The 72,089-nt window shown below is 43.3% G+C and overlaps 1 protein-coding gene across 2 annotated transcripts; it reads left to right on the forward strand.

The window, feature by feature from the left end:
- Nucleotides 1–16,725: 16,725 nt before the first annotated feature.
- Nucleotides 16,726–42,978, forward strand: LOC140197303 (very-long-chain 3-oxoacyl-CoA reductase-B-like). 2 transcript variants are annotated; one of them, XM_072257243.1, is made up of 11 exons: nucleotides 16,726–16,947; nucleotides 22,030–22,076; nucleotides 25,007–25,082; nucleotides 27,294–27,404; nucleotides 27,736–27,803; nucleotides 28,533–28,577; nucleotides 29,633–29,667; nucleotides 30,462–30,543; nucleotides 34,674–34,739; nucleotides 38,587–38,736; nucleotides 42,689–42,978. In XM_072257243.1, exons 1-11 carry the CDS (start codon nucleotides 16,779–16,781, stop codon nucleotides 42,818–42,820), a joined length of 981 nt encoding a protein of 326 aa, XP_072113344.1. In that variant the 5' UTR covers nucleotides 16,726–16,778; the 3' UTR covers nucleotides 42,821–42,978. The 2 variants fall into 2 exon arrangements, with proteins under 2 accessions (XP_072113344.1, XP_072113345.1); XM_072257244.1 differs by having other exon boundaries at nucleotides 22,039–22,076.
- The last annotated feature ends 29,111 nt before the right edge of the window (nucleotides 42,979–72,089 follow it).

Below are 72,089 nucleotides of genomic sequence, written 5' to 3' on the forward strand. Positions count from 1 at the left end.
TTAACATCTTAGTCCACGTGTAGTTTCAATTCTTAAGAGCAGGAATGTGATGTTGAAGCTTATAAGGCACTCATGAGACGACACTTGGAGTATTGTGTGCAGTTTTGGGCTCCATATTTTAGAAAGGATATACTGACGTTGGAGAGGGTTCAGAGAAGCTTCATGAGAATGATTCCAGGAATGAAAGGGTTACTGTATGAGGAACATCTGGCAGCTCTTGGGCTGTATTCCCTGGAGTTCAGGAGAATGAAGGGGTATCTCATAGAAACATTCCAAATGTTAAAAGGCCTGAACAGATTATATATGGCAAACTTACTTCTCATGGTACGGGAGTATAGAACAAGAGGGCATGACTTCAGGATCGAAGGATGTCCATTTACACAGAGATGCGGAGAAATTACTTTAGTCAGAGGGTGGTAAATTTGTGGAATTTGTTGCTACAAGCAGCTGTGGAGACCAAATCATTGGGTGCATTTAAGGCAGAGATGGATAGGTTATTGATTAACCAGGGCATCAAAGGGTATGGGGAGAAGGCAGGGGAATTGGGATGACTGGAAGAATTGGATCAGCCATGATTGAATGATGGAGCAGACTTGATGGGCCAAATGGCCTATTTCCGCTCCTATATCTTAAGGTCTTATGGTCTTATATAAGGAGAGTTTGATAGCTCTGGGCCTGTACTCACTGGAACTCAGAAGAATGAAGTCCATCGAATGTTGAAAGGCCTCAGTAGAGTGGATGTTTCCTATGGTAGGGGAGTCTAAGACCAGAGGGCACAGCCTCAGAATAGAGGGTCGTCGATTTAGAATGGAGATGTGGAGAAATTTCTCCATCAAGATAGTGGTGAATCTGTGGAATTTGTAGCTGCAAGTGGCTGTGGAGGCTAAGTCATTGGGTATATTTACAGGGATTGATAGATTGTTAATTAGTCAAGACATGAAGGGTTACGGGAAGAAGCCAGGAGATTGGGGCTGAGAGGGAAATGGATCAGCCGTGACGAAATCGCAAAACAGACTCGATGGGCCAAATGGCCTAATTCTGCTCCTACATCTTATGGTCTAAATCAAAAACCAAACTCTTGCTTGACTGGATTCTGTTACATTTGCAATGGGAGTGGGGCAGATCCATCAAAGTAAACTTGGAAAGTTACCTCCCTGGAACTTGGGTGAGAACATGTCACAGCAGCCAGAGGTTGGGAAAGTGTATATTCAGTTTGGCCAGGATGTTGTTGTTGTTGCAAACTGCAATGCCCCACGTGGTATCTATATTGTAATCAGATACTTCAAGGGAAGTGGTTTATGAACCATATCTGATATAAGGGTCAGGAGATTAATTGTAGCTGGAAAGAGCTGATTATCAAGCAAAGGAGGAAGAAGCTGGAGGTCCATGAGCCAGGCCTCATTAGATGAATGGATTTGGAGGAGATCAGTACTTTTAAACTTTTTGTGTGAACATGTCAGAGTATTTGCATGTTGGTGTCATAAAGAAGGCATAACAGTGCCTGTACTTAGAAGTTTGATAATAAATTTACTTTGAACTTTGAAATAACATCTTGGTATGGCAACTGGCCATGACCAGAGGAAACTGTAGGGAAATGTGGCACAACTCAGCACATCACAGAAACCAGCCTGTACTCCACGAACGTAATCAGAGATCTCAGACCCCTTACAACAAACACCTGATAGCATGTACCACCAGGATCAAGGACAGCTTCGCTTGCTGGTATAAGACTTTCGAACAGTCCTCTAGTATAATAAGCTGCACTCTTGACCTCACAGTTTACCTTGTATGGCCTTGCACATTACCTACCTGAACTGCACTGACTCTAACTGTAACTCTTTATTCTACATTCTGTTAATGATTTTACTTTGTACTACTCAATGCAATGTTGTATTGAATTGATCTGCATGGACAGTATGGAAGACAAGTTCTTCACTGTACCTTGGTACATGATACAATAATAGTAATAACCCCAGTACAGGGCCCCTGTGGCTGGTAAGCAAGACAAGTTTTTTACTGCACATTGGAAGGATTTCAAGGTGCAGTAGTCCTATTGCTGGTGAGGTTCACTTCATAGGAGGGAGAGCAAGACTGAGAAGGTCTTTAAGGACCAAGTCTCGATGATTAGCTAATTGGCTAATTTGGCAGCAGCTACCAATGAGAAGAAGGTAAGCTCAAGTGGAACGGCCAGTGTAGGAATGGCTCAGTTAAGAGTGGGTTCTTGAGGCTTTGGAGAGAAGGCGGCAGAGGAAATGAGAGGAAGGTGAAGCTCTGGTAATTATAGCTCTAATTGCACAGTTAGTACAGTGGATTTGCAGTTATTCCTCCAGCAGGATGTGGGAAGTTAGAGAGTCCACCAATGGCCCTGACGACTAGACCTATGAGAAGTACACCTGACTGTAGTTGCTCAGAGACCGCATTAGGGAACTGGAGCGGGAACTGAATGACCTAGGAGACTGAGGGGTCGATAGATAGGTGAGAACACCTAAGTTGCAGGATGGAAGTAGACCATAAGACATGGGAACAGAATATAGTCCATTCAGTCCATTGAGACGGCTCCATCATTGCATCATGGTTGATTTATTACACTACAGTCCATTACCCTGCCTTCTTCTCTGCTTATGAACTTCTGATGGAAGTTGTATGTGTGAAGATCTGAAGAGAGATGCTAGATAGTGAATTGATCTGTGGATGCTCGCACATTCGTCCTGAGAGAAATCTGAAGAACTGTGACTCCTTACACTGCTTAAACTATTTTTCAATGTTATGAACTAATTGATTTGTACGGATATAGGGTAAAGAGTCTTGATACGCGATTTAGTTGAATGTATTGACTTATATATTTTTTCCTGTACTCTGTATTCTTATATATTATGCTTTATGACATTATGCTTTACTTTGTATGATAAGCTATGTCGTATGTTAGAATTCATCTGCTGCTCTACATATTTATTTGTCAAGGTTATAGTGCATAATTCTGATCTTAATATGGTGATGACAATTCAGTTTTGCATATGTTCATACCTCTGTCCTGCTCCTCCTATGTTGCACACTGTTCAGCTACTGAATAAAAGTACCACTAACATGCCATTCACTGTTTTTTCAGAAAAGCCCCATGCCTTAAAGAATCATGATTTGATTTAGCTGTGTTCTTGCTGTGGATGTTGGGTCACGTATGTCAACAGGGTTGACTGATAAAAGCTTGAAGTATTCCTGGCTAAGTTTCAACAATTGTGGCAAAGGTGTTTGATTATTGGTGATAATGTTAAAAGTCAGGCGAAAGGGTACTTCAAATGAAACATTTTTTGTTGTTCATCCAGATAGTGTTTATAATGTGCATTTAATATATGGAGCATATTATTCACTTTTAATATTTGTGAATGTGCTTGAAAATATCCTTGGTTAAAGTGTCACATTCTAGTTAAAAGAGTCTGTTAAAAAGCTTATTTTCCTTCTACAATAGTTTTTAAAAAGTGGTACAGAATAATTGGCTATTATGTTTTATACTTGAAATAACCTTGAGGCTTAATCACTTACAGTTAGTAAAAAAAAGTAAATTGTCAACAGCCTGGTGTGTTTTCTTTTGTCTTGCTCCTGTTAGGGTATGTGGCTCTGAATATTGTCAAATTTTCAGATTTCCTTTCATTCAAGAATATCTCCATTGCAGTTAATAATGTGCAGGGTGGGATACAGAATTCTTTCAATGACGAAATGAAGAGAGTTTATTGTTTCAGAGTACTGTTTTCTGTATTCTCAAAAATATTGGACAATGTGTTGTTGTAATCTGTCAAGTACTAACATTGAGTTTAAAAAATATGTATCCCTATGCAAATAAAGCTGGCATGGTCTTGAGAGGAAATGCTTAAGGAATGTTAACAATCCTTTGTTTTGAATTCAAACAGATGAAAGATTATCTTTCTGTGGTTGTGTCTTCACAGCCTAAATGCGCTCTAGCCTCTGTAGAGAGAATGGCAATATTCTCAGATACATTGCTCCATTATAATCATGCAGAGTACTTGTGAATGTGAATATATGCCAATGTTGCTGTAATGCCATATTGATAGAAAATGAGTTGTTAAAACTTCAGTATTATGTTCCCTATGGTGGGAGAGTCTAAGATCAGAGGACACAGCCTCAGAATAGAGGGGCGTCCTTTTAGTATGGAGATGAGGAGGAATTTCTTTAGCCAGTGAGCAGTGCATCTGTGGAATTCTTTGCCACGGGTGGCTGTGGAGGCCAAGTCTTCATGCATGTTTAAGGCAGAGGTTGATATATTCTTGATTGGTCAGGGCATGAAGGGATATGGGGAGAAGGCAGGAGACTGGGGCTGTGAGGAAAATTGGATCAGCCATGATGAAATGGCAGAGCAGACTCGATGGGCCATATGGCCTAATTCTGCTCCTATATTTTATGGTCTTATATAAATTAATAAAAATATTGGGAACAAAATTCAATAAGGCTCTATTTAGGCACATGGATGAGAGGAAAAATGGAGATCTATGTGGGAGGGAAGGGTTAGATTGATCTTGGTGTAGGTTAAAAGGTCTGAACAACATCATGGACTGAAGGGCCTGTACTGTGCTGTAATGCTCGAAGTTCTATTTTCTAAATTAATTTTTTAGCATTTCAGACAGTTACTGATATCATGCTCTGCAATGCTCTTTCTGTGCCAATGGTGAGTATTCACATACTGAAGAACATTGCATTTGATTAGAGAGGTTGTTAACATGTTCTTAAATCACAAGACACAGGAGAAGATTTAGGCCATTCAGCCAATCAAGTCTGCTGTGTCTTTCCAACATAGCTGATATACTTTTCCCTCTCAACCCATGTATTGTAGGTAAGGCAGATGAACTTAGAGCATTGATCAGCAGGTGGGTTATGATGTTGTAGTCACCAATGAGATTTGGTTGCAGGAGGGACAGGGTTCCAGGTTTCCGCAGTTTTAGATGTGATAGTGTGGGGAGTTTTAAAGAGGGAGGGTAGTACTTCTAGTCAAAGAAAGTGTTATGACAGTGCTCAGGATACAATGGAGGGCTCAACTACTGAGGCAATAAAGGTGGAACTGAGGAATAAAAAAGTGATGACCATAATAATCAGACTATTTTATAGAGCTCCTAATAGTCAGTGGGATTTGGAGGAAGACATTTTTAGAATAAGCATACTGTTGCAAGAAATATAAGGTTGTGATAGCAGGTGATTTTAATTTTCCACGTAATGACAGTGTTCCATAATTTAAAGGGATTGGAAAATGTGTTCAGGAAGGTTTTCTTAATCACTACGTAGAGGTCCCAACTAGAGAAAGTATGATACTGGATTTCCTCTTAAAGAATGAAACATGGCAAGTGACAAAGTTTATGTGTAGGAGAACGCTTCGGATCTGTTGATCATCATTGCAGTAGTTTCAAGATAATTACAGAGAAAGCTGGAAATGGTCCTTGGATCAAGATTCAAATTTGGAGTAAGGCCAGTTTTGATGGAATCAGAAGGGATGGGGGACTTCTGCCTGCGGCTCGATGGAGTAATGCTTAAATTTTGCGGCTGCCTTTAATTCCTTCTTTTCCCCCAGTTTAAACCTTGAATTTTTAACTTTTATTTTTCGGATCTTAGAAGGAAATAGTTGTCACTATGTCATATCCTTTAAGAAGTGGAAAGCACCCTTCTGAATCCAGCAATGGAAAGGGAAAAACTTTGAAAGAAAAATCGGAAGATATGCCTGGCTGGGCTGAGCGTTTGGAACGTGCGTTGATGGTTCTCGACAGCAAAATAGATAATAACACTTCTGAGTTGAAGTTGTTCTGACAGAGTTTTCAGACTATTGAGGAAAATATTATTTCCTTGAATACTGAGATTAAAGAATCGAAACGTCAGATGGTGGATATTTCAACTCGCTTGGAACAGGCTCAACGTAAAATTGTCGACTTTGACGTGAAGTTTCGTCGGAATAATATCCGAGTCATCGCTCTGAAGGAAGGCACTGAGAGTGGAAATTTATTGGACTATTTTGCCAACTTGTTCCAATCTTTGTTTCTGGATATTCTACCTCAGCCTCCCGATATTGAAAGAGCTCACAGAATCTCCATTTTGAATTCTCAGATTTCAGGTAAATCTCGACCAATTTTGGTCAATCTTCTTCGCTTTAAAGTTAAAGACCAAATTATAAAATGTGCAAAAAACAGAGAGTTTCTAAATTTAACGGCTCCAAGATCCGTTTTTACGAAGACTATCCACAGGAAATTATGGAACAGCGAATCAAATTTGTCCCAGTGATGAAAATCGCGCATACAAAGACACTTTTTCCATTGGTCCGCTACCCCGCTAAGTTAAAAATTATTTCCTAAAGATTCTACACCTCGTGTGTTTTCGGATCCCCAAGCGGCATTGGACTTTGTTAGTTCTATTGTGGAGTCGGCTGACGCATGAAGGATATTTGGGTTGCTGAATAACTTTCATAGACAATAGACAATAGGTGCAGGAGTAGGCCATTCAGCCCTTTGAGCCAGCACCGCCATTCACTGTGATCATGGTTGATCATCCACAGTCAGTACCCTTTTCCTGCCTTCTCCCCATATCCCTTCACTCCGCTATCTTTAAGAGCTCTAACTCTTTTTTGAAAGAATCCAGAGAATTAGCCTCCACTGCCTTCTGAGGCAGAGCATTCCACAGAACTACAACCCTCTGTGTGATAAAGAGTTTCCTCAACTCCGTTCTAAACTGTCTACCCCTTATTCTTAAACTGTGGTCTCTTGTTCTCGACTCCCCCAACATCGCGAACATGTTTCCTGCCTCTAGCGTGTCCAATCCCTTAATAATCTTACATGTTTCAATCAGATCCCCTCTCATCCTTCTAAATTCCAGTGTATACAACCCCAGTCACTCCAATCTTTCAATATATGACAGTCCCGCCATCTGGGGAATCAACCTCGTGAACCTACGCTGCACTCCCTCAATAGCTAGAATAGCTTTCCTCAAATTTGGAGACCAAAACTGCCATTCTGAAAAGGAACCATTAATCCCTACTCTTTGTTTCCTGTCTGCCAACCAATTTTCCATCCATGTCAGTACCCTACCCCCAATACCATTGGCTCTAATTTTGCACACTAACCTCCTATGTGGTATCTTATCAAAGGCTTTCTGAAAGTTCAGGTACACTACATCCACTGGCTTTCCCATGTCCATATTCATAGTCACATTCTCAGAAAATTCCAGAAGATCAGTCAAGCATGATTTCCCCTTCGTAAATCCATGCTGACTCGGACCTATCCTGCCACTGCTATCCAAATATGCCGCTATTACATCTTTTATAATTGATTCCAGCATCTTCCCCACCACTGATGTCAGACTAACTGGTCTATAATTGCCTGTTTTCTCTCTCCCTCCTTTCTTAAAAAGTGGGATAACATTAGCTACCCTCCAATCTGCAGGAACTGATCCTGAATCTATAGAACATTGGAAAATGATTACCAATGCGTCCACGATTTCTAGAGCCACCTCCTTAAGTACCCTGGGATGCAGACCATCAGGTCTTGGGAATTTAGCAACTTTCAGTCCCATCAGTTTACCCAACACCAATTTGTGCCCGATGCGAATTTCCTTCAGTTCCTCTGTTACCTTAGGTCCTCTGGCCACTATTACATCTGGGAGATTGTTTGTGTGAAGACAGATCCAAAGTACCTGTTCAGCTCGTCTGCCATTTCCTTGTTCCCCATAATAATTTCACCTGTTTCTGTCTTCAAGGGCCCAACTTTGGTCTTAACTAATTTTTTCCTCTTCACATACCTAAAGAATCTTTTACTCTCCCCCTTTATATTCTTGGCTAGCTTACCTTCATACCTCATCTTTTGCCCCCGTATTGCCTTTTTAGTTATCTTCTGTTGCTCCTTAAAAGTCTCCCAATCCTTTGGCTTCCCACTCATCCTTGCTATGTTATACTTCCTCTCTTTTATTCTTATACTGTCCTTGACTTCCCTTGTCATCCACGGTCGCCCCTTACTTCCCTTAGAACCTTTTTCCTCTTTGGAATGATCTGATCCTGCACCTTCTGTATTATTCCCAGAAATACCTGCCATTGTTGTTCCACTCACTGTCATCCCTGCTAGGGTATCTTTCCAGTCAACTTTTGCCAGCTCCTCCCTCATGTGTCCATAGTACCCTTTGTTCAACTGTAATACTGACACTTCCGATCTACCCTTAAAGAAAACAAGATTTGAAGATTTTGGATATGCTGAAGATTTCCTTTGATCGATAAACTATTTAAAGAAGAGGTGAACTTCTTGATTTGACTAATGAATGACTTTTTTGAGTTCTGTTTGGTATAAGGAGTAAAGCAACACAGTGGACAGATTACTAACTGGTTTGATTATTTGCTTTTTTTACTTGTATTAATTAAGTGATAGATTTTACAGTTCATATAGACTCATTCTTATACAGTGAAGAGTCCTTTGAACAGATAATTAGCTCTAGTTTCTTCTATTAAAGATGGGTTGTAAGCTAAAGGTATAATGGTGTCTTTTCCCTTGTTACAGATTGCACTGTTTAGGTTTAATAGCGTTGTTTTGACGCTTCTGGAGACTGTTTTTGCATTCTCTAGTTTATTTTTAGTGATAGAAACATAGAAAATAGGTGCAGGAATAGGCCATTCAGCCCTTCGAGCCTGCACCGCCATTCAGTATGATCATGGCTGATCATCCAACTCAGAACCCTGTACCTGCCTTTCCTCCATACCCCCTGATCCCTTTAGCCCCAAGGGCCATATCTAACTCGCTCTTAAATATAGCCAATGAACTGGCCTCAACTGTTTCCTGTGGCAGAGAATTCCACAGATTCACCACTCTCTGTGTGACGAAGTTTTTCCTAATCTCAGTCCTAAAAGGCTTCCCCTTTATCCTCAAACTGTGACCCCTCGTTCTGGACTTCCCCAACATCAGGAGCAATCTTCCTGCATCTAGCCTGTCCAATCCCTTTAGGATTTTATACGTTTCAATAAGATCTCCCCTCAATCTTCTAAATTCCAATGAGCATAATCCTAGTCGATCCAGTCTTTCATCATATGAAGGTCCTGCCATCCCAGGAAAGAAAAGAGGGAGGGGGGAAAACCCAGAGGATTGGCAAGGGGTATAGTGAGAGGGACAGAGGGAGAAAAAGGAGAGAGAGTGAAAGAATGTGTGTATATAAATAAATAACGGATGGGGTACGGGGGGGGCGAGGTGGGGCATTAGCGGAAGTGTGAGAAGTCAATGTTTATGCCATGTTCATAGGGATCATTTCGTTATCATAAATCTTTTGTTAATTTACAGTATACGTTATATCCCTAAATGCAAATATAGCAATAAGAAACCATTTATATTTTTTTACATTAGACTTCAAACTATACAATAACACTCTGAAAACTTCCCATAACCGGAAAGCTGTAAAGACTGTATAAATTTGTCAACGTTTCAGGTTATTTCTATAAGTGTTTTTGTTTTGTGACTCCTTTTAGGTATAGTTCCTTCAGTGGAGCAGTATATGGAGTGGATTTTCTTTTTTGTTTGTATATTTAAAGTTAATAGTTATAGGAAATGGGGAACTTCTTTACTCAGAGAGAGGTAGCTGTGTGGAACGAGCTTCCAGCAGAAGTGGTTGAGGCAGGTTCGATGTTGTTTAAAGTTAAGTTGGATAGATATATGGACAGGAAAGGAATGGAGGGTTATGGGCTCAGTGCAGGTCGGTGGGACTAGGTGAGAGTAAGAGTTCGGCATGGACATGACCTCTTTCCGTGCTGTAATTGTTATATGGTTTATATTAGGGGTCGCCAACCGGTCGATCTTTCAGACTTTTCCCAGTAGATCCTGAAGAAAAATCAAAAATAAATACACAAATACTGTTGTAATGTGAGCATTATAAAAGTAAGTAATACTAATTAGGATAACGGTAATATAGCAATATTTTCGCTGAAAAGCTGTTTGTAAAGAGAGATTGTTTCCGGGTTGCGGGGGTTTAGTTCCGTTCTATCTGCCCAGTGCGCATGTGTATAGCTCCCCCGCCATGCACCTCATTTTCAGCGTAGCCTGTGCTGCATCAAAATGACCAATCAGATTAGGGATAAGCGTACTGACTGGCGCAAACATCAATATACGGCAGTGGTCCCCAACCTCCGGGCCGCGAAGCAGGCAGTGGTGCAGCGGTAGTCGGGATGCACACAGCATATTTTTAAGAAAAAAAGCCGAAGTAAACAAGCTAATTAATTAGGTGCTGCCCGGCACGTAAATGTCGGCTGAGATCAGAGGCGACGCAATCGGTAATCGCTCGTGATATCCTGATAGCGTAGTGGAGGCTCCACGAAAGAAGGCGAAAACATACAAATTCCATCCAGAATGGGAAGAGGAATTTCTATTTACCTTGGTGAAAGACAAGTGGGTATGTATGTTGTGCCACCAAACACAAGCACTGACTAAAAGAGGGAATCTGGAGCGGTACCGCAACACCAACCACCAGGAACTTAAAGACACTTACACCTCAAAGAGCGCAATTCGTGCCTGGAAAGTTGAGCTTAAATCGGAGTTGTAGGCCCAGCAATCGTTTTTCACAAAACATGTTGCTCAAAATAAGGCTGCTATTGAAGCATCATTTCGTGTAAGTCACCTTTTGGCTGAACACAAGAAGCCTTTTACAGATGGCGATTTATTCAAGGAAGCAATGGTCATTACCGCAGAGACTGTTTGTAATGACCTTGAAAACAAAAACGGTATCACAACCGCAATACGTAATATACTGCTTGGCCCTGCAACAGTGACAAGGAGGGTAGAGTCTCCATCAGAGGACGTGAATATTTTTCACTATAGTTCGATGAATCCCTGGATGTAATGCAAACAGCTCAGCTTGTTGTATTTGTCAGAATGGCTTTCCAGGATTTTACAACAAAGGAGGACTTCCTCACTCTTTTGCAATTGAAGGAAAGAACAAGAGGTGAGGATATCTACAATGAGTTTAAAAAATTATCCGTGAAAATGACATCCCCATTTATAAACTGGTGGCAATTATTACTGATGGGGCCGAGCATTTTCACAGATGAAAATGATTAAATCTAAGTACGGGAGCTGACTTGCTGACAGACACCTCACGAGGGTTGCCAACTTTCTCACTCCCAAATAACGGACAAAAGTAGCAGTCAAATCCCGGGACATTTGTGTTTACCCCGAAAAGACGACAATGAAGCCTTGCGCGGGCACCTGTGTGCGCATGCGCGTATGTGCCGATTTCTTTTCTTTATCCCACCAGTCAGTTTTGGCTTAACTTTCATTATTTCTACTTTATATAGGCTGTGTATTTATCATATCATTCCTGCTTTTTATATATATTAGTGTTATTTTAAGTTTTATGTGTTATTTGGTATGACTTCGTAGGTTTTTTTTGGGTCTGGGAACGCTCAATTTTTTTTTCCATATAAATTAATGGTAATTGCTTCTTCGGCGTAAAGCATTTCGGCACAAAAGGTTTCATAGGAACGTTCTACCTTAGCGGGGGGAATACAGGACGGTTGGCAACCCTACACCCTCACAGACTGTCTCAGACTGGCTGTCTGTAGTTATGAGCCAAGTTTCAGGGAACTAGCAGAAAGTATTCAGCCCCAGTCATCACACTGGGTGCAACAGTCTTGTTACATACACCTGTTAGAGTGCATTCTCCAGTTACCTTATAAGGTAACCGTAGCCTTCAGCCAGGAGCAGATGTCATCAGGTGGTTCCCAACCTTCACCGAGTGTTTCGACCCTTAACCATGACACTCTGCAGTTGGTGGGCCGGCAGTGGTGGCCAGATCGCTGCCCGTCTGCTCCTGGCTTCCAGCTCCCCTCCTCTCGCCTATTCCAAATCCAACAAGAAGCCCATTCTGCCTCTTCCCCCCTCCTACGAGCTGCTTGTTTTTAGCTCCTTTCGTCCAGGCCCAGATCTGACAACAACCACCATGCTGATTTGGCTGGGAAACCTCTGCAGCCGATCTCCACAGGGAACAACCATGCCTGCCATCCCTTGTCTTGACACTCCTACAGTAAGGGCTGGTACTTCAAGGCCTTTCTGTCGTGGGCCTCTTCCCATCCCTCCTCCCACGGCACAGTCAACTCAACCAGAATTATTTTCTTGTCTTCCATTGACCACAGTACAATGTCCAGGCGTAGGGATGTGTGCACCACATCCGGGAACTGCAACCTCCTTCCCACATCGACCCTCATCTCCCAGGACCTGGCCGTTAGCAGCAGATTGGGCTTTGGTTGTTTGGTTATGAAAGGCCTAGCTCCCTCTTTGATGAAAGTGATGGCCTTCCTCAAATCTGTGCCAGCCGTCCTCTTCTTGCATCTCTCCCGCTCTAGTGTGTCAGCAAGAGCCAGAAGCACCTTATCATGGCGCCAGCTATACCATCCTTGAGTTAGAGCTGTTTTACACCCGGACAGTATATGAGCCGATATCCCCTTTTGAGCACAGAGCTTACAGTTTGGGTCCTCTCTCATCCCCCATGTGTACAGATGTAATGGTGAAGGAAGGGTGTCATCCACGGATCGCAAGAGGAAGGAAACACGGAAGGGCTCCAGTCTCCATAACTCTGCCCATGAGATCTTGCGCTTAGGCAAATCCCATTTTGTCCAGGCACCCTGGGACCCTTGTTCCACTGCCTTTGAAATCCGCTTCTCTTCCTCACGGATTCGTACTTCTGCCTGTATCATGTCTCGCCCGTTCCTTATGCTTGCATTTCCCCACTTCTGGAAGTGAACTGAGCCGAGGACTTGCTGCCCGACGCAGGGTTTGCCGATGATATCTTGCAGCTTCAGAGAACACACTGCCTCCTCCACAGCTGCATTGGCTGCCCACTTGTGCCCAGATCTGGTTGTAACGCCTGTTTGCTTTACCAAGACGTCATTGGAATCTCTCAAGCTTAATAAAGCTCTGCATTTTGCCACCTTGAATTCTTCCACAGCAGATGACAGGGGAAGCTGCAGTTGCCCAGAACGAATGTAGGGGCCCACTGAAGAGAAGCTTGGGGGAAATCCCAACCATCTCCGCAGGTGCTTGTTGGTTTTCCTCTCGATGTCCTTCTACGACAGTCATGGGGAACTCATAAAGTGTGAAGAGCCAGAGAAGCCTGGGCAGAATGCCGTACTGGTACAGCCAGGTCTTGAATTTACCCGGAAGTTCGGATTTGTCGATCTTCTTCAGCCATTCCTCTGTCTGCTTCACAGCATTGGTGACATTGGCCCCATCTGTCAGTGACACATTAAACCACTTCCCCAAGCATTTTATCAGGTTATCTTCGATGGAAGGGATGACCTCACCCTGAACCTGGAGGCTAAACTTGCTAGAAACTTTGCCCTTTCTGATCACCATGCACCTGGACTTCTTAGCCTTGAAGGACATCCTCGCCCAAGTGGCTACATTACCCAGGGTTTCCTATACCCATCTTGCTTGGACATGTGACACAGTTGTTATAGTGATGTCGTCCATGAATCCTCGTAGAGCCGGCTGAGCAATGCCTGACTACAGCGTCGGGCCGCGGGTTACATGTTCTGCTGCTGATAATAGGAAGTTCATTCCCATAATAAATAGGATGGGGGAGATGATGCACTCTGGTGGAATCCCCTTCTGGAGGTCCTGCCAGCTAGTTGTGAAATGGGCAATTGTAAATCTGAGTTTGAATCCTCCTAGGTAGCTGGTGATCATGTCTCGAGTAGCCAATAGGATGTAGTAGTGGTCGCGTCCTTCTCGGATGAGGCCATGTGGAATAGACCCGTAGGCGTTCGCGAGGTCTAACCAGACAACTGTTAGGTTGATGGATCAAATGGCTAATCATTGAGGTACGCTCCAGACACCCCGAAAAGCCTGGAATACTGCCTTTCTGGATGGATGTGTTGATATGGCGGTTCTGCGTCATGTAAGAAGTCAGCCTTCATGCGAGCACAGAAAAGAAAATCTTACATTCCACATCCAGGAGAGAAATTGTCCTAAACTGGGCCATTGTGGAAGAAACCTCTTTCTTTGGAATTAAGCATCCCTCTGCCAATTTCCAACTTGTTGGGATAGTACCTCTGGTCCAGATCTTTCTCATGACCTTCCACAGCCTCCGAAGAAGCTTTGGGCATTTCTTATACACCTTATAAGGTATGCCGCTTGGGCCTGGGGCAGCTGATGCTTTAGGTTTCCGGATGATGTCCTGGATTTCCTGCTGTGCAGGCTCCTTCACATTCAGCTCAATTGATGGATTTTCCGGTCAACGCACAGCCCGATTGGTCCCTAGTCCCTGACCCCTCCGTGGGTGGCTGTGTGCCTCCCGCAGGAACTCCTCTACCTTTGGCTTCGAGCTGGATAGTATACCAGATCTTTGTTGGCCGAGAAGAGTCCTGGTGAAGCTGAATGGATCTCTCTCAAACTGCGCTCGCCTTTTCTCTTTCTTCCTTCTTTGCTGTCGCAGATGTTCCGCCCTCCGGAGTTTGCACAGCTTTTCCCACAGCTTACTGGTTAAGTCCTTGATACCTTCTTTTTCGGCCGGTGCGCTGGTTTTAAACCTCTTGTTGAGTGCCTTTAACTCGCCTCTCAAGTGACAAATCTCCGTTTCCCTCCTATTTGGCTGCCCCGCGGTAACTCCAGCTGGCTTTTCCGCTCCATTTCCTTAGCTAGATTGTACGCTATGGCCGTGAGTGAGTCGATCTTTCTGTGTACTGGACCTGCTAAGGCAACTTCCAGGATGCCGTCTAGATCATCATTGAACTGCATCCAGGCGACGTTGTCTGACTATCCAGGCCATTTGAACCTGTCTTTCCTTGACGAATGGATTGGGGTAGACGAAGAGGAACTCACTAGGTCTGTTGTTCGGTGCTGAGCCGACTCAAGTGCGGAGAGATCTTCAGCTCTGTGGAGTGCTTCCTGGCTGGAATTCTCCTTCATCTCACCGGAGACTAAGTCTGTGCGCTGCACTTGGGTTACCATTGATCCACATCTAGACTTGCTCTGGTGTAGTTTGAGCCCTCTGATGTTTTTGCAGACTTTCCCGCAATGACATCTTACCGCGAATTCCTCTCCGGTCAGTGTTGTTTGCTTTAGCTTCCTCGTAGTCGAGTTTCCTGTCCTGGCTGTTGCCAGTATGACCATCCTGTTGAGTCTCTCATCCTCCCCGCCACTCCGGAGACTCTGGGGCTATTGCTGTTCATGTTCAGTTGTAGCTTGAGTGGTGCCCTCTTGTGAGTACTGCCCAGAAGGTTGCTAGCCTTGTGAGCCCATGTCAGTCTTTCCTGGAGGTCAGCTGTCTCTCCAGCATCACTGACCTTCCTCGGTTGCCATCCAGTCTTTCCTGGAAGCTACTGGTGCAAGCCAGAAATTACTTGTTACATACACCTGTTAGGGTACATTCTCTAGTTACCTTATAAGGTAAATGTAGCCTTCAGCCAGGAGCAGATGTCATCAGGTGGTTCCCAACCTTCACCGAGTGTTTCGACCCTTAACCACGACACTCTCCAGTTGGTGGGCCGGCAGTGGTGGCCAAATCACTGCCTTCTGCTCCTGGCTTGCAGCTCCCCTCCTCTCACCTACTGCAAATCCAGCAAGAAGCTCGTTCTGCCTCTTCCCCCATCCTACGAGCTGCTGATTTTTTGCTCCTTTCGTCCAGGCCCAGATCTGAAAACAACCGCCATGCTGATTTCGTTGGGAAACCTCTGCAGCCGATCTCCACAGGGAACAACTATGCCTGCCATGCCTTGTCTTTACACTCCTGCAGTAAGGGCTGGTACTTCAAGGCCTTTCTCTCGTGGGCCTCTTCCCATCCCTCCTCCCACGGCACAGTCAACTCAACCAGAATTATTTTCTTGTCTTCATTTGACCACAGTACAATGTCCAGGCGTGGGGTTGTGTGCACCATATCTGGGAACTGCAACCTCCTTCCCACATTGACCCTCATCTCCCAGGACCTGGCCGTTAGCAGTAGATTGGCCTTTGGTTGTTTGGTTACGAAAGGCCCAGCTCCCTCTTTGATGAAAGTGATGGCCTTCCTGAAATCTTTGCCCGTCGTCATCTTCTTGCATCTCTCCCACTCTAGTGTGAAATAAATTTAAATAATGAAACTTAGAATTAAAGGTATGGAGCATTGTAATATTCTTAAAGAAAGACAGCTATGGCCTATTTGATATACTAGTTACAGAGTTTTCTTGTTTGAATTAATTTGAAAGTTTGACAAATGTATTTTGTGTAATTCAAATACAATTCACCCAAATAAACGGCCTCAAATTGGAAGTACAATCTGAGTTGCTTTTTCTCTAAACGATTTAGTAGGTAGATCTTGCCCTTCACTGAGGTCGAGATAGGGGACTTTGGGCTTAAAAAGGTTAGTGACCATTAGTTTATATGGTTTATGTAACACTCACAACACGCTGGCAAGCTCGCAGGAGAAGCCATCTGTAATCTTGTTTGACTCAGTATCTCAGTCATCTGGTTCGACCGGTTTGAACCAGTCGGAGTTGAAAGCACAAGGCTGACGGCAAAGGCCACAGGACAATGCCAGTTGTAGCCCTGGACCAGAGCCAATAAGAAGGCGGCCCAGGTTGGTCAGGTAATCTCAATGAGACGGAAAGTTCACAAAATAATCTATGTTAAAGCAAACAAATGATTACATGACCGAACTGCCAATCATATAGAAATGTCTAATCAGAACTGGTCAAAGCTTAAGTTGACTGTGCATCTGTACTCTGTTCACTTTGTAAATAAACTACAGAGAGACACCAGAGAAGGCATAGACGTTAAACATCCCAGAGATTATTTTGGAAAATGTTTCTTTTTACAAACATTTTCGGGAATTCAGTCTTGGCGCTGATCGGGGCAATGACATGCCTCTATTATTTGGTGAAGTACACTTGGAAACTGCTGTTTGGCATCAGGATTTATATTCTCGCCAAATTTTGGAAGATAGACCTGACATATTTTGGAGAATGGGCTGGTAAGATTGTGCTTTGCTTTTGCTGAAGTTCTGTTGCCGTCTCTTGAGAACGCTATTTCTTTCCCGTGCCACAAAGTTGTAGATATAATCATTTGTAATTGTTTTGCGATGTTTGCCTACATATCTAATTTACAGTTATTTGCCCAACGCAAATGTAACCCAGGTTAATTAAATCCCCCAAAAATGTAATGTTAGAAAGGTCCACTTGTGGAGCGATGAAAACGAAGTTTACCGATTTTTTTTAGAAAAAGTGAAGTCGGGGGAAAAGCTGAGCGTGAACGAAGTGTGGCTGGCGCAGGCGCGGCGAAGCGAGATAACCGCAGCAAACTATTAGAAAATAAAGACATGAACTGTTAGAAGTGGAATTAATAGTGAGTATCTCTACCCTTCTTACTTGAAAACATCAGGATGAAATCCCTGGAGGAGAGACGATAGCGATAAAAGATCTGTTGAAGCTGCGGCTATAACAAGCAGCAACTATAAGGAGACAATATCGGCAGAGACGAGTGTCCAAGATCTCTACCGTGTCACCGGGAATTAGTTCTGTTAAATCATACCAAGGGATCCAGTCAGTTTTTGTTGTGTAAATGTTGTGAATCGACTTTCCGTGGATGAACCACTATTTCATCCAACGAACTAAGACATAAGATGGCGAGCCACCCAACATCGAAGAACTAGCCGGGATCGATATGTGTCAGGACATAGAGTGATTTAATACGGTTGGATGTAAAAGTTCATCTTCATTCGAAGGATCTGAATTTGATTTTCTGAAATAACTGATTATTTTGGCAAAGACCTTGACAAGTTACTAAATGGATTTAATTTGTCTAAAAGTTGTAATGTTGGAGAATTGTGAAAGTTAAGCTGTATATATATATAATTTTTGAATTTGTTATTATACTGACTGAAACTGAAAACTGAAGCTGACTATAATACTTAAGAATAGGAATTCATCTGGTTTTCTAACTAACTAACTAAGGAAAGGTTGGTCTGTATATATAATTTTTGAATTTGTGATTATACTGACTGGAACTGAAAACTGAAGCTAACTATAATACTTAAGAATAGGAATTCATTTGGTTTTCTAACTGACTAAGGAAAGTTTAGTCTGTAAACATTTAAAGAGGGAATAACACTAGATCTAATTAGTTAGAGATATTGGAGTAATAAAGGTTATTCTAATGAATCTTACTGATTGTAGTTAAAGACGAATGTGGTAGATTTGAAACCTAAACTGAAGGTTAGAATTTTGAATTGTACTTACTCAAGTCAATAATTTGTATAGCTTTTCTTTTTGCAAACAAAATTTACCTCCAGGAGTGTGTGTTTTCTATTTACTGCCTCCTTATTGTACCCAGAGTTTCTGACGGCCGACTAGCACCTCGTGTAATTTGATTTTCTCATAAAGTGTATGGCGACCAGTTACACGAGATAAGACCAGCGCTACACAGCTGTTACTCACAGTTATCTAAAGCTTTTAATTGCATCACACTGATATGCTTGTACACCATCCTGTCTGATTTCCAGATAGTGGTCAGATGAGGGTTCATGCAAAGTGCAGGTTAGAAGAGATAGATACGGCCCTCCATTGATTGGGGTCGAGCATGGTTGTAGCGAGGTCCCCCTCTCCATGAATCTGATGAACTCAAAGGAATGGCAGAGGCCGATACAGTTTGGCACCAGCAATATGGCAGGAGTTGCCAGTCAGTGTTGAACTCAATGTAGGACTGCTTAGTGACTCCAACTCTGGATCTTTCCTCAGGGTTTACTCCCAAAGCCTTCTCCATGAGTGGGTATAGGCATAAGGCAGCTGAGATTTGAGACAAGAATTTTCCTTCTCCAAGACGAGCTGCCAACCATGGCTGACGAACCCCATCTGGCCGAAGCAACCGGGTTGAAGGTGCCAGTAACTTAGCTTTTCCCCTTCTCCTGTTAGTGGAAACAATCCTACTGGGCTTAGTAGCTAAGCTACCTGTGAAGGCCAGGAGCCGGACTTGGTTGTTAGAGGCTATTTGAGATGTATGCCATTGGGGGCACTTAATAAGTAGTGGGAGCTTGTCCCCATTAACACCTTCAGCTATAACAATCTTAAGGAACCAGAACTAAATGACCGACACATATTTCCTATATTAAATACACCATGTGTGATATTTGCTTGTGTAATATTTCTTCTTCAAAAATTGGTTGTGCAAAGAACATTCTGCTTCCAAAACATTGTGGGCGTACTATGTTGGCACCGGAATATGTGGTGACACTTGCGGGTGTGGTGGTTTGTTAATGCAAATGAGACATTTCACTGTATGTTTCAATAAATAAACCTGATGTTTGAATCTTAAAGTCAACTTTATTGGTAGAATGGCCAGATGGTCAAGACACTAGATAAAGGTTCCAGTCTGCACCGAGGTGTGCATTTAAATACTCCAGTGTGCGTCCCACCAGGGTAATGCTATTACAGTGCCAGCAACCCAGGTTCAATTCCGCCACCATCTGTAAGCATTTGTATTTACTTCCCATGACTGTGTGGGTACTCCAGTTTTCTCTCTCGCTCCAAAATAGGTTAACTGGTCACACGAATGTGATTGGGTGGCACGGGCCTGTTGGGTTGGAAGGGCCCGTCACCATGTTGTATCTCTCAAAATAAAACCAGACCTCCTTACACCAGTGCACTTTGCTTGTGGTTACATTTGTGTTTGATCCGGGGTATATGATATATAATAACAGTGACGAATCTGACTTGTTACACCAAAGCTTTGTTTACTCATTACTAAGTGGTAGCAGTACACTGCAGTAAGTAATAATAAAAAGCTGAATTACAGTAAGTATATGTATTTATTGAGATACAGCATGGAACAGGCCTTTCCAGCCCTTCGAGCCCCAATACCCAACAACCCCTCATTTGTCTCTGGGCTAATCACAGGACAATTAACTTACAGACTGGTAAGTCTGTGGACTGCAGGAGGAAACCAGAGCACCTGGAGGAAGCCCACATGTTCACAGAGAGAACGTACCGCAGAGGAACTGAACCTGAGTCACTGGCACTGTACAGCATTGTGCTACCTGTGGTGATATCACGTGTCATGTATAAGAACGTGATTGGACAGAGTAGGGAGCATGCGCAGAAATGACAATGATCTAGAAACTGTATGTTAAAGACATGCTTGCTGTTTGCTGTTGTAAATGAACGTTCTAGTTTTAATTCTTCCAGAATATGGTTTGTTCTTAGTACCCCACGGTGTGTGTAAAGAACACAACATGGTGGCAGAAGTCGGTCTGGAAGAATAATTCATTTTGTTAACGCGGGAGAAGGGAAGATAATGGAGAAAAAGAGCACTAGTGGTGGTTATCATTGAGGTGGAGATGTTACTTCCCATCCGCATAGACTATGGACTTCTGGTGAGGAAGCCAAGGATCCATTTGCAGAGGGAGGTACAAAGGCTCTGGTCATGGAGGTTTTTGATTAGAACTGCAGGAATGATTGTGTTAAACGCTGAGCTGAAGTCAGTAAACAGCACCCTGACGTGAGCATTAGTAATTATCCAGGTGATCCAAGGGCGTGTGAAGAGCCAATGAGATCACAAGCTCTATTGACCTATCGTGGCGACACGTGAATTTCAGTGGATCCAGGCAGGAACTGATTCCAGTCATAATCATCCTCTCAAACTTCATCACCGTAGATGTGAGTGTTACTGGATGATAGTCGTTCAGGCAGTTCACTCTGTTTTTCTTGGGCTCTGGTATGATTGTTGCCCTTTTGAAGCAGGTGGGAACTTCCAACTTTAGCAATAAGAGATTGAAAAAAATCTTTGAACATGTCCACCGTTTGGTCAGCACAGGTTTTCAGAGCCTTAGCAGGTACTCAATTGGAGCCTGTCGCCTTGTGAGGGTTCACCCTCTTGAAATTGGCCTGACATTGGCCTCAGAGACAGAGATCACAGGGTCACTGGGTGCTGCAGAAATCCTCAGAGCTGCAGCTTTATTCTCGCTTTCAAGACGGACATAGAAGGAATTGAGTTTATGTGGTAGTGAAGCATCGCTGCTCTTCATGATGTTGGGTTTTGCTTTGTAGGAAGGAATGGCCAGCAAACCCTGCCAGGATTGACATGCATCTGATTCCATCTCCAACCTCAATCAGAATTGTTCTTTTGCTCTTGAGATACCCCTCCATAAGTTGTACCTGGCCTTCTTGAAAAGTCCGGCATCATCAGACTGAATGCCACTGATCTAGGTTTCAGCAGACCATGGATCTCTTGGTTCATTTATGGATTTTGATTTGGGTATGTGCAGTATATTCTTGTGGGCATAGTCATCCACACAGGTTCTAATGAAGTCAGTGACAACTGTGGCATATTCATTCATGGCAAGATGAATCTCTGAATACTGCCTCAAAGCAGTCCTGTAACGGTTCCTCCACCTCCTTTGTCCATACCTTCTTGGTCCTCTCTACCAGTGCTGCAGTCTTCAGTCTCTGCCTACACTCAGGAAGTAGAAGTAAAGTAAGTATCCTTGATGGTAGTATGACTGTAGTCCAGTGTGTTGGCTCCTCTGGCCCTACAGGTGATATGTTGGTGATAGTTATTTATGGATTTTTTCAAGCTGGCTTGGTTGAAATCTTTCAAAATGATGGGGAAGGCATCCACCGATTACTCACCCGTCCCTCTCAGCTCTTCATACTGCCTACATTCTCTCCAGAAACTCAGTTCTGATGCACGGTGTCGAGAATGTTGACTATCCTTTTGTTTCTACAGAAGCTGCTTGACCTGCTAAGTTCATCCAGCGGCTGGTTTTGATTTTCATTAGTTCTTTATTGCTTTTCTAATCATTCATCTTTGTTGCTCGTCTTTGCTGGTTTTGTAATAAAGTCTGTGACTTAGAACTCAGTTATTTAGAAGTGCATCAAGCAGTATAAATTCCCTCACTCAGTCTCTCCACGGTTCTGATTTGCTTTTCAAGTAACCGCTACAAGCCTAATGATTATCTCCAATGTTCTATTTTTATGTCTTGTTTTTATCAGAGTGCTTTGAGAAAGCATTTTTAAAAATGTGCTGTTTTCAGTAAAATACATCCTAAATCCATTTTTTCTAGTTGTTACAGGTGCCACCAACGGGATTGGGAAAGCCTATGCTCACGAGGTAATGTCAGTCTCCGATTCTGTCTGTCTTCATAAACTGATTCTGTAAAGGAGGTAGCTTCAACTTTCTTGGGACCATGTTAGATCTCCAGCAGAAGAAGGAAACGAATCCCAATAGCACTGCTCTTATAATTGAACCACTACAGAAATGCATTTTTATCTATATTTACATGTGTGCTTTTGTTCACTGCAGACTCGTGCTTTCCAATACGCTCCCTCTTCCTTCTGATTAAACTTTATCAAACTCCAAAGGCCATGGTTACCTCATCAGGTAACTGTAGAGAACAGCCCAGTGTGTGATGGAAGCATCCTATCCATTTCAACTACTGCTCCTGTACTTTCAGACTTGTACCAGCTCACTCAGGCAACACCACTATTTTAAGATTCTCATCCTTATTTTCAGTCCTTCCAAGACCTCATCTATTCTATTTCTGTAAACTACACTGTTGTTTGTCTCCCTGAACTCCACCACCGCTCCAGTTTTCCCAAGCCTTCAGTCTGGAACCCAATTGTAAACATATCTATCTTTGTTCCTTTCAGCTTGTCCTTAAAACTTATTTGTTTTACCTAGGTTTTGGTGACCCATCTTAAATTATTTTTCCTATATTTTCATTACCAGTTTTCATTCCTCCTTCGTTGTCATACCATGGTCACAATATACATCATCTACAAAGTCCACTGTGACAATTCATCAGTTCATTCATTATGTGCCGTGTCTGTGGCCATGACTGTTCTTGGCAAATTTTTCTACTGAAGTGGTTTCTCATTGCCTTTTTCTAATGATCGCAGCCATTATCAATATTCCAGAGACTGTCTGCCTGGCGTCAGTGGTTGCATAACCAGGACTTGTGATATGCACCAGCTGCTCATATGGCCTTCCACCGCCTGCTCCCTTGGCTTCACATGACCCTGACGGGAGGGGGTTAAGGAGGTACTACACTTTGACCTGTAGGCTAGTGGAGGAAGGAGCACCTTACACCTCTTTTGGTAGAGACGTATCTCCACACCATATTCACCAGTAACACCCTCTAAATCTGAGTCTTATCAGTTAGGACACGGGATTAATACCTGCTGTTTCCCCTTCAAATCACATATCACTTTGACTTAGAAATCTGTTGTACCTTTAAATACTAGTCTCGTGGCTGGAAGAGGAAAGCCAAGCTCAGTTCCCTTTCTTTCCCACAAGTAGACAGTGATGGTGGCCCAAGTAATGTCCTGAGATCAGTTAAGCAACAGAAGAGGGAGATGGTTACTGCTGGTCCACCTCAGGGGAATATGATCAGAAACTGAAGTATCTTTCTTGCTAATCAAGATTTGTTAACAACACAGCTGCAAGCATCTTGAAAGAAAAATCGAGGGCTATGTGGGAGGGAAGGGCTAGGATGAGAGGTGACTTAACAGAGGTGTACAAGATGATAAGTGGTATATATTGAGTAGACAGCAAGAGACTTTTCCCCAGGGCAGAAATGGCTAATACAAGGGGGCAGAGTTTTAAGTGATTTTTGAGGAAAGCATATGGGAGATGTCAGCTTAAGTTCTCTACACAGATAGTGATGGAACACCCTGCCAGGTTGGTGGCAGAGACAGATACATAGAGGCATTTAAGAAACTCGTAGGTAGGTACATGGATGGCAGAAAATCAGAGGGTTATATAGATGGAAGGGTTAGATTGATCTTTGAGTAGTTTAAGGGGTCAGCACAACATTGTGAGCTGAAGGGCCTGTACTATGCTGTACTGTGAGTTGTGATGTTCTATGTTCTATAACCATTTTCACTTTGCTGTTTTTTCCCAGAGACATTGTCCCATCTTTAATGGGGAAAGTTGCTGTAGTCTCTGCTTCCTCTGCTCTGCTCTTTGCTTTTTGATTAAATGTCTGCTGTACCATGTACTGTTTACCATGGCCTCTCTTTGATTCATCGGCAGATGCAGTGATGTTCATACATCAATGTATTGAGTTGTCTTTTTACTTTACTCCAGTATCTTTGAGCTCTTTTCTCTGCTTAGAGTTTGAAGGGACGTGGATGGCATTAGCAATCATTTACGGTCTATCCCTAGGATTAGTGGGTCTGGAATCATGTATGTATCCCAGGGTTTAGTCCCCTTTATGGGCATTAGATGGATTTTCATGATGTTGAGGTCAGTTAGCTTCATGGTTTTCCGTTAAGGATGCTGAGGCTTTGGAGTATCATGAGCAGTTTTGGGCCCTTTGTCTAAGAAAGGATGTGCTAGCATTGGAGAGGGTCCAGAGGAGATTCACAAGAATGATCCTGGGAATGTAAGAGTTAAAACATGAGCATTTGCTGGAGTTTAGAAGAATGAAGAGGATTCTTTTTTTAAAGTGGACTGAATATTGAAAGGCCCGGTGGACGTAGAGCAGATGTTTCCAATAGCAGAAGAGTCTAGGACCAGAGGACACAAACTCAAAATAGAAAGATGTCCCATTAGAACAGTGATAAGGAGGAATTTATTTAGCCAGATGGTGGTGAATTTGTGGAATTCAATGCCACTGATGACTCATTGGGTATATTTAAAGCAGAGGTTGATTGGTTCTTGATTAGTAAGGATGTCAAAGGTTACGTGGAGAAGGAAGGAGAATGAGGTTGAGTGGGATAATAAATCAGCCATGATGTTGGAGCAGACTCAAAGGGCCATATGGCTTAATTCTGCTCTTATGTCTTGTGGTGTTATAGTGTTGGTGAAATCTTGTGTTTATATAGTTAGACAGTTCAATTCCTGCTTGCCACCATTGTTGTAATTCCAATTCATGTCTCTTGGTCAATCAGCTAGATTCCTGGATTCTAATCCAACAATTTAAACACATTGCTCCTCGTACCTTTTGGCATGTTTTCAGAGCAGTGATTAATGGCTTGGGCATTTGGTCTTTACCACAACATTGGATTAGTACAGTTCTTTCTTTTCCTGATTCCCAGCTGGCAAGAAGAGGCCTTAATATTGTGCTGATCAGCCGGTCACTGGAGAAGCTGAAAACCACAGCAGGAGAGATAGGTAAGAAACAAAATGATTTCCAAAGAGGTAGGTCATTCAGCCCTTCATGCCTGCGATAGATATTTGCTATTAAAATTTGGCATGACATCTAAAACAGAAGGCTGGGTCCAGTGGTTCGAACAAGTGTCACAAGCTGGGGTCTACCGTGGCTGCAGTGGATGACCATGAAGTTTTCTGTGCCTTGTCATGCCCTATGCTCTCCATGGTATGTTGAAGAACTGCCTTCCTGGCTGCTGGATCTCAATGTGGATCTCATCTGCTCAGTCTGCTGGTCTGCTCAGTCTGCTGGAGATGAGTTCACATGCTATGACAGGCCTGTGGGCTGCCCTCACCTGGTTTAGCTTTCCTGTTGAAGTGGTGTATCAGGGTGTGACCGCTGTCGTACGCAGCCAGTTTCTTGGAGCCACAGGTTAGAGCTGAGAGTCCAGTGGGGACCAGATGCGAGTGAGCTGTCCCAGAATGGGCACGACAGGCTCCTTATACCCCTCCCTGGATGCCCCATATACCCCAAATAGGCCTCATAAATTGGGCTGAATGACATAGACGCATAAACCTTTGTTGGGGGATTGTGACTAATTATGAGCGCAGTGCTTTAGGACATTTACTGAGGATGAGAGGATTTCTACAAACATATGAATGGGGGTGGGAGTGAGGAGGCAACTAGGTCACTTAAGCCTACTGCAACATTAATATCATGATTGAACTGATTATATCCTCAACTCAAAGTCAAAGCAAAATCTATTATCAATGTACGTATATGCTAACATACACTACCTTGAGATTCATTTCCTTGCAGGCCTTCAGAGAAAAAAAATCAAGAAATACAATTGTATTTACAGAAAATATACATGAACAAAGACTGAGAAACCACTACTCTACAGAAGAAATCAAATTCCTCGAATAAAAATATACTGAGAATATGAGTTTGTTCAAACAACGTATTCCCCTCTCCAGTAATAATATTTTAATCTCTTTTTATCTAGCATGTATCTAGCTCTACCTTAAAAATATTAAAGCATCCTGTTTCCACCACCCTTGATTGAATTCCAAAGGCTCATGATCCTCTTTGAGAGAGAAAAAATTCCTCTCTCATCTTGTGACCACCCCCACCTTTTTTTGGAAATGACACTGGTTCCAGGTTCTCCTACAGGAGGAATCCTCTGCTCTTCGACTCTGCCAAGATCCCCCAGAATATTATAAAGTCCCTCCTCACCCTTCTAATCTCCAGTGGATAATCCTGCTTTAGAAGACAATGTATCCACTCCAGGTATTTAGTTTAGTAAATAATAACTTCCAGGAATGTTCTTTGAATGTCCTGGATAGAGTAGATGTGGAGAGAGAATGTTTCCAGTTGTGGAAAAGTCTCAGGTCTGAAGGCACAACTTCAGAATAAAAGGATGTCTCTTTAGAACAGAGATGAAGAGGAATTTCTTTAGCCCAGGGGTTCCCAACCTGCCATGGACCCCTACCTTAACTAATGGACCCCAGGTTAGGAACCCTTGCTTTAGCCAGAGGGTGGTACATCTATGGAATTCAACGTCACAGATGGCTGTGGAAGCTAAGCCATTTGGTACAGTATATCTAAACTGGGGGTCAATAGGCTCTTGATTAGTAAGACTATGGTAGAAGACAGAAGAATGGGGTTGAGAGGGATAATAAATCAGGTATGATTGAATGATCAAATTCAGTTCCTATGTCTTATGATTCTAAAGTGGACTTTACTACAAGGTGAGATAGGCCAGGGAAGTTCACCATGGAATAGGGGAAAATCAGGGAAGATTTAATGAATTGTAAAGGGTTCTGAACAGACAATGTCAGTCAATATTAGTATAACGAGTGGCTATTACAAAGGAACTAGGTAAGTAGAGGAGCAGAATATATTTTACTTAGTGAGTTATAATCTATCCCAGGGTTTTTTATGCCACTGAGCAATGCCATTAAGCAAGGTGCCTGTGGACCCAAGTTTAGGAACTCATGGGGTAGATTCTACCCCAAGAGAGGCAATAAACTAGAAATGAGTTGGATAAGTGATTGAAGAGATATCTTTCCAGGGGAAGCTGAGAAGAGTGAGACTAAATGGGTGGAACTACACTTTCAAAGATGCTGTGCAGACACAATGGCCTTCTACGTTGAATGATTGTACAAGAAGATGGAAGTGCATGGGGTGGAACTCTGTGGATTGATGCTTGCTTTTTTTGTGGTTAATTACAGAACAAAAACACAGCAAAAAGACCAAGATTATTCAGGCTGACTTCACCGCTGGAACTGACATCTACGGGCCTATTCAGGATGTACTGAATGACATGAACATTGGAATCCTTGGTAATTCTCTGGACTTTAAGCCCACTTTTTCATTTCTACAGATGGCAGATAAAATGCATCCTCACAGCTATAAAACGAGGAACAGCTCTTTTCCTGAGTTGTCAGTATTGTGTGATAAAGCAAGATAAAGAAATGTGAAAACAAATCATAGGAAATATTTTAAAAAATTAAAATATTGGATTATCTGTTTATTGTTTGTGTACTATTTATGTATTATTGAAACTCATCATGATATTTGTTTAATATTTTGCACTGTACTACTTCTAGAAAGCAATAAGCATTACATTTGTCAGTGAAAAAGAAGTTCTAATTCTAATCTTCCTTGTTTCAGTGAACAATGTTGGGAAAACATATGATATACATCCATGTTGTTTTCTGGATGTGCCAGATGTCAAAAAGGTATAGCACATTCAAGATTGTTTAATGTCATTCCCAGCACACAATTATAAGGGAGAACAAAGTAATTGTTACTGCAGATCTAATAGAGGGCAATAAAAAACCACAATAAGATAAAGAACACAATAAATATAGATACATAAGATAGCTTATACTGTACGCATAGGGAATGGATGGCTAGGTAGCATAGCGGTAGCACAATGCTTTACATTACCAGTGACCCAGGTTGAATTCCCACTGCTGCCTGCAAGCAGTTTGTACGTTTTCTCGTGGTCGTGCGGGTTTGCTCCCACGGTCCAAAGATGTAGTGGTTGGGAGGTTAATTGGCATTTGAATGTGAGGAAAATGGAGGGACATGGACATTGTGTAGTTAGGAGGGATTAGTGTTTTTATAATTTGGTTTTTAGCTGGTCTGGCACAACATTGTGGGCCAAATGGCGGTTCGTGTGCTGTACTGTTCTATGAACTATGTGTTCCATTGCAAACTGTGCCATGATTAGGCGAGGGTTAAATCGAGGGTTGTTGAGTGGCTCAGTTTGAAGGTCTGGAAGGGCCTATTTTGCACTGTTATCTCAATAAAGAAATAAATTCCACATGCTTGAAAGAAAAATGGAGATCCATGTGGGTGGGAAGGGTTAGATTGATCTTGGTGTCGGCACAACATCATGGACTGAAGGGCCTGTACTGTGCTGTAATGTTCTATTTTCTAAATTAAATTTTTTAATATTTCAGGCAGTTACTGATATCATCTTCTGCAATGCCTTTTCTGTGCCAATGGTGAGTAACCCCATACTGAAGAACACAGTATCGATTAAAGAGGCTATTACCAAGTCCTTAGACCATAAGTCATAGGAGCAGGTATAAAGTCCACCTGGTCAATCGGGTCTGCTGTGTCATTCCATCATGGCTGATTTATTATTCCTCTCAACGTTGATGTGTGTTGCTTGAATTTCCAGCATCTGCAGAATTCCTGTTGTTTGCTGTGTTGCCAGATGAGATTGGAAAGCCTTTCAACTGTTTCAGAGTGGAAAGTTTATCAAATGAATCTGTGAAGCAGGTGATATGAGTTATGTTTCTGTGTGGCATGAATGACAATGAAGTAGATGATTAAACATTATACTGTGTCATGTTAGCATTTTTATACACTGGGCAATCTACAGTGTGGGAGCTATCAAACAGGCAATGAGACATTTCAACACTCTGCGCAGCCTGAGTAATCGTACACTCTGGGCAGCCTGACTAATCGTACACTCTGGGCAGCCTGTGTAATTGTACACAGTGGCCAGCCTGAGTAATCGTGCACTCTGGGCAGCCTGAGTAATCGTACACTCTGGGCAGCCTGAGTAATCGTACACTCTGGGCAGCCTGAGTAATTGTACACAGTGGGCAGCCTGAGTAATCGTACACTCTGGGCAACCTGAGTAATCGTACACTCTGGGCAGCCTGAGTAATCGTACACTCTGGGCAGCCTGAGTAATCGTACACTCTGGGCAGCCTGAGTTATTGTGCACACTGGGCAGCCTGAGTAATTGTACACTCTGGGCAGCCTGAGTAATTGCACACACTGGGCAGCCTGAGTAATTGTACACTCTGGGAAACCTGCAGTTTGGGAGCTATGAACCAGACCTGTTGAGAAGTAAAAACGTTTGCACTCAAAAGCCTGTGTCAAAAGAGAGAACTCTCCAAACTTAGGAGGCCCAATGGATTAACCGCATGTTCACACAGCCACATGCGCTCCCATCACATTTTTCAATCGACCCCATACGGTTCAGAAATATTTTCCCTTCAGTAAATGTATTGTGCCTAACACGTCCCTCTTTCCTCTTTGATAGATGACTGCTGTTGTCCTGCCGCAAATGGTTGAAAGGTACAGTAGCAGCTTGTAATTTGGGAGGTTAGTGTTAATTATAATCAAGTGTAACTTTGGAGAGAGTTGGAGAGGCAGAGGTTGAGCGGACAGCTGAAATGGTAAAAGAGATTTTATTTGACATCTGATTATTAAAAGCTAGCATAGTGCTTAGCGACACACATCAAAGTTGCTGGTGAACGCAGCAGGCCAGGCAGCATCTCTAGGAAGAGGTACAGTCGACGTTTCGGGCCGAGACCCGAGAGATGCTGCCTGGCCTGCTGCATTCACCAGCAACTTTGATGTGTGTTGCTTGAATTTCCAGCATCTGCAGAATTCCTGGTGTTTACATCGTGCTTAGCAAAATTGCTTTACAGCGCCGGATGTATGATCAGGGTTCGGGTCCTGCCACTGTCTGGAAGGAGTTTGTATACTCTCCACACGATTATGTGGGTTTCCTCCAAGTGCTCTGGTTTCCTACCACATTCCAAACATGTAGGGATTAGGATGAGTAAGTCGTGGGCATGTTACATTGGCGCTGGAAGTGTGGCGATGCTTGCGGTTGGCTACAGCACATCCTCGATTTGATGAAAGATGAATCATTTTACTTATGGTTTGTGCAGTTACAGCAGAACAGCACAGAGCAAAAATATCACCATTACATGTTAAACTCACACCTCTGTCCTATCTCATATTTTACCTTGAGTTGTTTTTCCCAAATCTTTCCGTTCTTGATGATCTCTGCCTTGGAAGTAAAATGATTTCAGTCGTTCTCCCTGTTCTAATGTTTGGTGTTTTGTTTTGAAACTTGCCAGGAAGAAAGGGGTCATTATCAACATTTCTTCAGAAGCTGGAGCTTTTCCACATCCACTGCTTACCATGTATTCAGCGACTAAGGTAAGCATTTATCAGGCTAGCTGACTGGATAAGTAGTGCTCTCACCTCTGAAGCTTTGACACAACATTACAGTACAGGAAACACACATCAAAGTTGCTGGTGAACGCAGCAGGCCAGGCAGCATCTCTGGGAAGAGATACAGTCGATGTTTCGGGCCGAGACCCTTCTCAAGGACTAACTGAAGGAAGAGCTAGTAAGATATTTGAAAGTGGGAGGGGGAGGGGGAGATCCAAAATGATAGGAGAAGACAGGAGGGGGAGGGATGGAGCCAAGAGCTGGACAGGTGATTGGTAAAAGGGATATGAGAGGAGCATGGGACAGGAGGCCCAGGGAGAAGGAAAAGGGGGAGGGGAAGAAAACCCAGAGGATGGGGAAGGGATATAGTCGGAGGAACAGAGGGAGAAAAAGGAGAGTGAGAGAAGGAATGTGTGTATATAAATAACGGATGGGGTACGAGGGAGAGGTGGGGCATTAGCGGAAGTTAGAGAAGTCAATGTTCAAGCCATCAGGTTGAAGGCTACCCAGACAGAATATAAGGTGTTGTTCCTCCAACCTGATTGTGGCTTCATCTTTACAGTAGAGGAGGCCGTGGATAGACATGTCAGAATGGGAATGGGATGTGGAATTAAAATGTGTGGCCTCTGCGAGATCCTGCTTTCTTTGGCGGACAGAGCGTAATTGTTCAGCAAAATGATCTCCCAGTCTGCGTCGGGTCTCGCCAATATATAGAAGGCCACATCGGGAGCACCGGTCGCAGTATATCACCCCAGCCGACTCACAGGTGAAGTGTCGCCTCACCTGGAAGGACTGTCTGGGGCCCTGAATGGTGGTAAGGGAGGAAGTGTAATGGCATGTGTAGCACTTGTTCCGCTTACAAGGGTAAGTGCCAGGAGGGAGATCAGTGGGGAGGGATGCGGGGGACGAATGGACAAGGGAGTTGCGTAGGGAGCGATCCCTGCGGAAAGCGGCGGGGGTGGGGGGAGGGAAAGATGTGCTTAGTGGTGGGATCCCGTTGGAGGTGGCAGAAGTTACGGAGAATAATATGTTGGACCCGGAGGCTGGTGGGGTGGTAGGTGAGGACCAGGGGAACCCTGTTCCTAGTGTGGTGGCGGGAGGATGGACTGAGAGCAGATGTGCGTGAAATGGGGGAGATGCATTTGAGAGCAGTGTTGATGGTGAAGGAAGGGAAGCCCCTTTCTTTAAAAAAGGAGGGCATCTCCCTTGTCCTGGAATGAAAAGCCTCATCCTGAGAGCAGATGCGGCGGAGATGGAGGAATTGCGAGAAGGGGATGGCATGTTTGCAAGTGGTAATCCAATTTGCCAAGACCTTATTATGCCCTCTTCTATCTCTCCAGAATTTACACGTCAACTCCTTCCTGGTTCCCCCGTTACTATGAAGAGCCCTGTCTGATCCTTGTTTCCTAAGCCCTATTTCACTGATCCTTAATATACCTTTTGAGGATTGATTCCTGCTCCTTGAACTCACCTTTTCCAGTCCTGGGATAGCTTTCAAATAGACCCTCCTGCATGTTCCAACAGTCTTGTAGTTTTCTCTCCTGCATCCAGTTCCCTTCTGAAAACCATGATTGTATGTTCCCCACTCTTTCAGGCGGAGCACTCCAGATCATAACTATTGGTTCTTCTTTGGCCGATGGCTTCATGAGCTGGTAAATTGATTTACCATTTCCACATACACTGAGGTGCAGCGAAAGGCTTTGTTTTGCATGCCATCCATATAGATTGGGTGGCATGGTAGCATAGAAGTCAGCACAATCCTTTACAGTACAGGTGACCTGGGTTCAGTTTCTGCCGCTGCCTGTAAGGAGTTTGTACATTTTCCCATGAGTGCGTGGGTTTCCTCTGGGTGCTCTGGTTTCCTCCTACAGTCCAAAGACATACTGGTTGGTAGGTTAATTGGTCATTGTAAATTGTCCCGTGATTAGGCTGGTGTTAAATTTGGTGTTTGCTGGGCGGTGCGGCTCAAAGGGCCAGAAGGGCCTATTGTATGCTGTATCGCAATATATAAATAGATCATTTCATGGCAACAGTGCATTGAGGCAGTACAGGGGAAAACTATAATAGAATAATGTGTTACAGTTACAGAGGAAGTGCAGTGCAGACAGACAATAAGCCCTAACAAGGGAGACTGTGAGATTAAGAGTCCATCTTATTGTACGAGGAGACCATTCAGTCATTTAATAACAGGCAGGTAGATACTGTTCTTGAGCCTGGTGGTATGAGCTGTGGACTTTCATTTCTTCTGTGGAATGGGAAGAACAGTTATGACCACCCCACCATTCCAGCTGAAAAATACCTTCATTAAGATAACCCACTAATTATACAAACACATGAACAAGGAACAGGACATTCAGCTACACAAGTCTGAGATTTAGGAAGATTAGCTTTATCTGTTACGTTCATCAAAATATACAATGAAATGAGTAGTTGGCATCAACAACCAACACAGTCTGAGGTTGTGCTGGGGGAAGTGCAGAGGTATTACCATGCTTCCTTCCAGTGCCAACATAGCACGCCCACAACTTACTGACACTAACCTGTATGCCTTTACGATAAAGGAGGAAACTGGAGCACCCGGGGAAAACTGACACAGTCACAGGGTGAACGTATAAATTCCTCACAGACAAAGGCAGGGATTGAACCCGTCCCTGGCAGTGTAAAGCATTATGCCATCAATCATCTGTTGCATCATTCAACAAGATAGTGGCCAAGCTACCTGTAACTGCAACTCCACTTTCCATCCTAGGTATGGTAAACTGTCGCTATCCTCTCACACACACTTTCCCATTGTATTTGTTTACACCATACTTTGAGGAATAGATTTCCAAATCTTGATCTCTGGAGAGCACTTTCTTTTGCTTCATTGCTTTCTCAAAGGGGCAACATCTTATTTTGGACAGTTTTTCAATACTCCTATATTAAATCTCATGCTGTTCTCTGTACAAAACACAGAAACCCCGACTCCTTCAGGTTCCTGCAGTCCATCGTCACTGATATCATTCTGATGGATTTCTCTGTTGCCTGCTCAATACTGAGATTTACAAAGTAGTCCTAAGGTCTGCAGATGAAGCTGTACCATATTACACAATTGTGGCCCAGTCTATCACAGGCAAAACCCTCTCCACCATTGAGCACATCTACATAAAACACTGTCACAGGAAATCAGCATCCACGATCAAGGTTCCCCATCACCCAAGTCATGCTTACTTCTCTTTCTGCCGTCAGAAAGGACCTAAAGGAGCCTCAGGACTCACACCACCAGGTTCAGGAACAGTTATTTCTCCTCAACTATCAGGCTCTTGAACCAAAGGGAATAACTTCACTCAACTTCACTTGCCCCATCACTGAAATGTTCCCACAACCAATGGACTCTTCTTCTCACGTTCTTGATATTTATTGCTTATTTATTTATTAATATTATTTCTTTCTCTTTGTATTTGCACATTTGTTGTCTTTTGCACACTGGTGCGGGATTCCTTGATTCTGTTATGGTTATTATCCAATTATCAATTTATTGAGTATCATCATAATCATAATGTGTCATGCCGCATGACATGGGCAATCATGGGTCCACAAGAAAATGAATCTCAGGGTTGTGTCGGGTGACATATATGTACTTTAGTAATAAATTTACTTTGAACATCCCAAGCCCACTGCTCTCATCCTTAGCTGGTTGTACAGCTACAAATTTTTTTAAACTTATCTGTTCATATTATTGTGTCAATATTATTTTATGTGCTGCATTTGATACATGTACTGCTTATTGCACCTATGTCCCAGTGGAATATTGCTTCATTTATCTGTGTACATGTGGATAGTTGAATAATGATAAACTCCAACTCTTTACACATGTACTGCAACAAACCCTGCCCAGGCTCAAAAACCCAACATTCTCTTCTGCACCCCACTTCACATATTCTGACCTCTCAGCACACTCATCTTTCATCCCTGCCCTCACCAGCTGTAACCTGTCTGACTATCATGTACCTGCAATGACTCATTCCTTTTATTTGATGACCCCAAACTGGGGATTGGGTATCAACCAGTGAATGAGTTTGAAATTTTTGAATCTTGTTCGGTGGTCTTCAATTAAGGATCTTCACCTTTCACAGGTCTTCATTGACTTCTTCTCTCGAGCACTGAATGTGGAATACAAATCACAGGGAGTTATCACACAGGTATGGAAAAACAAATGAGTAGCATTGTTCCTTCTTACTGAAGTACATATATTATTTTTATTTAAACTTGGCAACCACTTTGTTAGGTACACCTGTTTGTTAATGCAGATATCTAATCAGCCAATCATGTGGCAGCAACTCGGTGCATAAAAGCATGCTGACATGGTCAAGAGGTTCACTTGTTGTTCGGAACAAACACCAGAATGGGGAAGACATGTGATCTAAGTAACAATCTTTAATGATTGCTGGTGCCAGATAGGGTAGTTTGAGTATCTCAGAAATTCCTGATCTCCAGGGATTTTCGTTCATGTGTCCCTAGAGTTTAGATGAAATCATCTAATGGATGGGAGATCTGTGGGCAGGAACAGTTTGTTAATGAAAGAGGTCAGAGGTAAATGGCCAGACTGGTTCATGTGACAGGAAGAGTAATTCTGGTGTGCAGAAGAACATCTCTGAATGCACAACATGTTGAACTTGAAGTGAATGGGCTACAGCAGCAGAAGACCACAAACATGAGCCTCTTTATTAGGTATAGGATTTACATTCCAGAACTTTGGAAGAAACTCAGCAATACATTCATGATGAGGTGTTAGGGAAGGATGAGCATATAAACATTACCCCCCGCTTCATCAGCCAGTGGAGCTGCGAAACTGGGGCAGGAATGTTTACTGTCAGGATTCCCAGAGGTTAAGAAGGAATGTTGCTAAACTTCTTATCAGTGGCCGAGACAAAGGAGGATCATTCCTGGGACTGGAATTGTTCACACTATACCTTCCAACTATTATTAATGTTTTCATAAATCACTCTTACCAAGTCATTCTGCTGTTTCCTACTTCTGAACTCAACCCAAATTAACTCTAATTCGATCTCACAATATGTCAAGCAAAATTAATTTTTCCCACGTCCCATGATATTTGCCCTATTTATAGTCCTTGTTTTGGATATCTCTACCAAATCTGCCCTCTTACTCCTACTGTCCTATTCAACCCCACCCTATAACTCAGGTCCATAAATCCCGTCAACATCTTTGTGATGTTGAAGTGTTGGGTTAGTTTGTGGCTTTCAAGCCCCATGCTGGACTCTCACTGGTGTCATCTTACCTGTGAAACTTTAGAGCAGGGGTTCCAACCTGGGGTCCATGAAGATCTCTGTTAATGATAGGGGTTCAAGGCATAAAAAAGGTTCAGAACCCCTGCTTGAGAGCAATTTTCTTTTTTTTTTAAATTTTATTTTTATTTGGATAAGGAATTCACAAATATCATGTACTTTTTTCACACATATAACCTTTTCCATTTTTTTATATGTATAAAACTACAATTATTTATACATTCTTAAGTACACATTGAGATGATATAAAAGGAAAATAAACATTTAAATAGATAATTATGTACTGTGGTAAATCTAACCTATTAGGCTAAGTAATGGAATTAGTTGTTAAGAAAAATGGTAATAATAGTTTCCATATAACCCTTCTGGACCATTTCCACTGGTCCAAAATGTTGTATATAAGCCTATGTATCAACCATTGTAGGTGTTTATATCCTAATTTGTTCATGCTTGCTCCTGCCCGCAGACATAATTATCCAATCCCTATGTACTTATTTACTTAATTTATTCATTTTTTTTATCCCTTTCCCAAATCTTTCCCTTTACTGTTTCTGGGCAGGGTCTGGTAGACCAGCTCAGTATTTCCAGTTCTTCTGTTTTTGTTTCAGATTTCTTATACCTGTTCCTCTTTGATTTTTGGAAAGACCATGAGATCATAAGACATAAGAGCTGAATTGGGCCATTTATCCCATTGATTCTGTTCCGCTATTTCATCATGCTGATTTGTTATCCCTCCCAAACCCATTTTCCTGCCTTCTCCCTATTACTTTTGACTTCCTTACAATATCAAGAACCTATCAACCTCTACTTTAAATATACCCAATGACTTGGCCCTCACAGCCGTATGTGGCCATGGATCCACGAATTTATCACCCTCTGGCTAAAGAAAACCCTCATCACCTCTGCTCTAAAGGGATGTTCTTCAATTCTGAGCCATGCCCGCTGGTTATGGATTCCCCCGCTGTTAGAAATATACCCTCCATGTCCACTCATTTCATTGGCTCTTCACTCAACCTGGAACACCTGGATGATAAAGATGCATACATCAGGATGCTCGTCATTGATTAGAGCTCAGCATTCAATACTATCATCCCCTCAGAACTAATCAAAAGGCTTCAAGAGCTTGGTCTCAATAACTCTCTGTGCAACTGAATACTTGATTTCCGCACTTGCAAACCCCAGTTAGTTTGGATTGGCAAAAGCATCTACTCCATCATTTCCATGAGCACAGATGCACCACATGTCTGTGTGCTTAGGCCCTGCTCTGTTTGCTTTCTATTTATGACTGAGTGGCTAAGCACAGCTCCAATGCCATATTTAACTTTGCTGATGACACCACTGTCACTGGCTGAATCAAAGGTGATGATGAATCACCTGGCTGAAAATCTGACTGGGTAGTATCACGATAATAACCCATCACTCAATGTCAGCCAGACCAAGGAGTTGATTATTGACTTCAGAAAGAGGAAACTGGAGGGCCATGAACCATTCCTCACTGGGGGATTAGAGGTGGAGAGGGTCAGCAACTTCAAATTCCTCAGTGTTATCACTTCAGAGGTTCTCTCCTGGCTCCAGATTTTAAGTGGCAGTACGAGTAAGCATGGCAGTGCCTCCACTTTATTGGAAGTTTGTGAAGGTTCGGCATGTCATCTAAAACTTTGTAAACCTCTGCAGATGTGCAGTGGACAGTATATTGTCCGGCTGCGTCATGGCCTGGTGTGGGAACACCAATGGCCTTGCACAGAAAATAATGGATAGGACCCAGTACATCACGGTTAAAACCCTCCCCACTATTGAGTACATCTACATGGAGCACTGTCACAAGAAAACATCATCCATCATCAGGGGACCCCACCACCCAGGCCATGTTCTCGTCTCACTGCTACCATTAGGAAGAAGGTACAGGAGACTCAGGCCTCACCACCAGGTTCAGGAACAGTTATTACCCCTCAATCATCAGGCTCTTCAACGGAAGGGATAATCTCACTTGCCCATCACTGAACTGTTCCCACAACCTATGGACTCACTTTCAAGGATTCTTCATCTCATGTTCTCAATATTGATTGTTTATTTATTTATTATTATTATCATCAGATTTTTCTTTTGTCTTTCCACAGTTTGTTGCATTTTGTACACTGGTTATTTGTCCATTCTGTTGGGTGCAGTCTTTCATTGATTCTATTGTGTTTCTCTGATTTCCTGTGTATGCCTGCAAGAAAATCATACTCAGTTTTGTATATGGTGAGATTTGACTACTTTGATAATAAATTTGCTTTGAACTTTGAACTCTATCTAGGTCTTCCAGTATTCGACATCTCAATTTGGGAAGCAGATTAACGGGCTGTATTGTGGGACTTGGCTCATCTATTCTTGTCATTCAACAAGGACTAATCTCCAGAAGTTATTTGTTCTTACTTGCCCGTGACCAAGAACATTAGACCATATGCTCTCTGATATATTTAATATTCAGGTGCTCCACTTTCCTCCCATACTCTAAAAAGATTTCCAGGTGAAGGTTAGTAACTTGTGGGCACGTTGTGAAGCACGGTGACAATTGCAGGCTGTGCAGCATAACGCTCAGCGATTTGATTTGACACAAGTGATGCATTTCACTATATGCTTCGATGTACATGTGACAAATAAGATAATGTTTATCTATTGTTATTTTCAACTGTATAAGAAACATACATTAGCAATTTAAAAATCATGCAACACCACTGAAATAAATTTTGTTTTCCAGTGTGTAATGCCTCTGTTGGTTTCCACCCATTTAACACATGACATGGATACTAATCTATTGGTGAGGCAGGCAGATGACTACGTCCAAGAAGCATTGAACACTGTTGGAATAACAGATCAGACAAGAGGATGCATCTCCCATGCACTTCAGGTAAGTGTCAAAGAATGTGGTGGAATGCTGGACCATTACTATGGCTTGGAGTCAAATTGAACATGGCAAATGAACTCCTATATTCTGTATTAACTGGAATAAATCTTAAGGTGCTCAGTGACCACCCTCACACCCCCTGCCCCCAGTTGAGTGTAGAAACTCTATGTGAGGAATGAACACAACACACATCTTTTCAGCTGACTGTCTGGACACTTCATGTGAAAGGTGAACACCAAGTGAATAAAGGATTAGACTTGGTCACGTCAACTGTACTCACATATACTTCACCGTAACACACACAAAAAAAAGCTGGAGGATCTCAGCAGGCCAGGCAGAGTCCCTTCTTGGCCTGAAACATCGACTGTTTACTCTTTTCCATAGGTGCCACCTGGCGTGCTGAGTTCCTCCAGCATTTTGTGTGTGTTGCTTGGATTTCCTGCATTTGCCGATTTTCTCTTGTTTGTGGTTATACTTCACTGTGCCGAGATTCGTATTTAAATTCTTTTATTTATCACGTACAACAGAACATTCAGTGGAATGTGTTGTTTGTGTTAGCACTGAACATGACCGAGGGAAGTGCTGGGGGCAGCCCACAAGTGTCACCAGACATTCTGGCGCCAACGTAGCATACCCACAATGTTCTGCAGAACAACACAAGCAACAACAATAACAGCAACAATAAACCCCCTTCCTCTCTCCCAGCCACCCATGCACAGACACAATCCTCCATGATACTGTGCACTATGAGTATACGATGTTGAGGAAGAGGCAGTAGAGCAGGACCCTCAAGGTAGTAATCCCTGGATTACTCCCAGTACCACATGCTAGTCAGGGCAGGAATAGGATGATAGTGCAGATGAATGAGCGGCTGACAGAATGGTGCAGGGGGCAGGGTTTCAGAATTCTGGTTCATTGGGATCCCTTCTGGGAAAGGTATGGCCTGTACAAAAAGGACAGATTACATCTGACCCTGAGGGGGACCAATGTTCTATGACAATGAATTCCACAGATTCACCACCATCTGGCTAAATAAATTCCTCCTCATCTCCGTTCTAAAAGAGTGTCCTTTTCATTCTGAGCTGTGTTCCCTGGTCCTAGACAGTCCCACTAGTGGAAACATCTTCTCCACATCCATTCCATCTTGGCCTTTCAACAGAACAGTACAATACAGGAACAGGCTCTTTGGCCCACAATGTTTACTGATCCAGCTAAAAAGGAAATTGAAAAAGAACAAATTCATCCCTCCCACCTACACAACATCCATATCCCTCCATCTTCCTTACAGCGGACTGAAAAGCTTGAGCATATAGACATTAAGAAAGAGGATGTGCTGGAGGTTTTGGAAAGCATCAAGTTGGATAAGTCACCGGGACCAGACAAGATGTACCCCAGGCAACTGTGGGAAGCGAGGGAGGAGATTGCTGAGCCTCTGGCAATGATCTTTGTATCATCAGTGGGGATGGGAGAGGTTCTGGGAGACTGGAGGGTTTCAGATTGGAGGTTATTCAAGAAAGGGAGCGGAGATCGTCCTGGAAATTATAGACCAGTGAGTCTTACTTCAGTGGTTGGTAAGTTGATGGAGAAGATCCTGAGATGCAGGATTTAAGAACATTTGGAGAGGCATAATATGAATAAGAATAGTCAGCATAGTTTTGTCAAAGACGGGTCATGCCTTACAAGCCTGACTGAATTTTTTGAGGATCTGACTAAACACATTGATGAAGGTAGAGCAGTAGATGTAGTTTATATTGATTTCAGCAAGGCATTTGATAATGTTACCCCATGCAAGGCTTATGGAGAAAGTAAGGAGGCATGGAATCTAAGGGGACCTTGCTTTGTGTATTCAGAATTGGCTTGCCCACAGAGGGCAAAGAGTGGTTGTAGTCCGGTCATATTCTGCATGGAGGTTGGTGACCAGTGGTGTGCTTCAGGGATCTGTTCTGGGACCCTTTCTCTTCATGATTTTTATAAATGACCAAGATGAGGAAGTGGTGGGATGGTTAGTAAATTTGTCGATGACACAAAGGTTGGGGGTGTTGTGGATAGTGTGGAGGGCTGTCACAGGTTACAGTGGGACATCAATAAGATGCAAAACTGATAGCAGAATATAGTATTAATGGCAAGATTCTTGGCAGTGTGGAGGATCAGAAGGATCTTGGGATCTGAGTCCAAAGGACACTCAAATCTGCTACGCAGGTTGACTGTGTGTTTAAGAAAGTATACAGTGTATTGGCCTTCATCAACTATGGGATTGAGTTTAAGAGCTGAGAGGAAATGTTACAGCTATATAGGACCCTGGTCAGACCCCACTTGGAGTACTGTTCTCTGTTCTGGTCGCCTCACTACAGGAAGAATTTGGAAACTATAGAAAGGGTGCAGAGGAGATTTACAAGGATGTTGCCTGGATTGGGGAGCATGCCTTATGAGAATAGGTTGAGTGAACTCGGCCTTTTCTCTTTGGAGTGATGGAGGATGAGAGGTGACCAGATAGAGGTGTATAAAATGATGAGAGGCATTGATCGTATGGATCTTCAGAGGCTTTTCCCCAGGGCTGAAATGGCTAACATGAGAGGGCACAGTTTTAAGGTGCTTAGATGTAGGTACAGAGGAGATATCAGGGTTAAGTTCTTTATGCAGAGAGTGGTGAGTGCATGGAAAGGGCTCCCAGCAACAGTGGTGGAGGTGGATAGAATAGGGTCTTTTAAGAGACTCTTGGATAGGTACATGGAGCTTAGAAAAACAGAGCATTATGGGTAACCCTAGGTAATTTCTAAAGGAAATACATGTTTGGCACAGCACTGTGGGCCGAAGGGCCTATATTGTGCTGTAGGTTTTTTATGTTTCTATTCATGTGCCTATCGAAATGTCTTTTAAAAGCTGCTAATGCATTTACCTCTACTACCATACCAGGCAGCACATTCTAGGCATCAACCACCCTCTGAGTAAAAAGAAAACTTACCCCTTACATCCTCTTTGATCCTATTCTCCTCACCTTTAATATTCGATAGGTTTCAACGAGATCCCTCTCATTCTTCTAAACTCCATCGAGTACAGTCCGAGAGCCATCAAACGCTCCTCATGTTAACCCTCTCATTCCTGGGATCATTCTCATGAACTTCTGTGACCTTCTCCAATGCCTGCACTTCCTTTCTTAGATAAAGAGCCCAAGAGGGCACTGCGAGTGCACTCTGACCAATGCCTTATAAAGCCTCAGCATTACATTCTAGTCCCCCAAAATTAGTGCTACCATTGCATTTGCCTTCCTTACAAGTGACTAGACCTTTCAAAATTTTATCTTGGCCTGAAACTATTTTGTGGGTTTCCATGGAATTCCCCCCTCATCCTTCTGAATTCTGAATCACACTTCAACTTTGCAAAGAAACTGCAGAACTATAAAAGCAAATGTTAATAAAACTTCACAAAACAGGTAAGTATACAAACATAAGCAAGTTTAAAGAAAGCTAAAGCCACAGGAAAGAGCACACTAAAAACAGTCTGTGTTGTTTGGCTGAGAAGATTTGCTGCTGGTCAGAGTAATGCACTCAGTGACCATTTTATTAGGTGCAGGAGAGGAGCCCAGCACGGTCTTCTGCTGTAGCCCATCCACTCCGTTCTATATTGCACCATTCTATATAAACTCTAGAGAATGAAAATCCCAGGAGATCAGCAGTTTCCGAGATACCCAATCACTCTGTCCAATCATTCCACAGTCAAGGTGACATAGACCAATATTTTGATGTTTGGTCTGAACAACAGCCGAACCTCTTGACCATGCCTACATGCTTTTAAGCACTGAATTGCTGCCACATGATAGGCTGGTTAGATATTTGCATTAACAAGCAGGTGTACAGGTGTACTTAATGAAGTAGCCACTGAGTGTACCTGCAATAGTTAAAATAAATTAGGTGCTGAATTATTCTGACAAAACTGTTTCTCCTATCTGTTTCTCCAGCATTGGTTTATTGATAGTTTGCTTCCGGGTCGTTACCGACTCTCCCAGTTTGGATTAAATGTTATGAAGAAATTGACTGAGAAAGGAAAGACATGGTTGGAGAAACAGAAGAAGAAGAGCAAAATAAATTAGTTGCATCACAGTGGTTAGAGGAAATACCTCTATTATTTGTCTGATGTTATATTATTGGCTGGTTCTTTTGACATCTGTTGTTAATTCAAGAAGATACATTATCCATGTAGTTGAAACAGCGACACCGAGATTAAAAAAATAAACTGTGACCTGATTGAAAGAGCACTCGGCTGTTGTCTCCCACACAATCACTGACCTTATTAGCTCTGGGGATCTCCTATGCACTGCCATCAACCTCACAGTTCCCATACCCCACACCTCCTCTTTATACCTCCTACCCAAGATACACAACCCGCTTGTCCAGTAGACCCATTTTTTCCAGCTTGTTCCTGCCACATTGATCTCATATCTGCACACCTCAACTCTGTCTTATCAACCATAGTTGAATCCCTTCCTACCTACATCCATGACACTTCACACACTTTGGATCTTTTCAATGATTTCAAGTTCTCTAGCCTCCATCATCTTATTTTCACTGTGGATGTTCAGTCCCTGTACAACTCCATCCCCTACCAAAAAGGCCTCAAAGCTCTTCGTTTCTTTCTAGATACCAGACCCACTCTCCTCCGTCCAGTGAATCTTGTCCTCACTCTTAATAATTTCTCCTTTGGCTCCTCCCACTTTCTTCAAATACAAGGGGTAGCCATGGGCACTCACATGGGTCCCAGCTACGCCTGCCTTTTTGTCGGCTGTCTATATTCCAAGCGTACATTGGTGTCCGTCTCCCATTCTTCCTACGCTATATTGATGCTGCTAATCGACTTTGTCAACTTTGCCTCCAACTTCCACCCAGCCCTCAAATTTACCTGGTCCATTTAGATTAGATTAGATTATGAGGACACTCAGTCCTCATTTATTATCATTTAGAAATGCATGCATTAAGAAATGATACAATGTTCCTCCAGTATGATATCACAGAAACACAGGACAGACCAAGACTAAAACTGACAAAAACCACATAATTATAACATATAGTTACAACAGTGCAAAGCAATACCGTAATTTGATAAAGAGCAGATCATGGGCATGGAAAAAAAAGTCTTAAAGTCCCGATAGCCCATCATCTGATGAAGGCGGTAGAAGGGAGAAACACTCCATGCCGTGAACCTCCAGTGCCGCAAACTTGCCGATGCAGCACCCTGGAAGCACCCGACCAGAGCTGACTCTGAGTCCGTCCGAAAACTTAGAGCCTCCGACCAGCCCTCTGACACCGAACATCATCTCTGCCGAGCGCTTCGGCCCTGCCCCAGCCGCCGAGCAACAAGCAAAGCCGAGGACTCGGGACCTTCCCCTCCGGAGATTCTGGATCACACAGTACCAGCTGCAGCGAAACAGGCATTTCAGAAGTTTCACCAGATGCTCCTTTGTGCTCTCACGTCTGCCTCCATCAAATCAGGATTGTGCACGGCACCCTACTTGACAAATCATGGATATTCATCACCGGAGTGGCCGCTGCGAGCTGCGTCGCACCGCGCTGCCATCTTCTCCTCTCTCAAAACCATTTCCAACATCTTCCTCCCCTTTCTCGAACTCTCTGTCTCTGGAGACAGCTTATCTACTGATGTCTGTTATAAACCCAGAGACTCTCACAGCTTCCTGGATATTACCTCTTCCCATCATTGCCTGTATAAACACCATCCCCTTCTCTCAATTCCAACGTCTCCGCTGCATCTGCTCTCAGGATGAGGCTTTTCATTCCAGAACGAAGGAGATATCATCCTTCAAAGAAAGGGGCTTTCCTTCCTCCACCATTAACGCTTCTCTCAACTGGATCTCTTCTTTTTCACGCACGTCTGCTCTTACCCCATTCTCCTGCCACCCTACTAGGGAAAGGGTTTCTCTTGTCCTCACCTACCATCCCACCAGCCTCCGGGTCCAGCACATAATTTTCCGTAACTTCTGCCATCTCCAACAGGATTCCACCACCAAGCACATCTTTCCCACCCCACCACTTTCTGCTTTCCATAGGGATTGCTCCCTAAATGACTCCCTTATCCACTCGTCCTTCCCCACTGATCTCCCTCACACTTATCTTTACAAGTGGAACAAGTGCTACACTTGCCCCTACCCCTCCTCCCTCACTACCATTCAGGGTCCCAAATAGTCCTTCCAGTTGAGGCGATACTTCCCCTGTGAGCCTGCTGGGGTCATATACTGTGTCCGGTGCTCCTGTTGTGGCCTCCTGTATATTGGTGAGACCCGACGTAGATTGGGAGACTGTTTCGCTGAGCACCTACGCTCTATATGCCAGAAGAAGTGGCATCTGCCAGTGGCCACCCATTTTATTTCCACTTCCCATTCCGATATGTCAATCCATGGCCCCCATTACTGTCGCGACGAGACCACGACAGTTGGAGAAACAACATCTTATGTTCCGTCTGGGTAGTCTCCAAATTGATGGCATGAACATCGATTTCTCGTACTTACAGAAATTGCCCCCTACCCCGCCTTCACCATTCCCCATCCCCTTTTCCCTCTCTCACCTTATCTCATTGCCTGCCCAGCGCTTCCCTCTGATGTTCCTTCCCCTTTTTCTTTCTCCCATAGCCTTCTGTCTTCTCCTATCATATTCCCCCTTCTGTCGCCCTGTATCTCTTTCACCAATCAACTTCCCAGCTCCTTACTTCATCTCTCCCCCTCCCGGTTTCATCTATCACTTTGAGTTTCTCTCTCCTCTCCCACTCCTTTTAAATCTATTCCTCATCTTTTTTTCTCCAGCCCTGCCAAAGGGTCTCAGCCTGAAACATCAACTGTATTTTTTTCCATAGACGCTACCTGGCCCACTGAGTTCCACCGGCATTTTGTGTGTGTTGCTTGCACACTGTTCATACAGATCAGATCATTACACAGTGCATTGAGATAGAACAAGGTAAGACAATAGCTAACAGAATGCAGAATAAAAAGTGTAACAGCTACCAAAGTAGTGCAGCGCTGGTAAACAATAAAGGGCAAGATGATAACGAGGTAGATTCTGAGGCCAAGAGTCTATCTTATCATACATCAGGTCCATTCAACGCTGGTTTAGAAGCTGTCCTTGAGCCTGTTGGTGCTTTCAGGCTTTTGTATCTTCTGTCCCATTGGAGGGAGAGTAGAGAGGACGTCCAGGGTGGGTGGGGTCTTTGATTATGCTGGCTGCTTCACTGAGGCAGCATGAACTGCAGGCAGACTGCATTGAGGGGAGGCTGGTTTTGTGATGTGCTGAGCTGTGTCCACAACTGTCTACAGTTTCTTGAAGCCATGGGCAGAGCAGTTGCCATTTCAACAGCTTACATCTTTATAATTAGATTTCTGTCTGTGATTAATATGTGTTGTATTCTATTTGTCATTTAAAAACTAGCTCTTTGATTGTAATTGCCGATCGTCGCCATATCTTAGATTTAGTAGTTAGGAAAACTTAAGACTGTGCTGCTCGAAGCCCCAGGTTTTGGAAGATTCTCATTGAAGTTTGTAATGCAATCCCCCCATTGCCCCATCTTAGATTTAATAGCAGCACACAAAAAGTTTGCTGAGTAAACTTGGTCTAAACATATTCAGGAGGGAATATATACCAGAAGGAGAAGCAGCACCTTGAGAGAGAGGGAGGCGAAGTACCTAACATGTCAAAAGTTCTAGACAAACAGAGAGGCAAAATTTGACAGTCCACTTTGAAGCATAGTCATTGATTTCATTTTTGAAACATGACAGCCAAACATGACAGAAAACACCCACAACAGGATATTGTCCTGATATAATTTGATGGTTTTGATTGAGGTATAATTATTGTCCTGTTACGTCCCTGTTGGATAAGTTGAGTTAAAATTGCAACACAGTTTTCCCCGTTTTCTTCCCCACCCATTTGCAGGCTTTCTATCAGGTTGATTATCACTGACATTTGTCATTAACTTGTCAGTACAGTGCAAGGCTTAAAGATTACTATAAATTACAAACATAAATAATTAGTGCAAAATATAAATAATGAGGTAGCATTCATGGGTTCATGGACTGTTCAGAAATCTGTTGACAGAGAGGAAAAAGCTGTTGTTAAAATATTTGTGTGGGGGTCTTCAGGCTTCTGAATCTCCTCCTAGATTCGTCTCCGTAATGAGGGAGGTTTTTCAGCAGCCCATTTGTGGTAAGGACGCCGCTCGGCGCCTACTGACTCTGTCAGGGCTCGCGAAGCGTAGCTGAATACTTTACCGAGTTCCGAACATGGACATGTCCAAGTCTTGAAAGGTATTGGAAGAAGGTATTCCAAATTTCTCGGTACTTTTTAAGGTAAATTTTAAGCCTGACCCTTTGACTGCCCTATTCCGTATTTTTGGAGGAAAAGATATTATTATGGAGACATCTGATCTGCACATTTTGGCATTTACTTCTCTTACAGCAAGGAGGGCAATCTTGTTTAAATGGAAGGATGTCGTTCTGCCTACTCACGCTCAATGGTTACGTGATGTTATGTCATACTTCAATTTAGAGAAGATCCATTGTTCAATTTCTGAATATAGCCATGACTTTCACACATTGTAGGGACCATTTTTGAACTATGTTCAAAATCTTTGATTTGTTGTTAAAGTACAGATGTTGGCTAATAATATATTTCACCATATGGTAAGGATTTTTTTCCTCCTTTCTTTCTTTACCAAGCAGCTTTGATCTTGGTAGTGGGTTTAGATTTTTTTCTGTATAATAATAAAATTATCATATTTAATAGCAAGTAAACATTCAAAAATAGCGAGCAACTTAATTTAAATAGTGATATTCACTGAAAAAAAACCATATTGTGACGCTCGGTGAGGGGGGGGGGCGCGGTGTGGAGGGGACCTGGTCTACAGCCCGCCCTTGCATGTCTAATGACCAGTACTGTTTGTTGTTCTTGTGTTAAAATGCTTTTGTGGGATTATGTTGGAAAATTCCAGTTCATTTATTGTTACATTTTAGCTTGGGTTTTACAGTTATTTGCTTCTGTATTTGTGGGTCACCCTAACTGTAACCGGGGTGTCTGATGATCATCTTTCCCTGTTTGTATGAGACTGGTTGGGTTCAGTCTGCAGGTCATGGTGCCCAGCCTGTTTTGTGGTTATCACAATACAACGGTTGGTGAATTAAAGAGTATCCTCGTCTGTCATTATGGACCAAATGCTCACCACGTTGGTGTCAGGAGTGGGATGTGAGATTAAAGAGCTACGATGTCGGATAGAGTGCCTGAAGGCCTGGGGAGTAAGACGAGGGACCGAGCAGTATGCCTCCTCCGCACCCATGCGCAGGAGTCACGAAGACGAGACCCGGAGGGAGAACCTGGGAAGTGAGCATTGTGCCTTCCCAGGGAGCCGCGATGGAACGAGCGTACCCAGGCACCCCAACCCGAGGGAAGCGAGCGGAGTGCATCACTCCCCTCCGTAGCAAACCACACCAGAGAACCCAAGACGCCGTAGACATGGGAGGATGGGCACCATGGCAGACGCCAGTGCGGCAGGAGGAAGATCAAAGGGCCTTGATGATTTGTGCCTCAAGGTCTACTCTGAAACTCCCCAGATACAATGGCAGCAACCGCCTGGAGCCTCATCTGGCGCAAGTCAAACTTGCCACATGGCACAATGGGTTGAGCCCCACCGAGATGTCAATATACCTTGCTTTGTCACTGCAGGGAGATGCTCTGTGGGCCCTCCTCAACCTAACGCCGGTGGAGCAGCATGACTACAGTGCTCTCATCGTGGCGCTGGAGCAGCATTTCGAGCAGAGGCCATTGGCGGGAGCAATGAGGGAAGAGCTGTGCAGCAGAGAGCGCTGTATGGTAGAAAACCTGGGGGCAATTGCAGCAAATCTCCACTACTGTGCTCGGCGTGGCTACCCGAGCTCCCTCCTATGGCCCAGGAAGAGCTTGCCCTCCACACTTTAGGGAATGCTGAGGTGCGTGATGGGTTGGTGTTCCGGCGGTGACAGTTGTCCGATGATGGCAGACATCTCTTACAGCTGGTGGTCCCTCGGGGGCTCGAAGCCATGGTGCTGCAGTCGGTGCACGGGCTGGTGGGGGTCGGCCATTTCGCAGTTGCAAAGACGTTGGGCAGGCTGCGTGAACACTTCTACTGGCCTGGGTGCAGGCAGGACCTGGAGATGTTCGTGCACTGTTGCGACACTTGCACGTCCCAGAAGGAGCCAAGCCGCCGGCCGAGGGTGCCAGTGCAGCAGTACATGGTCGGGGCCCCAGTATGCATCTACTGCTCTTCACGGAAGAAAGGACCATCTCCCAGGCACTGGAAGGGGCTGGGAGAGGTGCTCAGCCTCAGCTCTGATGTGCTATATCGGGTACGGTTGCCTGAGCGGCAGAACACAGTGGTGCTACACCAGGACCTGCTGGCACCGTGTCAGCCCTTGGCTACCACTAACCTATTGAGGCTAAGGGAAGGAATTGACACTGGGTGCCCTGCCTCTTGCCTCACACAAACAGGTGTCAGTGTCCACACCCACCAGAGCTTTTGGACTTTGTTATGGATTCCGGGGTTGCCAGGGATGGCTGACCCCTCGGGTACGGGCAGTGTGATGCTCGGGGTTGGGGGGGGGGAGTGAGGGTGTGGTCGACAGCCCTCCCTGCATTTCTGATGACCAGTACTGTTTATTGTTCTTATTTATTTATTTATTTATTTTCTGGTGTGTGCCTGTGCGTGAGTCTGTGCATGTGCGTGGGTGGCGTCTGTGTCTGTGCGTCTGTTTGTCCATGCGTGCGTCTGTGATGAAGTGTTTTTCATGGGTTTTACAAGGCGCAGAACGGGAGAGACTGTGTGGTGTGCCACTCTTCACACAGACATTTTCGCAGGGGTGGGCAGAACCATGAAACAAGGTTGAAGCCGACTAGAACCAGGAAGAAGGTGACCCAAACACGAGGAAATCTGCAGATGCTGGAAATTCAAGCAACACACACAAAATGCTGGTGGAATGCAGCAGGCCAGGCAGCATCTATAAGAAGAAGTGCATTTTGGGCCCAGACCCTTTGTCAGGACTAACTGAAAGAAGAAATAGTAAGACATTTGAAAGTGGGAGGGGGAGGGGGAGGGGGAGGGGGAGATCCAAAATGATAGGAGAGGACACGAGGGGGAGTGATGAAGCTAAGAGCTGGAAAGTTGACTGGCAAGGGGGATACAGAGCTGGAGAAGGGAGAGGATCATGGGACAGGAGGCCTGGGGAGAAAGAAAGGGGGAAGGTAAAATAGTAAATAAATAAATAAATAAATAAATAAGGGATGGGGTAAGAAGGGGAGGAGAGGCATTAACGGAAGTTAGAGAAGTCAATGTTCAAAAGAAAGTGACCCAGGTAGGTCAGGTGAACTTGAGCCAATGGGATGGAGATTTATCACTTCAACTGATGAGGAACATCAAAAGACAGGAGCTCCAAATACATGGGGATGAAAACTCTCCAGCAACCAGAGACATCGCAGATGAGGACTTCACAGACACAAGAAGATCGGGATCACGAGGTATGCCTGGCCAGCGTAGACTCCTTTCCTGGGAAATACTTTTTCTCATCATTGACTATTCATGGAGGATCAAAGATTGTAAAGGAGTGCACACAGGGAGTTAGCTTGTGAACACATGTGTTTTTAGTTGAGACAATAAAAAGTTACTTGTTGGTGAATACAGATTCTCTCTGCCTCTCTGATCATTATGACAAGGGGTGATTCTTGTAACGCAGTTAATAAAAATTGCAGCACACATTTTTTCTTAGCAAGAGTGAATGGTTGAGTTTAAACAAAAAGGCAGTAAAAGAACAAACTCACAGGTTCATAAACATCGAGTACCAGATGATAATGATCATAAATTTAAAAAAAGCAGAAATGGCTACCTATATCAGAAAGATACTGTAGACACATTCCATTCCACAACAAATAACAGGAATATGTATACTGAGTGAATTGAGCCGTATTGAAAGCACATGAGACAGCCAATGAGAAAAAAAACTACCAGTTTTGCTAAGAGCATTGGGTAGAAAAGCATACAGTTTGGTTAGAAATTTAACTGCTCCAAACAAAACAGGCAAAATGAGCTTTAATGATATCATGAAAGTAATGCAGGAATATTTAGAACCAAAGCCATTGTTGATTTCAGAATGCTTTAGGTTTCATAAGCGGAAGTCCCAGCTCAGCTTAAGTGGCTGAATTGAAAAGATTGTCTGAGCATTGCCAGTTCAGGGATGGGCTTAATGATGCATGGAGAGATCATTTCGTTTGCGGAATCTTACAAGAAAGCATTCCAAAACTGCTCCTAACTGAAACATAACCTACATTTAAAAGAGCAGTTAAAATTGCTGTATCAATGGATGAAATTGAGTTGCAGTCAGGAATGAAAGCGAACGTGAACAAAATTGCAACATCTAAATAGAAACCAGCCTGCCAAACAAATTGTGTTTAAGGTGGAACTTGAACAAAGTGCAACAAAGTAGGACACATACAAAAAGCATGTCAGGCAGATAAAAATAAATGGGCTGCACAGGGAAGAATAAAAGGTAAAAAGTCAAGTTGCAGTTTCAAAAAGAGTTCTAAACTGCATGTTATTGATGAAAAATAATGTGCCACAGGACTGATTAGCCTTGAGATTTACTATGTGAAGACTTACAAGAGCCAAGCAAGATGGCTTACACCAGAAGTGAACGGCAAATTAATTAAAATTGAATTGGACACTAGCTCGGTTCTTTCAGTCATTTCACAAAATAAGTTTGAATGACACTTCAAAGACACTAAACGGAAGCCTGCAGATGTCCAATTAAGAACTGGAGAAAAGATAACTCCTATGGGAATGACATTGATAACAGTGAAATACAACAAGCAAAAACAACATCAGGCTTTTATGTGGTAAAAACAGGAGGGCAAGCTTCATGGGGTCGTGAGTGGCTGAGACAACTAGAGAGCCATCCACCATTTGCATGCCACATCCCCTGCAATAAAGTCACCTGAAAGTGAATTAAGAAAGGTACTGGATGATGTCACAGCAGTGTTCAAGGATGGCATTGGAAAACTCAAAAAAAAATCAAGGGTAAAAATTGTGTTAAATGAAAATGCCACACCCAAGTTTTACCAGCCTGTCCAGTTCCTTATACCAACCATGTTCAAGTAGCCAGTGAGCTAGATCACATGGAGGCAGAATGAATTCTTGAGTGGAGCCCATGGACAATGCCACTGGTCCCAGTTTGAGTCTGTTATGATCCATGGTAATTTTAAGGTTACCATCAACCCAGTTCTGAAAATAGAGCAATACACTCTGCCCAGGGTAGAGGATATCTTTGCAGACATTTCTGGAGGAAAACACTTCAGCAAAGTGTTCTTAGTTGAGGCCTACCTACCAGATAGAGATGGAAGAAGATTCCAAAAGATTAGGCATGGTTAAAAAGAAACCATTGGGTTGAAGCTTTGCCTGGTGGCCTGGAATAGATGTACAATCATTCCTTGGTATTACACATGGAGCACACGGTTGTAACTGTGACACCATTCAACCAGCTGATCCACCTCGCTCAGGTACACCTCCTTGTTATCATCTGAAATTCTGCAGGCATAGGTTCTGTCATTGGCAAATTTATAGATGGCTTTTGAGCTGTAGAGAGAGTAGAGCAGTGGGCTCAACACACATCCTTGAGGTGCACCACTAACAATGAGAGCCATAAGCAATGTGAGTACTTGGCTATATTAAGTGAAGGGTATAAAGTGGGTGAAGAATTTCAAAATGAGACAGCAGGTTACAAAGCTGATTCTTAATTTTAAGATGCGCAGTCTCAAAATAAACTTTAAAATGAAAACTGCGCATTTCAATGCATATTTATGCTTATTGTGTTTTTTATGCTGTGTTGGAATGTAACCATTTCCAGCGCTAGAGAAAACCGAAATAAAACTCTCACTACCAGCATGTCAGAGAGGGTGCAGGTTCAGAATTCTCTCTACCAGCATGTTAGAGAGGGTGCAGCTTTGAAATTCTCTCTACCAGCATGTTAGAGAGGGTGCAGCTTCGAAACCCTCTCTACCAGCATGTTAGAGAGGGTGCAGCTTCGAAACTCTCTCTACCAGCATGTTAGAGAGCGTGCAGCTTTGAAACTCTCTCTACCAGCATGTTAGAGCGGGTGCAGCTTTTTCTCTCTGGACAGGCAGTGGAGCATAATTGGTATTATAACTTAGACTTGTCAGTTGCTTCCCCACAATACACAAACTAGTATGTGAGACCAGTGTGTGTTAATCTATAATAATTCACTTGTAACATGAAAACTTCACTATTTTCTAAATCAGGAGTTCCCAACCTGGGGTCCATGGACCCTTTGATTAATGGTAAGGATCCATGGCATAAAAGATGGTTTGTGCATGTCAATAGAATCATGTAAAATTTAGATTCATATTTAACAGCTTTACCACCAAGGATATTGATGTCTCTGTTATCCAAGGAAATGTATTATTTCCAAACAACTTTTCCCTACTTTTCCAATACAATTTCTTTTGCTCACATTCTCTGTAACAGATGAAGTTCCAGAGAATTACACTGAAAAGATGGTATGCAAAAACAGTTTGCAAACAAAGACTTATCATTCAGCAGTATTCTTTACTGTAAGAAGGAACAATAATTTTTTGAAGTTTAGTTGCAGTTTTAATGGAGGAATTATACAGGCAGATCCCACAGAAACCAAAGTGATCACCACCAAATAACCGTTTCATTTATCTTTTTAGAGATACAGCGCTGAATAGGTTTTTCTGGCTCTTTGAGCCACACCACCCGGCAACCCCGATTTAACCCTAACCTCATCGCAGGACAACTTATAATGACTAATTAACCCACCAACTGGTACACCTTTGGATAGTGGGAGGAAACTGGAGCACCCAGAGGAAACCCACTACAGTCTATGGGGAGGACATACAGACTCCTTACAGATGATGTCGGAATTGAACACTGAACTCTGACACCCCAAGCTATAATAGGATTACACTCAACGCTACACTACCATGGTACCCAGTTCTACCTTAATAGGCTGCGGTTTTTATAATTCAGAACCGGAATGCTGGCAGTCTCCTGTTAGTGGAGGAGTTTCTCATTTGTGTGACATTCTTGATGTCACATTGGGCCTCAGCACGGTATTGTGGCCAAAAAAAGTCACTGCACTTTAGATAGGAAGGTAAGACCTTCGGAAGAAAGCAGAAGCGGTTTTCAAGAGTGGAACTTGGAATGAAGAGCTCCAGATATGTTGAAAGTACTTGGCATGTTCTCCTCAAGAGAAAATGTTAGCAAGAGATTTTATCATGTTGATGGCTTATAGTAAATACCGTAAGCTAATACTGGTAGATGATTTTAAAAACGTAGACATGAGGAATTCTGCAGATGCTGAAAATTCAAGCAACCACATCAAAGTTGCTGGTGAATGCAGCAGGCCAGGCAGCATCTCTGGGAAGAGGTACAGTCGACGTTTCGGGCCGAGACCCTTTGTCAGAACTAACTAAAGGAAGAGCTGGTAAGAGATTTGGAAGTCCAAAGATCGCAAGATCTTACATCTGCAGACGCCAGAGCCTGCTGGCCCCGACGCGAGCAGGCATGAACTTCAAATCGCGGCCCCTGTCATTGATCTCACCTGCTCCAAAACCTCAGGGCATATTCAAAACCTGAACTCCAGCAACGACCATGGACACCTTTGAAGTGATTGCGCAACCACCAACAGCGACTCCAGCCTTGAACTCCAGGCCGGGTCTTTATGTGCTGCTATTGTGACTCCCGTCTCCCCTTCCCCCATCACCAATCTACAACCCTGTCTCCCTCAGATCTCACCGTCAGCTCCTGGGCCCTCAGATGCTCCATCTTCCTCTCACCCCAACCCTCCCCTCTCCACTGACACCCCCAGCCTCCCCCATCTCCCCTCTGATCCCAGCTCTCATCCATGCCGGGTCTTTACCATCCCCTCTGACCTTCAACTGTCTGAGGCAGAACACCCTGTCCTCAGTAAAGGCCTCACCTTTGCCCCCCTTCGCCCACACCTCAGCGAGTTCCGTGTTCGCCATGATGCGGAACTCTTCTTCCGCCGTCTCCATCTCCGAGTTTACTTCTTCGGCAAGGACTCTTCCACCCCCACCGATGACCCCTTCTTCTGTCTTCAACCCTCCTCCTCTTCATGGACACCCCGCACTGGTCTTCTGCCTGCTCTGGATCCCTTTATCTTTATCAAACTTTCAAATCTCTTATTAGCTCTTCCTTCAGTTAGTCCTGACGAAGGGTCTCGGCCCGAAATGTCGACTGTACCTCTTCCTAGAGATGCTGCCTGGCCTGCTGCGTTCACCAGCAATTTTGATGTGTGTTACTGGTAGATGAGTCAATTAGCAGATAGATATTGGTCAGAGCACCAAGAAGAAAGTAACCGTTGTGTTTTTAATAAGGGCACATTAGACTATTTGCATTAATCTGAGAAAAGACATAGCAAGGTTCAACAATTCATCTTACAAATAGCAGTCCCAAATATGCAGCAGTCCATTAATTCTGTATTGGGGCAAGAGCCTAGACTTTTATGTTACATTTGCTGAAGTAAAAGTCGAAGCTACATTCTTCTGACCAAGAGGCAACAGTGCTATCTATTAATTGACTCTCAGTTAGTACCAGTAGTCTTGTTAAAAAGTTACGTAGTACACTGACTTCCCTCTGTAGGCACTTTTTAAACAAAAGCATTCAACAATATAATATATTTAGTCATACTTAAAGTGTCAAGAGAAGCAATGGCATGCAAACCATCTTTACTTCTTGGAGTAATATAGGACCATAAAATGCCATCTTTACTTGACACACAGTAATATACTGGAGTGTTATATAATATCAATAAAACAGAAGTAGAAAGCTTTTATGATAAGAAATATGATTACGTGAAAGTCATTTGATCTTTGTACCTTTGTAAATCAATGTGGCGTAACACTTACATCAACAGGAATGAAGTTCAGACATATTTCCTGCACTAACCCAATAGCTCTTGATTCCCTTAATATCCAAAAACCTGTTAATCTTTTGAAAATTAGGACCAAGTTCTGATTCACCTATTATCATTTTGCACATAGACAATTCAGTATTTGTCTGTTTAATCATGTAAGTTGAAACTTACCGTTTTTCAAAAGGAAAAATAACAATAAAAGATTTATTAAACTGTAATTTTTGGTGTAGTTTAGGACACATGATTTGATATGAAAGGCAAAATGTGTCACCCATTTAGTACCAAAAAGAGTAAACATACTAACTTGGCATGTCTCTTTCATCTCACATTCTGTCCTGAATTAAACCATAAGACATAGGAGCAGAATTAGGTTATTTGGCCCATTGCCTCAACTCTGCCATTGCATCCTATCAATCTCCACCTTAAATGCACCTGGAGACTGCCCTCCATAGCTGCCTGTGGCAATCAATTCTACAGATTCACCACCCTCTGGCTAAAGAAATTTCTCCTCATCTCCATATTAAATGCCATCCCTCTATTCTGAGGCTGTGCCCTCTGGTACTAGACTTCCTCACCACAGGAAATGTCCTCTTCATGATCATTCTATAGAGACCTTTCAACAGTCAGTAGGTTTCAATGCGATCCCTTGTCATTCTTCTAAATTCCAGTGAGTACAGGCCCAGAGCCATCAATCACTTCTCATACTTTCATTCCCAGATAGATTCTCATGAAACTTCTCTGAACCCTCTCCAATGTCAATACATCCTTTCTTAAATAAGGGACTTAAAACTGTTCAGTATAGTCCAGATGAGGCCTCACCAATGTCTTATAAAGCATCAACATTATGTCTTTGCTTTCATATTATAGCCCTCTCAAAATGAATACCAGCATTGCATCTGCCTTCCTCCCATTGACTCAACCCGCAAATTATCCTTTGGGGATCCTGCATGAGTACTCCCAAGTCCATTTGCGCCATGGATTTCTGAATTTTCTCCCTGTTTAGAAAATAGTCTATGTTTTTATTCCTTTGATCAAATTGCATGACCATACATTTCCCGACACTGTATTCTGTCTGCCACTTTTTTTCCCCATTCTCCCAATCTATCTAAGTCCTTCTGCAGCCTTCCTGATTCCTCAAAATTACCTGCTCCTCCACCTATCTTCATATCATTTGCATACTTGGCCACAAAGCCTTCAACTCCATTATCCAAATCACTGACATATAATGTAAAAAGAAGAGATCCCAACACCAACTCCTGCAGAACATCACTAGTCAATCAGAAAAGGCTCCCTTTATTCCTACTTCTTGCCAATCAGCCAATGTTTTATCTATGCTAGAATCTTTCCTGTAATATAACGAGTGCTTATCTTGTTAAGTATCGTTACGTGTGGCAATTTGTCAAAAAGCTTCTGAAAATCCAAGAACACAACGTCTACTGGTTCGTCTTTGTCCATTCTGTTTGTTATTTCCTCAAAGAATCCTAACAGATTTGTCAGGCAAGATCTTTCCTTCAGGAAACCAAGCTGTCTTAAGGCCTATTTTATCATGTATCTCCAAGTACCCCGAAACCTCATCCTTATCAAGTATCTCAAACATCTCTCCAAACACTAAGGTCAGGCTAACTGTCCCATAATTTCCTTTCTTTTGCCTCCCTCCCTTCTTGGAGTGACATTTGCAATTTTCAAGTCGTTTAGAACTCTGCTAAATCTATTGATTCTTGAAAGATAATTATAAATGGCTCCACAATCTTTTCAGCTACCTTACTGAGAACCCCGTGTATAGTCCACCTGGTCCAGGTGACTTACTGACCTTCGAGCCTTTCAGTATCCCTAGCACCTTGTCCATGATAATAAGAGCTGCATACTCTTTTGTCCCTGAAACTCCCGAACTTCAAGCACACTACTGATGTCCTCCACAGTGAAGAGTGATGCAAAATGCTTATTCAGTTGATCCGCCATTTCCTTGTCCCTCATTACTACCTCTCCAGCGTCATCTTTCAGCAGTCTCGCCTCCGTTTTATTCTTTATATAGCTGAAAAAACTTTTGGTATCCTCTTTGGTATTATTGGCTACCTTACCTTCATATTTCATCTTTCTCCTCTTATGGGTTCTTTAGCTGACTTCCGTTGGTTTTAAAAGTTTCCCAATCTTCTAACTTCCCACTAATTTTTGCTCTAATGTATGCCTTCTCTTTGCTTTTATGTTGGCTTTGACTTCCCTTCTCAGCCACAACTGTGTCATCTTGCCTTTAGAATACTTCATCTTCTTTGGGATGTATCTCTCTTGCACCTTGTGAATTTCTCCATGAAACTCCAGCCATTGCTGCTCTGCCATCATTCTTGCTATTCTATCATATTATGATCATTGTCTCCTCAGGGTTCCTTTACCTTAAGCTCCCTAATTAAATCCGATTCATGACACAACACCCAATCGAGAATAATGGATCCTCTAGTGGAGGATTTTTAAAAAGCCATCTTTTTACTGGAATCTGGAGCAAACAGCAAACCATCAGTGGAACCGGAGATACAAGCAGAATCTGTGATGAGGAAGGAACTGTCAATGTTTCCATAAGACCATAGGACAATAAGATATAGGAGTAGAATTAAGCCATTTGGCCCATTGAGTCTATTCTGTCATTTTATCATGGTTGATCCAATTTTCCTCTCAGCCCAATATCCTATCTCTTCCCAGTATCCCTTCATGCCCTGACCATTCAAGAATCTGTCAACCTTTGCCTTAAGTATGCAGAAAGACATTGCCTCCACAGCTGCCTGTGGCAGTGCATTCCACAGATTTACCACTCTCTGACTAAAGAGTCTTTTGTGTCAAAACTTTGCATGAAGAGAACGAAGAGGCAATAAAGCCTGTATAAAGAGAGGAGGATGGAGACAGGGCCCAGTAGGTGATAGGTGGACTAAGGAAGGGTGAAGGATGATGGGCAGTTAGAGGCATGAAGGGAGGTAGAGGGGTAGAGTTGGGTGATAAGAGGCAGATGTAAGCAGATGAGGAGATGAAGTCAGAGGAGGCAGGTGGGAAAGGGAGGGTGTTAAGGTAGAGACAGTTGTCGGAGGCTATGGAGAGCATGGAAAGAACATGGGAGTATAGAGTTGATTGAAAGGAATAAGAGAGGGAAAAATAGGAGATAAGGATTACCTGAACTTGGAAAATACGAAATTCTGGAGCAAGGGTTTCCAATCTTTATTATGCAATGGACCATTAACCAAGGGGTCCGTGGACCCCAGTTTGGGAACCCCTGTTCTAAAGGCTTGGTATTTCGTGATGAGTGACTGACCCCTTGTCACCTAAAGTTTCTGCATGATATTTATGGCACAAGTCAAGACGAGACGGAATGATCTCCAACTGCATAGGCCCAACATGTCTCAAATGGTTTGATGGCATCCAGGATGAACCAAACAACATGGCATCTTAGGTACCATCCAAAACATTCCTTTCCTTCCCCAGTGGCACACCATGCCTGTGGGGCTTGTAGGAAGAGTGAGCAACCAAAGCACAGCACCTTGGTTAATGCTATGGCTGCCATTCAAGAAAGGGGAGAGAGGAGAAAAATGTAGTTGTAACTGGAGATAGGATTATCAGGAACAGACACTGGTTTCTGTCACCGTGATCAAGAGTCCAAATGGCTGTTTGCCTGCGTAGTGCCCAGGTTCAGGACATCTCATCTGACCTGCAGAGGAATTTGGAGTGGAAGGGGAACAATCCTGTTGTCATAGTCCACAAGGGTACTGATGATATAGGTAGAACAAGGAAAGAGTTTCTGCTGAGGGATTAAGAGCAGCTAGGGACTAAATTAAAAACCACAATCAAAAAAAGTAATAATTTCCCGATTACTACCTGAGCCACACACTAATTCAAAGTTGAATGTAAATTTATTATCAAAATACATATGTCACCATATACAAAACTCTGAGATTTGTTTTCTGGTGGGCATCCACAGTAAATACAAGAAACTCAACAGAATCAGTGAAAGCCACACCCACCAGGACAGACAAATAACCAATATACAAAAGACAATAAACTGCACAAATACAAAAAGAAACAATAAAGAAATAATAATTATCACTATTGAAGAGAAAGTTAACCAATGGAAGGGGCATGACCCTCCATGCAAGACATCCCTACAATTTGAGCAGAATAGATGTCAGCAAGGAAGTGTTGAATGCCTGGCTCACAGTTGGAGATCTCTTTCCAGAAACAGTAGGGATCCTTGTGGCCATACAGGACCAGGTGATTAACATAAAAATATCAAAAAGAGGATAAATGTAGAAAATGTCAAGAGAAAACAGAAACAATCCAACACATTACGGATCCTGCAGCAGTTTAATTCAATCTAATTACTAACACAGGCACACCAAGTGGCAAACATCATTCAATGCAATCAAATGAAGTTTAATTGTCATTCAAACCGTACATGGATACAGCCGAACAAGACAGCGTTCCTCTGGGGCTAAGGTGCTAAAATTTACATGTGCATTCAAAATAGTGAGAAGGACAAAAAAAGAAAATAGTCACATAAGATAAAATTTCAGTCCATTTCCCTGAGCAACAAGTCCTGCAAATTGATGGTTCCCGGCATTTCAGCCTGTAATTTCATCGATCTAACACTGAACGGCAGCACTGATGGGAGAGGCCATCCCCCTCAACCAAGCCTGGATGCCACACTACGACGCAAGCTCACAGTTTGAGGCCCAGTCCTCACTACAACCGAGGTGACATTGCTGCCTCGCCACCTGTCTGCCCACCAGACAAGGGAAGCAGGCCTGTGGCAATCAATGTCCAACAGGGTTTTGTGATCGCTAAAGAAACATCCAAGACAGTCACTCACAGTTTACCTACATGCCGCCTTCGCGCCAACTCAAAGGCACCACCTCCGGTGCCTCCGAGTAGCAGGCAGCAGCACGGTCTGCCTCCAAGTCTACTCTTCTCTGAACCCAATCCCCCAGCCCGACTCAACTCTCTTAGCCCGATGGGCTAACTTGCCTTCTCTGAACTGCCATCCTACTCTTACAACAACCCGGCTGGCTATTCCGAACAATGAGAGCTCACTGATGCAGTAGACCTGCTGTACACAAAGCTATTGGAGTCAAGAATAGCCTTACTATATACAAAAACACATTTACCAAAGAAAAAAAGCATCCTTTGGTTTTCTCCCAAGAAGCTACTGTGTGTATATGCGCCACCATCATTCACCAAAATCTTGCTTTAAAACACAAACGTATAAAAGAAATAATACTTTACTATAAATTTAAGCCTGATCCAGTTTTAGAGTCAGAATCTCACAAATTATATTATGACTGATCCGTTATTACACATAAGACAATCCATAAAAACCATCCAGATATAATAACATAGGATAAACAAACAGGAACAACTTACTTAATAGATATAGCATTTCCAACCACACATAACTTACAGAAATCAAGAAGTAAAAACCACTAGAAATAGACTGAATTAAAAGAGGAAATTGAAAGACTATGGAATATGAGCCATGTATACACTGTCCCTATGGTAATATCTACAACTGGCATCATACCAAAGTCACTACACAATATATTAAACCATTAGGGCTACACAGTAATATCTATGTAAATCTTCAGAAAGCCACAATACTAAACACCACTCGAATAGTCTATAAGTTCCTAGCAATTGAGAAATAATTTCAGTATACTGTATACATTTCTCTGACATTAAATGTACAATAAATGTACCTATTGAATTGACAAATGAGTGTGCTTGGCTATGTTTGTATCTCAGGTTTTACCAGATTCTGCAGAGAAAAAATGAATAATAAAAGTAATAATACGCCGGGCTCAAAGTTGGATACCTCTGCCCAGAAACAGAAGGATTTCCTTGTGGCAATACAGTACCGGGTGGTTAACACAAAAATATCAATAATACATAATGAAAAGGCAACAAATACAAAACAATAAATGCAGAAAATGCAAGAGAAACCAGAAACAATTCAAATCTCCACAGGATCCTGCAGCAGTTTAACTCAATCTGATTACTTACACAGGCACAATCAGGTAGTAAACATCATTCACCAAAATCTTGCTTTAAAATACAAATGTATAACAAACACAATACATTATGAAAAATACAAGCCATCAAATATTAGAATCACATTCCTACAAATTATATTACGACTGTTCCATTATTACAGGTAGGACAATCTATACTAATATAATATTGTCAAGTCGGAATTCTGTTTCTTCTTTGAACATATGCAGCTTCTCCACTTGAAAGAGATTGAATGCGTCTACCCGAAGGTTTCTTTAACTAGATTCCACTCAATGACCAAACAACTTCTCCTTTTTCCTCCTATTATTTTTCGCAAGTGCGGCAGTTTGATAGTTCCATCAACCATTAGCCATTAGTCATAAGGTGAAAAAACTGGCTACCTCTGCGGACTTTGTAGACGGATTCCGACCTGCCCCTCTCCGCTCCCTCAGAGACCGTTATGTCTTCAAACCGAGCGACCCTTCCCGAGCTCTTCTCAAACCTCGCGCCATTTCCCGGAAGCGCCTGCGCGCGAGGATCCCCGTGACGTGACGCGAGATCGCGCTGAGCCAAAGCGCAGTGACAGCAGTGCGCTTCACCATCGAACAGTCTCTCAACTTATTCAAAGTTCAGCATCTTACGGCAGATTCCACCGCTGCTCCCGGACTGCCGCTGTGATGCTGCCGGGTCCTCCCGATGTTCCGGGCAGAAGTCCCACTCAGGCAGCGGGTTCCATCCGATCTATCAGTGGATTCTTGCTATTACTTCGAAATTTTATTTTCTTTTGCCTCTAGGTCCCAATACTTTCTAGAAACTCTAGTTTGACGAGACAAATATTACAGAATAAACAAAAAACGACTTACTGAATAGATATAGCTATTCCAAACACATACAACATACAGAAATCAATAAGCGAAAAACAGCAGAAATGTGCTGAATTAAGTCATATTGAAAGACTCTGGATCATGAACAGGGTATACGTTGAGAAAAGATCTAGTGCTTTCCCAGCATATATAACGGTTAAACCCTTCTCGGGCTTCCAGCCAGGTACAGGTATTGATTACAACCGATGTTTTGATGACAAACTCCCTGAAAATAATGGCAGACTTCGTCATTGAAATATCAGTTATAATCGATACCTGTAACCAGCTGGAAGTCTGAGAAGAGTTTATTCATTGGGTATACATTGTTCCAATAGCAATACAGTATTTACAACTAGCATTATCCCAAAGCCACTACACAATAGCATTAAACAATTATGCCTGCACAGCAATATTTACAGTTTGTACACCTCCAGAAAGCCATAATATAAAACACCACTAGCATAGTCTGAAAATGCCTAGCACTTGAAAAATGAGTCTGCTTGGCTACCCCCATACCTGCGGTTTTACCAGCTTGAGCTGAGAAAAGATAAAATTCTTATAATAACATATCTCTTACCAAAACGAGAATTCACAAATGACCCATCAAACATGACTGTCCAGGTAGGCCTATTACTCTGCATGCTCCTGCTTCATTGAATTCGTAACTTCATAGCTTGACTCCATTCTATCCCCCTTGGTTCAGTTCCTTTCCACCTCCATCCTCGAAATTTTCCATGTTCGCAATCTCCTCAGTAACCTTCAATTCCCTGGCACTGAATGCCTCATTTTCACCATGGATATCGAGTCCCTATACAATTCTATCCCCATCAAGAAGGCGTTAAAGCTCTCTGCTTCTTTCTCAATAAAAGAACTAACCAGCACCACCTTTCTCCTTCTGGCAGAACTGGTTCACTTAAGAAGTTTTCCTTCAGCTCCTCCCACTTTCTCCAGGTTTATGGGGGAGCCATGGGCACTCACATGGGCTTCAGCTATATCCATCTCTTCGTTGGCTATGTCGAACAGTCCATGTTCCAAGCACTCGCTGGTATGCTCCCTATCTTGAAGACTTCTGGTTAAGCTTGCAGTACTGAATGCATGAGACAGCTCACCAAAAGTTCAAATGGCAAGAAATTTGACTTTAAAAAAATCACTATAAACACATTTTCTGAGGTACATTGTGTTAAATTATTCCCACAATCAGTGAGTGGTGGGGGGGGTGGTGAGCGAAGTTGAGGGAAGTTTGAGAGTCTAGCCGGGTTGGTCTGTTGCAAAATTGATGCAGATGGAGTGAGTCATTCAGAGAGAGAAGAAGTCATTGCTGGGGTAGAAGAGTGTTCAGATCCATGTTTAGATAATTTAAACGCCAGCCCAAATCGGAAGCTCGCTCACTCTCTCCGATGTATAATCCTTTCTCCAGGGCACTGGAGCCTTTTGCTGCAGTGGTTCCTGGGTACAATGCAAGATACAATCCATTGTTTGGTCAATTTAAACGCCAGCCCAGATAGTCTGAAAAGACAGTGTGTCAGAATCAGAGTCAAGAACAGATTTCGCTCTCTCTCCGCGATGGTCACTCCTCTCTCCATGGTTCTGAGGCTAGTAGGACAGCCCTGGCTGCTGTGCTGCATGCCCACTAACATGATGAACTGATAAGCAAGGCTTTGGACCTATTCTGGGCTGCTCCAGTGCTCGAATCTGAGACTCAGTTTGGTTCAGAATGTTATTGCTCACTTCAAATGCTTTCATGATTTGTGTCTCTCCCCTTTCTCATGCACATCGGGTTGTGGGTCTTTTATTTTTATTTTTTCTTTAATTGGGTTCTTTTGGGTTTCTTGCTTTGTGGCTAGCTGTGAGCAAGCAAATCTCAAGGTTGTATAATTTATACATTCTTTGATAATAAATGTACTTTGAATTTGATCTCTTCCTCTGCGACACTGAGGACTGCATTGGTGCTGCTCCATGTTGAGCTAATCATTTTCATCAACTTCCACCCTGCTCTTAAATTCACTTGGTGCATTTCTGGCACCCTCCTCCCGCTTCTTGATCTCTCTGGTTTACTGCCGGTGACTAGTGGCGTTTCACAGGGTTCTGTGTTGACATCGCTTCTTTTTACATTATTATTATTATTATGGAATTTATGGCTTTGTAGCTAAGTCTGAGGATGAAACGAGGATAGGTGGAGGGTCAGGTAGTGTTGAGGAAGCAGAGAGGCTACAGAAGGAATCAGACAGATCAGGAGAATGGGCAAAGGAGTAGCAGATGGAGTACAGTGTTGGGAAGTTCTTTGGTAAAAGCATAGATTATTTTTTAAATAGAGAGAAAATTAAAAAAAATATGAGCTGCAGAGGGACTTGGGAGTTCTCATGCTGGATTTCCTAATGGTTAATTTGCAGGTTGAGTCAGTGGTGAAGAAGGCAAATGCAATGCTGGCATTCATTTTGAGAGGCCTAGAATAGAAAAGCAAGGATATAATGTTGAGGCTTTATAAGGCACTGGTGAGGTATTGTGAGCAGTTTTAGGCCCCTTTTCTAAGAAAGGATGTGCTGACATTGGAGAGGTTTCAAAGGAGGTTTACAAAAACGATTACAGGATTGAAAGGCTTATCATATGAGGAGCATCTGATCGCTCTGGACCTGTACTTACTGGATTCAGAAGAATGAGGGGGAATCACATTGAAACCTATTGAATGTTGAAACGCCTCAATTGAGTGCATCTGGAGAGGATGTTTCCTGTGGTGGGAGAATCTAGGATCAGAGGGCACAGCCTCAGAATAGAGGGACGCCCATTTAAAACAGAGATGAGGAGGAATTTCTTTAGTTAGAGAGTGGTGAATCTGTGGATTTCATTGCCCCAGGTGGCTGTAGAGGCCAAGTCATTTGGTACATTTAAGGCAGAGGATGATAAATTCTTGATTAGTCAGGACATGAAGGGATATGGGTAGAAGGCATGAGATTGGGGCTTAGAGGGAAATGGATCAGCCATGATGAAGTGGGAGGGCACTCGATGGGTCAAATAGTCTAATCATGACTGATCCATTATTACAGATAGGACAATCCATAATAACCATCTGGATATTGTCACATACCCCGTGACAGGAATAAAGAACCAGCAGAGATGGAAAACACTTTGGAGTCTCGTATTGTTATAAACTATGAATATTTATTAGTAACTACACAATTGTCGCAATGGCGGGGTCATAGGGAGCAACGGTGGACCCAAATGCAAGACAAATCTTGTGAGGTTAATTAAATTTAGTTTATTGTTTGATATCAGGAGAGCTAGGCAGGAGCAGGAGTAGCGAACTGGACAAGGACTCAGGACTACGACTAGGCTGGGACCAAGGGTCTAGGCTAGGACTCGGAATCGGCTCCCAGAACTAGAGGAGACATGAAGAGGTTAGCGTATGGACTCCGAGCCCGAGAGTGGGCAAGGACCCAGTACCTGGGTCTTGCCTCGGGCTCGGACCCCAGAACCAGGCATGGACATGACATGGGCTAGGGAGAGGAGGAACATGGGAACACAGAGCCTCGGTCTCGGGAGAGCAGGTACATGGAACCGTGGACACATACACAGAACACAGAGTCGGGACCCCTCCTTGGGTACAGGACATAGGGCCGGGACTCACACACAGAACCGAGAGCCGGGTCTGCTCCTTGGGTACAGGAGATAGGGCCGGGGCTCATGACCATCCACGGGGCAACAGCAAGATGGCCTGACTTACCCCATGGAGGCGAGGCAGGAGAAGACATGACTCCCTGTGGGGCAATGGCAAGATGGCCTGACTTACCCCACGGAGCAAGGACAAGACAGAATATGACCCCCCGCATGGCAATGGCAAGACGGCCTGACCTACCCCATGGAGGCGAGGCAGGAGAAGACATGACTCCCTGTGGGGCAACGGCAAGACGGCCAGACCAATTCCCACGGAGGCGAGGACCAACAAGACAAGACATGACCCCCCACGGAGCAATGGCAAGATGGCCTGACTTACCTCCTGGAGGTGAGGACAGGACAAGACAAGACAAGACCAACACGAATGAGCAGCAGATAGTACCTATCTAGCTCCGGTGATGGAACCAGACTGAAGTTCAGGCGGGGGCTGCAGATGAGGGCTAGAGGTGAGAGGGGCAGAGAAGGGACTCAGACAAGGGGGTAGGACAGGAACGACAGACCGCCAGGGCCAGGACTTCACTTGGAGCTAGAATGCCGCCAGGACCAGGACTTGACTTGGTGCTAGAATGCGCCAGGGCCAGGACTAGACTTGGTGCTAGAATGCCGCCAGGGACAGGACTTGACTTGGTGCTAGAATGCCTCCAGGACCAGGACTTGAATTGGTGCTTGAATGCCGCCTGGGCCAGGACATGACTTGGAGCCTCCGGGTAATGGCGAGCTCTCGACTCGGCCCGGGAACAGTAGAGAGCGGTTCTTGATTCTCTCCGGCGGGTTAACTGACGGACCCACCTTGATGAGGAAACTTCGGCGAGGTAAATGGACAGGGTTGCTCTGGTGAGCAAAGGCGAATTACCGGCACTCGCTTCGGCAGAGACGAGGCTTGCTCTGGCCAGATGACATCGGCACACCGTACCTTTGATGACTTTGCAGATGCTCCCGAGCCGAACGGCTGAAAGCCGGAGACTATAAACTACCGGTTCAGCCGAGCATTAATTACCTCTAATCACCAAAGTCGAGGGACACGGGAAAACAGGGAATCAACGGTCCGGATCGTAACATAAACAAGGTAAATTTAAAGGGACCCCGATCCAGGTCATGACAGCAATACAGTAATATAAATGTAGATAAATCAAACAGGTTAGCAATGATTATATATAAAAATAAGTGTGGAATATATATATATATATATATATATATATATATATATATATATATGTATGAAAACCAAGCTTCTTTCCGTCTAGGGGTAAAAAGATACAGTCTTACAATGTTGATTAAGGTTCAGTTCAGTTCAGTTCTTGGTATTTAGTTGAATAGTGATGGAGAGAGAGAGAGAGAGAGAGAGTGAGTGAGTGAGTTGAGTCTTCAGGTGAGCTGATGTCGTCGATCTTCTTGTCACCGACTGTGACTTTAACCAGGGGGACCGGTTTTCCTGTGGTGGAGCTATCACCCCGGCATGGGTGGACACATAGACAACTCCCCACCAGTCAACCCCTTCTTCAGCGGTGGAATAGCAATTTGGATCGGTCCGTCTGATCGAGCCTCCAAAACCCACTTTCTCTGCGGGCACATCAATGCTCATTCAGTGTCCAGATCATGTGTCTGAGGTCTATCATCTGACCTGCCATTTACTTCACCAGGCTGAGCATCACCTGCCATTCAAAGAGTCCCTCCTTCCTTTGTCTGCAAAGAATTGCACAAGCAGGCAACATCAACAATCTGCCTTTGGTCACCATAACGACTTTCGAGCTGCTCGGTGCTGTCTCCAACTCCAAACTCAGTAGAAATCCAAAGTTACTTCCAATGCCTTAAAGTGACAGTCCAACTGTTAATCTTCGTCTCTCTCTCTCCTTTCCAAACAAACAATCAATGATGAATGTCTCTCTCTGTCTCTCTTCAAACAGCTAACAGGGGCACTCCTGGATCCCCTCACAGTATTACAGGATAAACAAGCAAGAACAACTTACTTAATAGACATAGCCATTACAAACACACGTAACATACAGAAAGCAATAAATGCAAAACACCGGAAATATGTTAAATTAAAAGAGGAAATTGAAAGACTATGAACATGAACAGTGTCCCAGTTGTTATATCTACAACTGCTATCATCCCAAAGTCACTGCACAGTAGTATTAAATAATTAGGCCTACATGGAAATATTTATGTAAATCTCGCACTAAAGCCATGCTACTAGAATAGTCTGAAAGTTCCTAACCAAGTGAGCAACGGGCGTGCTTGTCTATGCCGTACCTCAGGTTTTAGATTATGAGGACACTCAGTGCTGATTTATTGTCATTTAGAAATACATGCATTAAAAAATGATACAATGTTCCTCCAGAAAGATATCACAGAAACACAGGACAAACCAAGACTAAAACTGACAAACACCACATAATTATAACATATAGTTACAACAGTGCAAAACAATACCATAATTTGATGAAGAGTAGACTATGGGCATGGTAAAATAAAGTCTCAAAGTCCCGATAGCCCCATTATCTCACACAGACGGTAGAAGGGAGCAACTCTCCCTGCCATGAACCTCCAGCGCCGCAAACTTGCCGATGTAGCACCCTGGAAGCACCCGACCACAGCCGACTGAGTCCGTCCGAAAACTTCGAGCCTTCGAGCTGCTTTACCACTCACCATTTACTTCTCACGCCCATGGTATGGCTGTCCTTTTTAAGAAAAATATTCCATTTCAGCTCACTTCCATGACTACGGATCCTCTTGCCAGGTATATCATGGTCTCTGGTACCATTAATTCGTTTACTTCCAGATGCCAGTAATTCAAATATGATCATCGGCGGTGACATGAATCGCTACCTAGATCCATATTTAGATAGACTGCCCTCAAGTATCCTGTCAGTGCAGGTCCTAAACAATTTGATTAAATCTAGGAATTTAGTAGATACCTGGCGAGTTCAACATCCCACCGACAAGAACTATTCTTATTATTCTCATGTTCACAAATCCTATAGTAGAATAGACTAATTTTTGGTTGACTTTCATTTAATTTCTTGGGTTACCAATACAAGATATCATAATATATTAATTTGCGACCATAGCCCCTTGACAATGTCCCTAAGTCTCTCCCTTCCCAAACAAATCTATTCCTGGCATTTTAACCCTTCCCTACTCACTGATAAGAAATTTATAGAAAACATCACCACCAGATTAAAAGATTTCATAGAAATTAATGATAATGGTGAGGTGTCAGATTCCACACTCTGGGAGACATTAAAAGTTGTAATTCGTGGGTATATAATTTCATATGAATCTGGATGTAACTATGAAAATGGACAAGAGAGAGCTGGTGGATGTAGTGTACCTGGACTTTCAGAAAGCCTTTGATAAAGTCCCACATAGGAGATTAGTGGGCAAAATTAGGGCACATGGTATTGGGGGCAGAGTACTGACATGGATTGAAAATTGGCTGGCTGACAGAAAACAAAGCGTAGCGATTAACGGGTCCCTTTCGGAATGGCTGGCGGTGACCAGTGGTGTACCACAGGGTTCAGTGCTGGGACCACGGGTGTTTACAATATATATTAATGATTTAGATGAGGGAATTAAAAGTAACATTCACAAATTTGCTGCTGACACAAAGCTGGGTGGTAGTATGAAATGTGAGGAGGATATTATGAGAATGCAGGGTGACTTGCACAGGCTGGGTGAGTGGGCAGATGCATGGCAGATGCAGTTTAATGTGGATAAATGTGAGGTTATCCACTTTGGTGGTAAGAACGGGAAGGCAGATTATTATCTAAATGCAGTCAAGTTAGGAAAAGAGGAAGCACAATGATATCTAGGTGTTCTTGTACATCAGTCACTGAAAGCAAGCATGCAAGTACAGCAGGCAGTGAAGAAAGGTAAAGGCATGCTGGCCTTCATAACAAGGGGAATTGAGTATAAGAGCAAAGAGGCCCTTCTGCAGCTGTACAGGGCCCTGGTGAGACCACACCTGGACTACTGTGTGCAGTTTTGGTCTCCAAATTTGAGCAAGGAAATTCTTGCTATTGAGGGAGTGCAGCACAGGTTCACAAGGTTAATTCCTGGGATGACGGGACTGTCATATGTTGAAAGATTGGAGCGACCGGGCTTGTATACTCTGGAATTCAGAAGACTGAGAGGGGATCTTATTGAAACATATAAGATTATTAAGGGATTGGACATGCTGGAGGCAGGAAGCATGTTCCCGCTGATGGGTGAGTCCAGAACCAGAGGCCACAGTTTAAGAATAAGGGGTAGGCCATTTATAACGGAGTTGAGGAAAAACTTTTTCACCCAGAGAGTGGTGGATATATGGAATGCTCTGCCCCAGAAGGCAGTGGAGGCCAAGTCTCTGGATGCTTTCAAGAAAGAGATGGATAGAGCTCTTAAAGATAGTGGAATTAAAGGTTATGGGAATAAGGCAGGAACTGGATACTGGTTGTGGATGATCAGCCATGATCACAGTGAATGGCGGTGCTGGCTCGAAGGGCCAAATGGCCTACGCCTGCACCTATTGTCTATTGTCTATTGTCTATTGCTGCTAAGAGGGAGAGAGAGCGGTGATTATTAGAGATTGAGAATACTCTCTCAACCCTTGAAGCGACATACTAGGCCTTGAAATCCTCTGAAGATTATAATAAGATAATGAAGCTTAAGTATGAGTACAATTGCATCTTGGGTAGTCAAATAAATAACCTCCTCTTAAAATTAAGACAAAAGCATTTCAAAATGGGGGACAAGCCTGGGGGGCTCCTGGCGCGGCAGCTTCGGGGTACCCAGGCCTCAAGGTCAATCCACTGCATAAGATCGAGGGCGGACACCCTGTTAACTAACCCCAAGGAGGTAAATGACTGTGTTAAAGAATTTTACAGTGAACTCTACACTTCTAAATCCGATGCCACTCAATCTGATTTGAATGACTTCTTTGAATGTCAGGGGTTCTTGAAGTACCCCTATAAACTGTGCTTTTGAAAAGAGAGAGAGAGAGAGAGACGAAGATTAACGGTTGGACTGTCACTTTAAGGCACTGGAAGTAACTATGGACTTCTACTGAGTTTGGAGTTGGAGACAGCACTGAGCAGCTCATAAGTTGCTATGGTGACCGAAGGCAGTGTTATTAAATGGACAACTGATGTTACGATTTTCAGCAGGTTGTTGACGCTTTTCAAGGACAATTCCCCTGCTTGTGCATTTCTTCACACAGAGGAAGGAGGAGTTATTTGAATGACAGGTGGTTCCCAGTACGGTGAGATACTTAGGAGGTCAGATGATACAGACCTCAGACACATGTTTGGACACTGAATGAGCATTGTTGTGCCCGCAGAAAAAGTGGGTTTTGGAGGATCAATAAGGCGGACCGATCCATCGCTCTTGCAGTGGAAAGAAGGAAAAGGGGTTGACTGGTGGGGAGTTGTCCATGTGTCCATCCTCACCTGGGGGATAGCTCCACCACAGAAAACCAGTCCCCTTTGTTAAAGTCACAGTCGGTGACTTTTAAAGGATTTCGAAGGACAATGAGAAGATCGATGGCATCAGCTCACCTGAAGACTCAAATCTCTCCCTCTCCCTCTCTCCTTCACTACTCAACTCAATACCATGAACTGAACTGAACTGAACTTTACTCATCGTCGTAAGGCTGTATCTTTTTACCCCTAGACTTAAAGAAGCTTAGTTTTTCATACATATATTTCCACACCACTGATATACTTTCTTATATGTATAATCATTGCTAACCTGTTTGATTTATGTACATTTATATTACTGTATTGCGTAGTTACTAATAAATATTATTAGTTAATAGCAATACTGGACTCCAAAGTGTTTTC

The sequence above is a fragment of the Mobula birostris genome, chromosome 5, assembly GCF_030028105.1.
Source record: "Mobula birostris isolate sMobBir1 chromosome 5, sMobBir1.hap1, whole genome shotgun sequence".
NCBI classification, from domain to species: domain Eukaryota; kingdom Metazoa; phylum Chordata; class Chondrichthyes; order Myliobatiformes; family Myliobatidae; genus Mobula; species Mobula birostris.

What these genes read in the sequence shown, in the direction of transcription:
- LOC140197303 (XM_072257243.1), top strand. Translation starts at nt 16,779, where the DNA reads ATGTTTCTTTTTACAAACATTTTCGGGAATTCAGTCTTGGCGCTGATC. An exon ending in ATGTGCCAGATGTCAAAAAG is followed by an intron (nt 27,804 to 28,532) that starts GTATAGCACATT and finishes TTAATATTTCAG; the next exon opens with GCAGTTACTGATATCATCTT. An exon ending in ATGCCTTTTCTGTGCCAATG is followed by an intron (nt 28,578 to 29,632) that starts GTGAGTAACCCC and finishes CCTCTTTGATAG; the next exon opens with ATGACTGCTGTTGTCCTGCC.